This window comes from Phaseolus vulgaris, chromosome 3 (genome assembly GCF_051622355.1).
Source record: "Phaseolus vulgaris cultivar YP4 chromosome 3, ASM5162235v1, whole genome shotgun sequence".
Classification (NCBI taxonomy): domain Eukaryota; kingdom Viridiplantae; phylum Streptophyta; class Magnoliopsida; order Fabales; family Fabaceae; genus Phaseolus; species Phaseolus vulgaris.
The window spans coordinates 46,857,801-46,911,856 of record NC_143500.1 but is presented as its reverse complement, the minus strand read 5'-3'; the positions used below and the strand labels follow the sequence as shown (position 1 = coordinate 46,911,856).

At 30.4% G+C, this 54,056-nt stretch overlaps 5 protein-coding genes and 1 non-coding gene across 6 annotated transcripts; 2 read left to right on the top strand and 4 right to left on the bottom strand.

Moving 5' to 3' along the window:
* Positions 1–14,178: 14,178 nt before the first annotated feature.
* On the bottom strand, positions 14,179–16,652 carry LOC137808120 (bax inhibitor 1). Its single transcript, XM_068609075.1, has 6 exons — positions 16,296–16,652; positions 16,038–16,181; positions 15,866–15,957; positions 14,832–15,018; positions 14,565–14,720; positions 14,179–14,459 (listed from the first exon to the last, which is right to left on the bottom strand). Exons 1-6 carry the CDS (start codon positions 16,401–16,403, stop codon positions 14,409–14,411), a joined length of 738 nt encoding a protein of 245 aa, XP_068465176.1. The 5' UTR covers positions 16,404–16,652; the 3' UTR covers positions 14,179–14,408.
* Positions 16,653–24,539: 7,887 nt separating this feature from the next.
* On the top strand, positions 24,540–28,293 carry G3PP4 (Major facilitator superfamily protein). Its single transcript, XM_068609074.2, has 3 exons — positions 24,540–25,551; positions 26,522–27,058; positions 27,645–28,293. Exons 1-3 carry the CDS (start codon positions 24,648–24,650, stop codon positions 27,671–27,673), a joined length of 1,470 nt encoding a protein of 489 aa, XP_068465175.1. The 5' UTR covers positions 24,540–24,647; the 3' UTR covers positions 27,674–28,293.
* A 5,744-nt stretch (positions 28,294–34,037) lies between these two features.
* Positions 34,038–37,403, top strand: RAB1C (RAB GTPase homolog 1C). Its single transcript, XM_068609073.1, has 8 exons — positions 34,038–34,332; positions 35,376–35,448; positions 35,763–35,810; positions 35,900–35,947; positions 36,411–36,482; positions 36,573–36,728; positions 36,851–36,954; positions 37,088–37,403. The coding sequence occupies exons 1-8, from the start codon at positions 34,319–34,321 to the stop codon at positions 37,179–37,181; spliced, it is 609 nt and encodes a 202-aa protein (XP_068465174.1). The 5' UTR covers positions 34,038–34,318; the 3' UTR covers positions 37,182–37,403.
* A 2,222-nt stretch (positions 37,404–39,625) lies between these two features.
* LOC137808117 (Tetratricopeptide repeat (TPR)-like superfamily protein) lies at positions 39,626–42,696 on the bottom strand. The gene has a single exon (XM_068609072.2). The coding sequence runs from the start codon at positions 42,636–42,638 to the stop codon at positions 40,707–40,709; it is 1,932 nt and encodes a 643-aa protein (XP_068465173.1). The 5' UTR covers positions 42,639–42,696; the 3' UTR covers positions 39,626–40,706.
* Positions 42,697–42,747: 51 nt separating this feature from the next.
* On the bottom strand, positions 42,748–42,820 carry TRNAE-CUC (transfer RNA glutamic acid (anticodon CUC)). The gene has a single exon. It is a non-coding gene; the product is annotated as a tRNA-Glu (tRNA).
* Positions 42,821–50,169: 7,349 nt separating this feature from the next.
* Positions 50,170–51,969, bottom strand: LOC137808116 (phospholipase A1-Ibeta2, chloroplastic). Its single transcript, XM_068609071.2, has one exon. It carries the CDS (start codon positions 51,849–51,851, stop codon positions 50,202–50,204), a length of 1,650 nt encoding a protein of 549 aa, XP_068465172.1. The 5' UTR covers positions 51,852–51,969; the 3' UTR covers positions 50,170–50,201.
* Positions 51,970–54,056: the final 2,087 nt, after the last annotated feature.

Here is a 54,056-nt window from a genome sequence, read left to right as displayed (position 1 = left end):
AATTTATATAATATATAAACAAACAACACAATATATAAACACACAACATCCCTGCAAGAGAAATTGAATATTGGGACAACGTCCCTTCCACATCCAGATCTTCTAGCCTAGGGTTCTATTAAAAATTAAATTTAGCTTCCCTTACCTTAATTGTTTGCTTTCCAAGCAACTTCTAGAATTTTATTTCCCGCAGTCTAGATAAGCTTCAAGATTTATGAGCCTAATGCAAGTTATCCAAACAGAACAAAAATTCAGTATATAGTAGAATAAGTCGAGAGGATTAAATTTCTAAACTGACCCCACCAAGATTGATGACTAAATCCTAAGGAAAATAGAGAACAAAGGAACTCTAGAGCAAAAATGAACTTACTCTGTTTGAAAATATGATCGGGTAAAAATGTTCCTTAACTCCTCAGCTACAGTGTGGTATGATCAGATTCTAAACTAGATGAAGATTGGGAGAGAAAAATTAAGAGAGAGGAAGAGAAGAGAATATGGAGAGAGAAAGAAAGAAAAGTTTTGTGCGTGTGAGAGGGGGCTTTGGCTTCTGCTTCTTTATTTTTTTTTATACTGTTACATGTTGTATGTTATTGAAGGTAAGAAGAAAGTTACAAGTACGGGTTCATCTAGTACTAATGAAAAATATGGATTCTCAGTGAATATCAAAGTAAAGTGAACAATTCCTCTACAAACAACTGAATTTTCTACTACATTAGTATTCTAATCGGTCTCGAAAAGTAAGTAGAGATATTATTCATGAATTGGTTAGTAACATCCATCAAGTTCTTTAGTTATAATTAGTAGGTATTAAAGAAATAATAATTATCAAATTATACGCAATTATTGTATGCAATATTGTACAATATTATACCCAATTATATGCCATTAATTTAATAATGATAGAATCTCATGATGAGTGATTATCTGCCTAATTATCTTCCGTGAAAAAGTGTTTTCTCATTCTGCCAACAGTCCCAGACACAATCCTCTCCTCCATTACAAGGTATTTTGTCCACTATTGACATTGACTTACCCACTCCTGTCCAACATTCACTCGATCAACCTTCTTCTCCTACTCATCACAATGCACCCGAACCTCCATCAAACCAACATTCTTCTCCTACTCATCACAATGCACCTGAACCTCCATCAAACCAACCTTCTTCTCCTACTCGTCACAATGCACATGAACCTCCATCAAACCAACCTTCTTCTCTTACTCATCACAATGCACCTGAACCTCCATCAAACCAACATTCTTCTCCTACTCGTCACAATGCACCTAAACCTCCAGTAGATCAACCTTCTTCTCCCATGCCAAGAAGTCTAGCACCCATTACCAAACCATCTCCAAACGATCTTCCTGTTCGACGATCCAGTCGCACATCAACTCCACCTTCAGGGCTTCAAGACTACGTAATGGGATCGCAAGCCAATCATTCGACCACTGCCCAAGACCGGCCGAATGGAACCAGGTATCCTATGCATCATTTTCTTTCTAATTCACGATTTTCTTCTACACATAGTGCATATCTTGCTAACATCACAACCACCAAAGAACCTCACACTTATGCTCAAGCTATCCTTGATCCAAATTGGCAAAAAGCAATGGACGAAGAGTTTTCCGCCTTGCAGCTAAATCAAACGTGGACCTTGACACCGTTACCCGCTGGGCAGAAACCCATCGGATGCAAATGGGTCTATAAAATAAAGTACAACTCAGATGGCAACATCGATAGATATAAGGCGCGACTTGTCGCAAAGGGGTACACTCAGATTGAAGGTGTCGACTATTCTGAAACTTTTTCACCAACAACAAAATTAACAACTTTGATGTGTCTCTTCACCATTGCAACAACCAGAAATTGGTTTACTCACCAGCTAGATGTGCAAAATGCCTTCTTACATGGCACATTGCATGAAATTATTTACATGGACTTGCCACTCGACATCATCGACAAGGGGAGAACATTGTATGTCGACTCAACAAATCCCTTTATGGTCTCAAACAGGCATCCCGAACATCGTTTTCAACATTTTCTCACGTGATTAAATCTATAGGATTTCAACAGTCAAAGACAGACTACACTCTATTCACAAGACAAAATAACTCATCATTTACAACCCTTTTGATTTATGTGGATGGTATTATTTTGACAGGAAATGATTTGACAGAAATTCAACGTGTTAAAGACTGTCTATTACAATAATTTCACATTAAAGATCTTGAAGACTTAAAATATTTTTTAGGGATTGAATTTTCCCGTTCAAAAGCTGGTATTTACATGTCACAAAGAAAATATGTGCTTGATATTTTGCAGGATTCAGAACTCACAGGTGCTCGTCCAGACAAATCTCCAATGGAGCAATACCTAAAACTCACACTAGACAATGGAGAGTTATTAAAGGATCCAGTCAAATACAAATACAGACGACTCGTGGGACGATTGATATACCTCACGGTTATTCGGCCTGACATAGCATTTTCGGTTCGGACCCTAAGTCAATATATACAGGATCCACGAAAACCTCATTGGGATGTCGCAATTCGAGTCCTAAAGTACATCAAAGGATCACCGGGACAAATATTGTTATTGCCATTCGAAAACAATCTAACATTGACAACTTATTCTGAATCACACTGGGAGGTTGTCAGACAACTCGCTCGGAGATCAGTATCTAGGTATTGCATATTTCTTGGTTCTTCTATTATTTGGAAGTAAAAAAACAGACAAACGTATCAAGATTATCAGTGATGACTTTTTACGGCAAGTGCACCACGTTTGTCAGAAGTTAATCATCAAGTACAATATTCGCTAAATATAACAACAGAACAATAAAAAAGAGTGTGAAGTGATTATGTTGGCACTGATCAATAAGAAAACAAACAAAGAATTAGTTGCTTCAATTGGAAAAATTGGGATTAAGTTTCATCTCTCTCACTCTCATGTATTTTGATTAGCATGTTAATATTAAGTTCTTTAATTGAAATTGATGCTCGTATAAAAATCATTTATATCGATTCCTCGCATATAAAATCCTTAAGAATGTTCCCTAACTATCGATCCCTCGCATACTTATAAGAACAACTTAGAACGAAGCTCAGACGTTTAATAGCAATTAACATTTCAAGTCTATTCCTAGCACTCAAATATGTTAAGTATTGTTGTTTAGGTCCGAACCCTAAAAATACCTCCCGGTCAGATTTAAGATTCTCAATTTGTCACGGAGAATTAAAAGTAAAACAACAATACCAATAATCAATCAAGAACTGAATATTAATATATAAAATATCACCTCAATACATAAGAGTTTGAGCATATTACTCCCAATCCCAAAGGGTAGAATTAGCCACGCATACTTCTATCACCTTCCATTCTCCCAATTGGGTTACAATTCACTCTATGGTGTTTTCCTCTCAATCTGGCACACTAAGGTTGAGCCTCTAGTCCTCTATTTATCCTAGTTTTCTAGGGTTAGGTTGTTTATTGTGTCGCGCTAATTGGCTAAATGATAAAACATAAAAAGGCCCAATCTTTCTTTCTTTCATTTTTGGACCTTCTATCTTTATCTTTTTGGCTCAAATCATTCATCTTTAATCCAAATCTCCAATCTTCCTCAGAAATCTGCAATTAACACCAAATTTGGGAATAAAGTACTCTTATTCAAATAAAGATCATAAAAAATGTAAAAAGGTATAAATTCATAAATTAGGGATTATTTTATATGTAAATTAGCAATAAATCCTCATAAGTGTCTATATTTTAATATGAAATATTACTGAAATTAGACACTTATCAATCAGCGGAAGCAGAATACCACACGATGGTCAATACTTGTTTGGGGAGATAGTTTGGTTGTGGTTGCGATATCTGTTGCATGATTTAAAGATGTCATGTAACTTGTCAGTTCAACTTTTATGTGACAATCAAGCAGCATTACATATAGCAGCAAACAAACCCATTATTTCATGAACGTACCGTACAAAACACATTGAGATAGACTGCCACATTGTGCAAGAAAAATTACAAGCCGAGATAATCAGTCCTTCATATATACCAACATAATACCAACTCGCAGATATTTTTACGAAGGCACTGGGCAAGAAACCGTTCTTGACGTTACGACACAAGTTGGGTTCATGATCTTCACCTACCAACTACCAACTTGAGGAGAGTATTAAGAAAATAGTAATTATCAAATTATACGCAATTATTGTATGCAATATTGTACGATATTGTACCCAATTATATGTCATTAAAATTTAATAATGATAGAATCTCATGATGAGTGAATCTCTGCCTAATTATTATATTGTAATTACACTAGTATATATTTCCTAAACACAAAAGAATAAAAACATCTTCTTATCTTCTTTTCTTCTTTCCATCTTCTTACATACAATTTTCTTATAGTAGGTAAATAAGAAAGAATTTGATAAGTGAGATATATATGTTAAGATAACGTTACATCAAAACAAAAAATAATAAGTGAAACAAATTTATCAAACGATTTGAACCAATAATTTGAAGAGAATATTTATTCTCCTACTTAAAAAGTGCAATTATAATATAATCACAAATATAAACACAAAAAAAATAAAAATATGAGGTAATATTTCAATAAAATATATAATACAATTCGTACGTGAATAAATACAACAATTACTTATCATTAATCATATCAAACATTCACATAAAAAAAATATCAACTCAATTTGAAATATTACTGTTAAGTTTGTACATAAAAACTAAAATTTGTACATAAAGACTAAAATTTGTCAATAACTTGATATTTTCAATAATTTATTTTACTTTGATATAAATCTTTCTCACAACCTTCAATGATATTGATTTTTACACTTCTAGATGAATATTAATGACTATCATGCTCAATTTAATATATGAAACATTTATAAGCTCTTGAACATATATACATTTGTCTATATAATTTTGTATCACTAAAATTTGGATTTATGATACTTAAAATATATCACATTAATATGAAAAATTATAATGCATTTTTGCTTTTCCATTATTATTTTTATCTATAATTATAATTTATATAAGCGCTTTTATTGTTTTTCTTCATAAGAGTTTTTAATAATTGCATTAAAACAATATTATTAATCCAAATCTTCTTATGGAAAGAAAAATATTTCTAATGATTCTTTTATGTTTAAAATAAGAAAAAAAAATCATGAACTTTTTCATGTCTTCCTTTCTTCATTAGCACAAAAATTTAGTTTTAATAAAAATATTGGATTTAATATAATTAGTTTTTTTTTTATTTACGTCTTTATATTTCGTTTTCCTTCCTATTTATTTATTTATCGCAATTAATGTTACATTATCTAATGGTTTATGTACATTATATTTTTTTATTTGTAATTTTTATATCAAAGAATATTTTATATTTTTGAATTTTAATATTCTTTAGAAGCATGAAATTGTAAGCGAAATTTGTATAAAAGAAAACTCTATTTTTTTATAAAATTTTTTACTCTAATAGTATTACTACAAAACCTTAACATCCAACTAGATTGGTATCTCAAAGTTTCACTTATCATAAAAAAAACACCACTCTCATCCACAAACAATTAAGTTAGACGGATGTCTAACTTTCACAAAAGGACCTTTCTAAAAAAACAGCTATAATTTTCAAAGTTTTCTTCGAATGACCACAACACAACCATTTTATAAAAAAAAAAGTATTATTATATATTTTTCATAAAATAATTATTTTTATTTCTTAATTATTAATAATGTAATCAAAATTTGTACAAAATAATAAAAATTACTAAATATTCATTTCCTGTCATTACATTTCAAGAATTCATGCAATAAAAAAGTATACTTTATTTGTAAAATTGATTATTAAAATATATTTTATTAGAATATTAATTATATAAATATGTAATTAAATTTGAAAAATGTTCATAGTATTTTATTTCAACTAATAATTATAAATATAAATAAATAAATATTTATTTATTTGTACATACATATGAGTATTTTTTATTTTTTATTAATAATAATATAGACATATGATATTGTTTTCTTAAAATATAATTTTTTTATCAGATTAAATAAATAAAATGATAGTAATATAATGGTAGTAATAAAAAATTAATTTTAATTATTAGCTAGATATTTAAAAAGTAAACCGTGAAGACCAAAAAGTTACTATGAGATTTTTATGTAATTTCACTTATTAATTTATTAATTATCTAAATGGATAAAATTTTTAAAAACTATCAAAATGATAATTCGTGTTATTATAAAGAAGTTTTTGTTAAAGTGACATAATTTTAATGAAGTTGGGTTAATATGACTTTAGTGTATTTGAACTGAAGTTATGTCACGGTTACATAATTTATTTATGACACAATTTTAATATAATTAAAATTGTATTATTTTAATTTTATTTATCTATTTTGATAAATTTTTAAAAATTTATTTATTTTAATAATTACCTTATGAGACTGCATCAAAATACTAAAAATTCCAATAATTTTTTAATTAAGATCTAGGTAAACTGATTAGAGCATTTACATATTTATGTGTATTCACCTAGCTTTTGGAAGCTCCTGAATTACTTTGTATTGTTAACCATCCTTAAATATTAGGAATAAAAATTAACTTATATCTTATCATGTGATTCTTTGTCATATATTTATAAACAAGGTGGGCACTTTATGAACAAGATGAACAAGATGAGTGGTTTTTGGATCATTCATTAAGTCAACCTAGAAAAAACATAGATTAATAAGTTGAGTTGAATAGTATATCTCAATACAAAGGGCGTGTTACACATATTATTACAATTTTTTCCAACTGGAATTTCACCAGTCCATTTAACATGATTTTGAATTTAAACATTTGTACATAATACAATTAAAGGAAAAGAACCAACTAAACTTTTTTAGCTAGGTTTTATGAAGTAAAATGACAAAATCAATGAATGTTTCACACTAATAACATGGTTCCTAAAATATTCATTTTGTAATTTTTGTAATTGAATTCTGTATAATATAATCATTTAACTGATAAACAAGAGCATAAGCAATATGAAAATTTGATCAAACCAATTACATGTTCGCAAAAATTTAGTTGAGATCACCAAATTAGAATTGAGTTTGGCAATAGTTTACAAGTTTCAAACTCAATAAACCCATGTTACATGTGTAATAATTTTACTATATAAAAAATATTTTTTAATAAATATTTCATTCCAAGCATCCTATTAAAGTAAATATTTAATTCCTTGTGTCATATTTTAGGACATTTAGTTGAAATATGTATCAATAGTTATCGTTTTCATATCTAAGTATTTTAAGAATCATTCTTTGTATATATGTTATAAGTTGTGTTACTATCGTATACATATTAAACAATAATTAAAGTATTGTTTCCAATGTATTTTTTTTTTTTAATTACAGAGGTAACCTGACTATAATCTGGATTGAATTAAGCTATCTAATATAGAAAAATTGAATCTAATTCAAGTAAAAAAGATTAAATTAGATTAAAAATTATACTAAACTCAACCTAATCCACCCACCACTTCTAATAATATATGTTAGTGGTAGTGAAAAGAATGAAATGAAATAGGATACCATATTCTCTACCTTAACCGTGAAAGAAGCCCTTCATTGAATGGTTGGCAGAAGAATTTGCTCAACTGCTTGTATCGTGGAGTCTGAATCATGATTTCATTTATTTTACAATCCTATTAAACCTCTGCATTTTATTTTTTAATTAATAATAAAAAATAAATAAATAAATAAGAATTATTTTAGATCGATCCTTATACAAAATTACACAATAATCATTTTTTAATTAGATAACTAAAAAAACACTAACCATACTAAAAAAAAACTTAAAATATTTCAAGAAATCATCCTCATACGCACCAAAGGTTCCAAACACCAATTAGAATAAGAAAACAAAGCAGAAGGAGATTTTACAGAAATCTAAAATCAAACATTTACTTACACCATTGCAAATACTTCTAACACATCACTCACACCCCTTTTGAAAATAATAAAATTTTTGTGGTTCAAGATTTCACTCACTACCCCAACTCAAATAATTGATGATTAATAAATGATAATCTAATAAATTTAACAAATTATTGTATTAAGATAGATCTAAATAATCTTAATATCATATTAAAATATAAATTTTAAATTTATGTTAAGCTTACAAAATTGATTCATATAATTACACATGTGAAGTAATTTGTTTAGATTTTATTCATGTTAGTTTGAGTTTCAGTTAGGAAAACTTAAACTAAAAATACTTTTACCCACAAAACAACAAAGTTTTCTTTCTTGATCTCGTGTACAAGAACTCGTAATTGTGTATTAAATTATAAAAATAAAAATTGAATTTGAATCGAAAATAGCAATTACAGATGTGATAAAATGACTGATAAGATATTTTTGTGTGAAACATCATTATCGCATTAAATTTATTGTAATAAAAAGAATGAGGGGTAATGATGCATTATTTGTGCATAAAGAAACATAACAAAGTATCTAATAAAGGTATTTGTTAGTTTACGTATAGCATAGGAAATGTGGTTCTCCAAAGATGATGAAAAAGGAAGAAGCCAAAGATGTGCATCTTATCTTTCAATGTGACCAGTCATTTCTTTATACACTAGGTTGCTACCATCTATACTCTTTCAAACTGATTAATAAAATAATTAAATGCACAATCCATCATAAAGTCAATTTCCCTTAAAAACCAACTTCGATTTTGTCCAATATCAACAACAAATTGACGTATGTCCATTATAACATTTTATTATTTTATTTCATTTTATTTCCCATGCTTTTCTATCATTGGATGCTTAGAGATGAAGCAATCCATTTTCACCACATAAGACATGGCATGAAACTTAATTACTTTACCTCCCCCATTATATAATCTACATCTATTCATACCATAACATATTAAACCTAAAGCGTCTCATTCAAACGCATATTACTTTTTAGCAACTACAAATAAATATTACCCTTTTTTTGTTTTATTTATCTATCCTTTTATGAAACAAATATATGCCCATTTGAAACTTTCAAAAATTACATTAATTTCCGTCACTTTAATTATACTCATATCATATTTTTACCCAATTCTTGATGTTTTACATATTTATCGTACAGGAAATAATAACTAATAATAGAAACAAGATATATTATAAATTAAAATGATTTTACTTTTAATTAAAATTACTCGTGTATTATCTTTTTGAGAAGAAAAACAAAAGTAAATATTTTTTTTAGTTTATTATAAATTTATATTGTAGTACACTTTTTTAATCATCAATTAGTTAGATAATATCTTAAGTATAACTTATTAAATTAGGGATCAATGATATATAACAAGTGGTTAATTGGAAATATAAAATATATTTAATTTGTACGTATATTTTAATTTGATTTTTTTTATAAATTCATGGCATCTGCGTGTGAAAATTTTGGAACAAATAATGAAAGTCTTTTTTTTTATTCCAAACAAATAATGAAGTCGAGTAGTGCATTATGGTACATAATATTGTCGCGCTTGAAAACAACTAAAGCTATTATTATTTGATTTTTTTCATTGTTGTTTTCGTTTTAAATGAAAGTTATAAATTAATTGTCGGAATTTTCATGATATTAATAATTAAGGACACGTGCCTTACAAGATAATAAGATCAAGTTGCATTTGAAATAAATCTGTTATACGGGCCGGTTTCTTTATACTTACCACTTTTATTAATTACACCCCCTTTTTTCTAAGGTTTCCTCAGTGTTTTGTATGTTCTTCTCACAATCTTCTATAGATATATTTGGAGAAGAAGACATTGGTCAAATATAGATTCTACTAACTTAATTTCAGAGTCTAATGATAATGAGATACAATTAATCTAATATTAATGACACATAATAATAATTTAGTACAATTTATTTATTTATTTATTTATTATAATATCAACATGTTCTTATTTTTTTTACAAACAATAAATTGAAATCTTATATACAATTAAAAGTGAGTTGGAGAGGTGATTTCATCAGAAATATTATTCAAGGTTTCGAATAAATATTAATCATTAACAAACTCAATAACAGATATTTATTTAATAACATAATTAAAAAAATCTGAAATCTCGCTCATGACAATTATAGGTGATGTTTAAAACGCAATCAGAACTTTCAACGAATCTGAACATTTTTAAACAATATCCTTATTAAATACTAAATGGTTATACAAATATAAAATCATAGAAATTCAATACAATTAATTTTTCATCGTTAAAGCTAATCATCTCACTTTAGAATAAATGTAGAAATTAGATAAATTATAGTTTGTTGAAGCATCTTTTATTTTAAAAAAAATTCTAAAAGGTAATTATTCAGTCAAGAAGTCTTATATTAAATTATAGTTTAATTATAATGGTTTCAAAATTAAAAATTAAAAAATTACTATCATTTGTATTTATGTACAACTACGTTAATGAAATTTAAATCTAAAACTCGATACAAAATTTTAAATCCATTATCAAGACTAATTAAATATTTCAAACACCAACAGAATAAGTAATTTTAAAAATAAAAATTGTATTGGGACTTCAGTATAGGTATTTGGGGGAGGTTCGATTGGCGTTTGGACTCTAGAGGTGGTCGGGAGTTCGGTCTAGTAGAGATCGGCCTAGGAAAGGTAATTAAGATGAAAGATAAAGAGATATTTTATCTGTTGTGATATTATTCTAAAGATAAAAGATATAATTGTTATTGTTTAAATATGTTATCATACTATTGTGAAGATAAAAAAATATTTTATCTATTGTGATATTATTCTGAAAATGAAAGATATAATTGTTATTGTTCAGATTTGTTATCATACTATTGTGAAAAGAGGAACACCCGAAAATAACGGTGCACATATTAAACCAAATGTTTTCATACTGTTAGCACTTGAAAATGATAAGTGATATTCGTGAACAAGTGATTTTCTGTAATTATTTTATGTTTTCAGTAGAGATTATATTCTTGTGAGTGAAAGAGAAATAACTATAAAAGAAGTTTGAGACCCGTAAGGAAAGACTCTTTTTGAATACTAGAGACTGAAACTGATTATTATTTTATATGTTGTCACTGACTTGATCATTAAAGTGTGATCAACTGCTAGAGTCTCCTTTATATCAATGAAACGAACTATTCCAATGAGTTAGGAGAAAATAGACTAGAAGCGAAGCTTGTCCATCCAGTCAACCCAAAGTCAAAAACAAAATTAAAATTATTTCATTCATAAATTAAAATTAACTTATATCTATTATCTATAATTTGTAAAAACTTCGTCATACCGTTTTTTAAAAATTTATTTTTAATTTACACATGAATATATTTACTATTTAAAAAAGTATTTATAAGAAGTTTATCTAAACATATATAATAAATTATTTGTTTTGGCATATAAAATTTATTACCTCGAATAATTTATAAATCACTAAACAAATATCTATTATAACAGTTACTGAGAAAAAGAATTATATATATTATTAAAAACCATTTTAATTATAAAATTACACATTAATATGTGCTAGCGTAGAGATATTTAATCGATTTTAAAGAACAATCACTGAAATATGTGCTATTGTTTTGTATTATAAATTTATTATCTTATATAATTACTCTTTAAATTTGTGACCATAGTTGTTTTCTTCTAGGTTTAACAGAAGTTGCTGAATCAGAGCTATCCACATAGGTTATCTACAAGATTAGAACCATTCAAAGGCTCTCCATGTGACATCCCATATCCTACTATATTTTATTTTTCTCACATAAAAAAACCATGTGAACCCATATCAAAGTAAAAGACAATCAAGAAGATAACTCATTTCTGGAAACTTCCACAAACAAGGTTTATCAAATTTGAATTAGATGCTTTCCCTACAAAGCTGTTGCTAAAAGGGACAAAGTTCCTTGTTGTCGGAATTTAATTTCCAAGACGTGTTAAATGATGCGTCAGATCAGAGACAAAAAACAATGCGTTTCAAACAAAATTCAAGTTTGGGATTTTCCAAAGAGCTTGAGGAATAAGTGATAATGGTTTCACATTAAAATGAAAAAGAGACACAAATGTGTAATTTCCTCAAGGGAACTCTTATTACTACTCATGTTTCTAATCATAGTAGAAATTGTCTACTCCTTCACTCAATTATCTAAATGTAGAAATTGAGAAATTTTGATGAAATATTTGATAATAGGATATTTAACAAGTAATCTTCGAGCTTTATATATTGTAAAGAACCAACAAGTATAAATCTACAACTATACAACTTTCTTCTATTACGAAACTTTCTTAATTTTATTCTATAAAAAATAGCTTGGTAGAATTATTTCGTTAAAATTCAATGTAATTCACTGAACTGCTCCTCATACCATATAATTAAAAGAATAGAAAAAAAGAGTATTTTTTAAGCTATTTTAATTTATTAAAATAATCTGAGAATTATTAAAGCTTAAGTGTTTTTAAGTTAATTTAATAACTTAAAATATGATTTGAATTTGTTAAAAAATTATTCTTGCTTTTTGAGTAATTTGCAAAACATTTTATTTATTAAAATTATTTTTAATGCATTTAAAACTTTCTTCCTTACTTAACATTTTAAGAATGCAATCCAAAATTATTCATCATCATAATGTTTGCATGATAAAGGCAGTAGAAATATTAAACCCCAAATTACAATTCTAAACACAATATGAAACCAACATTATTATTTGAGACAAAAATAGTTGAAAGCATAACATTTTATAATTTCAAGATTTTGTACCTATAAACTTTATCTATTTAGTGATGACAACGCTTATCCTCATTTATGCAATAGTTTGATCTTGAAAGATGTAATAATTCCTTAAATCACAAAACACAAAATTTTCTTCTCCTTTATTATTGTCAATCGTGGGAGGTAAGTTATGTGGTGTGGTTATGGATTCGTAAGAAGAAAAAATCATTTCAGATGCATTTTGTTTTGAGGACTGCCAATAGAGAGATATTCCTGAGTGGTTAAGAAAGAAGTAAGCAATGTAAGTGGAAGGCTAAAGAAGGCAAAGGGGACAATACAAGAGCTTAAACAATCACATAAACAGAATGAGTTGTGACTTTAAGCAAATTAATGAGGAGGAAATTAATATCAGAATCCTGATAAATTATGTGAACTATCTTCATAATCCATAGCAATAGCAATGTCTCAAAAGTGTTGGAGAATGGAGTAAAGAGAAGTTGGAGCTCAATGAGGGTTACATAAATTGAAGATATGTACTCAGGGAAGTCAAGTTAAAATTGGAGTTTTTAGTAATGTCCCAGTTATATGTATTCTCTTATTTCTTATCTATTTTTAATAATCTTCTTTATTTTCATTTTTTGTTCTCTCATCTATACCAAACAAATTATAAAAGTCAAGTTCACGATCAAATTTTGTATAATTAGCCTTTAACAAGATTCTCATACATTGTCATTAAAACAATCTATAAAATGTAACTTTGTTTCTATATCTTTTAGAATAATTTAAATGTTTAAGTTCAAAATAAATATTTTAATTAGCTTCTAACCACCATTTATTTTAAAGGATATTGTTAAGGAAATACCTTAAAAATTAATTAAAAGTAACCAATTATTTTTTATTAAGAATCAGAATTAAAAAAATATATAATAATGGGTTTTTAGTTTCTATTTTTTTCCAAATTCTACTTTTTATTCTTTAAACAAAGAATTAATTAATTTAGTTCATAAACTTTTTTTCAGTTAACAATTAGTCCCTGTTTTAAATGTAACTGTTAAGTGGTGATGGCACCACCATATTAGCTGTCATGCCAATAATTTATCTGCATATGATTTTCGAATAAATTATATTTTAGTTTATCATCTTTTCAGAAAATTCAGTTTTAGTCTCTTATTATTTGTTTGACTAGTCATACTCTCTTTGTCTTCTCAATAGTTTGACTTGGTTCCTCAATAAATTTGTTTATTGTTTTTTTCATCAAATATCATCTTAACTGATGCAATAATAAATGACTTTCCATATGGTCAATTTTGCATCAAATTTACATAGTGAAATATTACTGACTTGAGGTATTTTCAAACAATTAAGGTTTTGTTTGTTTGACTTCAAATAAGACTTTAAAAATTGAAGAAAGGATACAGTTAGTTTATTCCATTTCACCTCCTTTCACTCTTCATTAGATGCTCAAATGTATTTGAGTTTAAAACCCTTAATCAATAAAATGAAATATATTAAAATAAACACATGGCTAACAAACTACACATGGGCAACAACAAAAGCTATACAAACAACTATTTCTCTTTCTTTCTCCACGATCTAACGCAGTCCAGAGTTGTCCAAGCCGGTCCAGTCATTTAATCTCTCCTTTTCTTCTTCCTCTCATTTCTCTCGGATGAATTCTTCAACTGTGAAAGAATAACGGAAACTTGTTTCAATACCAATTCATAGGCAGGGAATAGAAAAAGAAAACCAATAAGAATCTTAGAAAACCATTCACAAGTCCAACTCACCATTATAATAAGAATCCGCACAAAGATTGCGGCCAAATCAGTGAACAGTGTCAATGCATGCTTCACATAATCCAGGTCACCAAAGTGAGCCATCTCAATAATTTCTTGTGTATCTACTATGACATAGCCCACAAACACCAAAAGCCCAAAGTATACCTGCAGAAATTGCAAATGAGTACCCCAGAAGTCATCTAATAATACAAAACACGAGAAAATATAGAAGGACTTTTCTAGGTAACTGTCGTACTAGTAAAAATTGTTAGTTACCTCAAAGTTAAAGAGCGCTACTGAGCCCCCGAAGAGAGAGGAAGCAAAGTGCAACCACATAAAAATGGACAGCCCAGAAGAAAGCAAACCACCAAGGTAGAGATACTCCCTACGCCTTGCAACTAAAGCTGCCGCAGAGAAACAACCAAAAGCCAAGGAAGTTGCCACGAAAGCGCTAAAGATGAGGCTGGAGAATGGAAGAAAATGTCAAACCAGAATCCAAAACTCTAAACTAGACATAGAAGCAACTGCCCTCTATCACAAAACATTAACTTAGAAAAAGGTTAAGGTAAGAGGGTTAGGAAGAGAATGGTATCACAAAACAAAAAGCTTGCGCACACACTCTTCCTAGCCCATTTTTCCTAGAGTGTTTTCTTACACATTATCAACCAACGTAAAGCTAGCAATTTACGTCAGATTGAGCAAAGAATGCAACATGGATCCTGTGTGGTTGGATGCAGAACTGAACAAGTATCCCAATTGGTATGTCTCACTCCTAAACTAGTGGTCCTCACAAATTTTAACTAAGAACATCACAAATTTTAACTAAGAACAGTGTATTGTTATTGTATTGCTTAAAATCCTCAAACAAACTATTGGTAAAAAAAAATATTTCAGGGTTGTGTGTATGAGGGAACAATATTTGCATATTGATGATATTCTATTAATCCAATAATCAATCCAGGCAGATAACAAAGAAGGGCATTTTACCCATCGTAACGAGATCTGTTTGCTCCTACAAACATCAATCTAATTGAAAAAAGGAGAGAGAAGAGGGCACGCTTAGCCTCTCTCTCTCTTTAAACAAGGAAGGTGAAAGGACTATAAGGAGTTTGGCATGACTATCATGATTAAGAATAACGCAACTTCTTAAAATATATACTACAAATTAAAATCATATGCAGTCACTGTGTCCAAATACTAATAAGCGAAGAACACAGCCAACATGTTCAAGAGAGTCATTCCTAGCATCAATGACTCTCAACAATAATAATTAATTAGAAGAATCCAAAAAGGCAACAACAGCGTCATACCTAGGATCAATGGCTACCGCCAAATGAATCAGAGGTCCAATGGAAGCGCCCTGAAACAGGGCCGATGCCATCAACAGAGACAACCTCTTTTGCTGCAAAAGACAGAACAAAGAGTGAGAACAACGTCGCATAAGACTGACGGAGCAGAAATCGTGTAGAATCATATTCAAACCTCTTCAAAAGGGGGCAACGATAGCAACCAACCCATGCTTCCTATAGCCCCCACAGTAGTGAGAAGACCCCCAATGTTCCACAATACATGAAGATATGCTCCAACAGCAGCAGCTATCACAGCGCCACATATCGTAAAATAAACCTGAAATCAATCAATCAATCAATCACGATTCTGAATACACATACAAGATGAAAGTAACCGTTCGAATACCCAAAATCAAATTCCAATCCGAGGAGAGACTTAATTAGTAATTACCCGTTTGATGTGATTCTGAACAAGCGGAGAGATCTCGTGGAAATTCTTGAGAGTATCGTAACTCCAGCGGCTTCTCGAAGACGATTGAGAATTGAAGAAAGCCTCCATTGATAAACAAGGAATCGTATCGTTTTCGTAATACAAACACAGACAAGCACAATAGATTCAGAAAAAGAAAACCTCGCAGTTATATAAAGGGTGCGCTGTTTTCACCAAAAAATTCTAGATCTATCCAGAAAGAACCACACCATTCATCAATGCGCGCGTCGTTGCTTATCCAGAAAGAATCACACGCGTTGCATTTAATATTTTTTTATTACCAGATTGTCTTTGCAAAAAACGTCACAAAATAAAGATTTATTGACTTCCATTAAAGTAATATTTATAATATTATGTTGCATTTTCTATTATAACTTTATTGGCAATAAAATATGTTCTGTACACAAAACTCAGGAATAAAAAGAGAAGTAGGTGAATTTATATAAAAAAAATAAATTGAGCCTCTCTTTTTATTTTATTTTTCCAGAATAATACTTTTTTAAAATAAAATTCTTAAAAAACCCAGTTAGAACGTTATTTTCTTAAATGGATTTCTTTAGTGTAACAGTTGAGCATTGAGAACTTAATTTTCAATTGATTTTTTTCATCTCGATGCCAGATACTCCTTCAAAATTTAGTTATTTGGGGATCGAATCTGGAGAAGTTTTTTAGTTTTTTTTGTTGTCCTTTTTAGAAGAAGAAAAAAATAGAGAAAAATAATTTAAAATAAATAATTTAAAATTATGAGATTAAATTGTAATGGACTTCAAAGAAAAAACAAAATAAAAATGAATTTTTATTTTGTAATATAATTAAAAAAATTGCTATCATTATAATGGTTTATAAATAAATTGAATAAAAGATAGAAAAAATAATCATAACATTATTATTGATCATATAATTTTTGTAAAGTAATTCAAAAAGTACAGTAAAATATATAAAATATAAAGTAAAATAATTAAAATTATATTAAAAAACAAATTTAGACATTTATAAATATTTTCTATTGCAAAATTATTTTAATTTCACATTTTAAAATTTTAATTCTAAACCTAAAATTATTATTAAACATTTTCAATTTTTATCAGTAATTTATAACATAAAATAAACTTTTTAATCACTATTTCAAACAAATTTATCTTTCAAATATATTATTAAACGTGCTTAAAAACTCTTTTATTTTTTTTAAACATTCAAAAAAAATTATTATATCATACATACAACAATAGAAAATTAAATTAATAATAATTTATTTTTAATTCAAAATTCCAAAATTAAAAGTATATAAAGTTTATTTTAGAAACTATTTTTTTAAAATGAGTTTGTTAAATAATTTTTAAATTGGTATCTAATTAAAGATTAAGATTTTTTCTATCAAAATTAAAATTTAAATAATTGATAATTAAAACATTAATAACTAATTAAATATCAATTTAAAAATAAATTTTTTTAGTTTTTAAAATAATTTCTAATTTAAATAATGTAACAACTAATAATTTTTTATTTCAATTTTTATTTGATAGTTTTCTGTGTAAATGAAATTGATATAATGAAGTACACAAGTAGTTATTTATAATACTATAAAATAATTTAATATTATAAATATTTATATTAGATAGAAAGTCAGTTGTCGACAAGTAATTTAATAATTTATTTTTCGTAGATAAAGTAATTTAATGGATAAAATAAGTTCTGCCATTATTATGTAGAATAAGATATGTGGGTAATTTTTATTAAAGGAAGAACGGCTCTTGGATTCATCTATGGTCAGGTTTGCATATTGCTTAGTTCATAGTGTGGATACTATGGCTCTTAAGCTTTGATAAAAATTATATAAAGAGTTAATAATAATAATAATTCATAAAAGGTGTTAAAAAATATATGATTGTTTTATTATTTTATTCTATACCTAAACCTGATTGAATTTTATTAAATTTTTTTAATAATAGTAACTGTAGATAAATACTATCAGTATAAAAGGAATCTCAACTTATTTTATTAACATACATCCATAACTTATTGCATTAAGTCATTCCTTATTTTCTTTTTGCATATGACTTGGGGATGAAGTAACCAAATATCTTAATTTGATTATTGAGTTAAATACAAAATTCAATCATTCTCAAATATATATAAACTTAATTTTAAGTTTTATCTCATAAACTCATTATTCCAGCTTATTAAATATATTATTTCTAATCCATCTTTCTAACATAGTTATATTGATTTTAAGAAAATTAAAAAGAAACGTTATATTTTGAACATACATTTTGATTAATTGTTACATCAAATGATGCAATATGAAAAAATATTATATTTTAATAGCTGTGCAATATATTTGTGTGATATCTTGGTAACCCTTGTGGATGCAAGAAATTGTGATTTTTTTTTCATTTTTAATAAACATTATTACATTTAATTATAAAATTAAATACCAAATTAATATAAACTGAACGTTTATTTTTTATATAAATAAAAAATGTCTAGAAATTGGTTGGTTGTGGTGGAATTATGATTGAGGCAGCATTCTTCCACGTAAGTTAGCCAATAGGAAGTTGACAAGTCAGCTCCACCCCCAAATTGGAACTAGTCAGAAGAGATTAATAAGAGAAGGTGTTTTTACACACGCATACAAAATATTCAACTATGTGGTTTTATAGAATAGTACTAACTAGGTTCGGTGCCTTGATTGTTCTTCGTAATAGCTAAGAAAATGTGCAAAAAGAAGAAAATTCCCATTGAATAGGAAAATAAATTTACATTATATATGTATGTGTGTTTTAATTCAGAATCAGAGAAGCAATTTACATTAGAAAGAAAATAATGTTTTTAAAACAAATCTTTATAAGTTAAAATTAAATTATTAACAAGTTAAAAGTAACAATTTAAATAAATTATAAATAATAAATTTATTGTTCTGATCAATCATTTCATTTTGTTGTTATTTATTGATATGTTAATTTTATGAAAAGAACAAATCATCTTAATCATCTTAATGTCACTATCGCAGAAAATGATGGTTAAAAAGAATATTTAAATATGGTTCTAAAATCGTTGTTAATTTGGATGTAGTTATAAATAAAAAATTTATAATGATGGTTCTAGAACCGTTATTAATTTTACAAATAATAAATAAAAAATTGGTGTGGAAATGGAGGAAGGAACTCCGATAGAGGCGACTAGGCATGGAGGTCACGGTCGGGGTGGTGTAGCACAGAGCTGGAACGTTTTTTATGTAGTGCGAATAGGGCTGAAGGTGAACTTTTTTAACGACAGTTCTTTCTAGAACCATCTTTATATGTCTCTCATAACCATTTTTAACAACAATTCCTGCTAGAATCGTTGTTAAAAACATAATTTAATTACATTTTTTACGATCATTTTCTACTAATCGTCTTTATATGGGGTCGTTGTTTTGATATTTTATACTAGTGTAAATGTATAGAAATGTAAGGGATTTTTTCATTTTTTAAATTTTTTATTATCAAAATAAAAAATATATATTAATAACATTTCATTTTTATGTCATTAACAATTTTAAATTTTGATATTTCTTTTAACATTGTATTATTAATTTTTAACATATGATATGATAAAGTATGAAAAACAAATATATAAAAATTAATAACTATATATATGTAATTTTTTTCATGAAAACAAGAAGGTTAACTTGTCCTTATCTACTTACACGTGAGCATTCATATAAGACTTCAAATATGTATAATGTGAATGTTGTGAAACCTGCAAAAAAACCTAAACAGTGAATGAAAATAAACTTATACCTGAGCTGAAACAATGAAGATTCTCACCTTCCCCCTTCGAAAACACGAGGCAATGCACATGTGAAACCATTACAAGATTCTTCTCCCAAGGACTCATTGCATCTACCATAACTTCTATACCAATTTTCAGCTGTTACGTGTTGAAAAACACTTTTGTGAAGATTGTGGCATGTTTTAAACCACCCATGAAAGTACATTATGTACCTAAACCCTGCTACAAAGTATCATTATCATTTGTATTCAATCAAAGCATTTTGATTAGTGTGATTGCATTAAGAATACATAAGGACATTTACCACCAACATCAAACTTTAAAGAATGAAACATAATGTTTAATGTTAATTTATAGAGATTGAAGTGTACTCTTTAATGCTCATTTATAAATAATGAATAATAATGTTTAATATTTATTTATAAATATTGAAGGACAATGGTTAATGTTTAATCTAAGATTTATTAAGTTTTTTTTTATATAAAAATTCAGAATAATATTTAGTATTACTATTTATGGTAGTACGATTAGAGTACAACTTTATAGTCTTTGTTAAGAGCTTTAAGCACTTTTATAAAAGTAAGTGTAATGTTTATTATTAATCAAACCTTATATTCAAATAATCTTCATGTATTATGAGAGTTAATCAAAAGGTATACTTGTAATACTTATATGTTTTAATATTTTATTAAGCATGGATGTGTTGCTACTTTTTTATTTTCAACATGGTTAAATTGTGGTATTGAATGTTTTTTTTAGTTTGGTTGTGTTGTTTGATGCTTTTTTTTAAGCATGATTATGTCATTTGGTGTTTTTTTTTTTATGTTTAAGTGAAACTAATCTAAAGATTTTATGTGAAGCTCAACGCACACATCCGAGATAAAAAAGGCTCAAAATGTATAAACGTTTAAAATATGAAGTCAAGCTAGAAACAAATAAGAGGTGAAGCCAAGTTAGAAATACTTAGTCAAACAAGAAATTTTCAAGGTGTGAAGCCAAACTAGAAGTGCTCAAGGTGTGAAGTTAAGTTAGAAGTGTTTAAGGCTTGAAGTCGAACTAGAAGCGTTCAAGGTGCAAAGTCAAGCTAGGAATTCTCACAACGCAATACCAAGCTAGAAATGTTTAAGGTGCAAAGTCAAACTAAAAATGCTCAATGGTCAACAAACAAGGGTCAAACAATTAATAATAGGCAAATTAATAAGTTATTAAACACAAGTTGATGTTGACAAAATGGAGTAAAAATATTGCATTTTTTTAAAATAAAAAAAATACAATAACAAGGGAAAATATATTTGTAATAAAATAAAGTGAATTAATTTAACTATTTTTTAAATTAACTTATGAATGTGAAATAAGTTAGCTGCGTTTTATCATTTGTACGAGTATAAATTTTTGTATTTAACTATTTATGGGTATTTTATGTGACATATATAGATAAACATAACATAAACATGTGAAACAATATAAATATATTGCACATATCAAGTTTAATAAGGAGGGAATTCATTACTTGTGTAATTAATTTTTTACCAACTTTAATATATTTAATCTTATTTTTAAAATTACTTGAATGTGGTTGCACCATATAGGCATAAGAGGTGCACTTGAAAAGAAAATGCATTATAAATTCGACATACAAGTATGGTTGTGCCCTTAAAGAAGCGGGAGACATGATAAAAAACTATACTAAGAATTCAATCATAAGGTTGTGGATATGTCCAAATAGGTTCGAGAGACACACTAATTAACAAATTGTACGCTCCATCCAAACAAGTGTGAGAGTTGACATGGGTGTTGAAGACTCACTTATATTATCATATATAAATTTTCATCCAAGGATTAACTAAAGTTGTGGTTGCATTCACGAGTATGATAGATGCACTTGTATAAAAAAAATTGCACTAGTGGTTTGACCACATGACCATGATTACATCCATAACTATAAAGGATGTGTTCATACTAAAAGTTTTAAGAAGTTGGACCACATGGTCGTGGATGTGTCCATAAAGGTGTGAGAGACATGGTTATTGATGAGCATAATTTTATTTATATTTTAAAGCTTAATAATAGATTATTGGGTTGTAATAATAAATAAATCTATTTTTTTAATTGAGATTCATATAATTGAGTTTATTTTAGCCTTACCTGTTATTTCTACTAATATTTTGTTTTAGTCGCAGTAGACGTGTAATATTTCTTAGAATAAACTATCTAATATAAGTGTCTACCACTATGAGTGAGTCAAATCACCTGAAAGTTAGAATGTATGATCTTTTTCAATTCTATAGTTTTTGTTAAGAAATTGTTTTTGAACGTTTGTTAAGAATTCAATTATCTTATTTTATTATAATTCTTAGTTAGTTCACTTAGTTTTAATCAATCACTTGTTTGCTTAGTTCAAGGGATAAAAGATAAGCATCCCACGAATATACGCTTGGAGATGAGTGAGATATTGAATACGTCATTAGACGCTTGTTATGTTGATAAAATTATGTTGAATTTGATTAACACTTATTTTGATTAATTTTGGCATCCGTGTGAGAATTGAAAGAGTGAAAATCTTAAGATAATCAGTGAAGAATTCACTATTGAATGAACTTGAGAGTTGACTTGCTTTTTTTACTATTTTATAATTGTCTATCTTAATTTTCTGCATAACAATCTTAATCTCCCTTTATCTTTAGCTTTATTGTTATTTCTAACCTTTTGCTTATAAATAATTTTTAAACATCAATTGACTGAATTTACTATTGGATTCGTTAGGAGATGACTTGAGGTCATCTGACCTTATCTATATTATCATCTATTTGGTGTTAGACAATCTAGTACTGGTTAGACGGTCTATATTAAAATTATTTTTTTGACTGTTAAATGACAACCATCAGTCATATGGAAAAATTGACACCAAAGGTGTGTGAAATTGCACTAGAGGTTCGATGATAAATGTGTGACTACATTAGTCTTAGTGATGCACTCTTCTAGAAATTTGCACTAGAAATTCGACCACAAGTATGGTTACAACTACTTGATTATAGGAGACATACTCATACATTTTTTTTTGCATAAAATGTCATAATGTGTTTGCGTCCACATTGTATTAAAAGTTTGATAACAAGGTTGTGGTCATGTACACATGGTTGTAAAAGGCGTATTCATGTAAATAAATGCACCAGAGGTTTGATCATGAGGTTGTGATTAAGTTCACATGGATGTGGTAGATATGTTCATAAAGAAAATTATTACCATAGAAGTGTGACTACATTCAAATGGGTGTGAGAGACATTTTCCAAGAAAATTGCAAAAGAAGTTTGACCACATGATTTTGGTTGCATCCATGAGTGTAGGAGATGCACTTATATTGAAAATTGATCCATAGGTTTGATTTCAAATATGTGGTTGAATTCATATTATGTAAGAGATGTGCTTAGGTAAACATTTGCTCTAGAGGTTTGACCACATGAGTATATGTGTCCATGTAAATGTGAAAGATATAGATAAATAGAAAATTGATTCATTCACATGAGGTACGAAAGACACGGGTATAGAAAATTGTACTAAAAGTTCAACCATAAACTTGTCACTATGCCCATATAAAATGCTCTCATATAAAAGTTACATTAAAAATTCAACCAAAGACTATACATAAGTATAAGAGACATATTTATCTAAAAAATTATATCAATTGTTCCACCATATGATTATATCAATTATATCAAACGCAAGAAAAAATTAGCTAAAAAATATTCTGATGTCAAAGAAGATAATATAAAATCAATATAAGAATATAGGAAAGAATATGAATTAAACTTATTATAATAAAATTGTATATAATCTCATTAATTAGATTTTAAGTAAGTTAATTAAGTTACAAAGCAGTTACAACATAAATACCATGTTTACAGATAGATAATGAGAATAGTTTGTTTTTTAGTGATTATTAGCTATAGAAAATAAATAAATTAAATGAAATTATATTTAAGGTGATGGACTTCCACAAAAATGACTCTTTGAAAGTGCATATAATTCATTAAATGTTAATATACTTAATTTTATATGTTGATGTTCATTTACCAGGAAATCATTTTATCTTTATTAACATAAATTACAGAACTTGTATCCCAGATGTGAGAAAACTGATCCAAAGTCCATATAATATGTGTGTTCCCCATTAGGAGACCAGAAAATTCCACGTGTCATTAAACGTAATTGGGACACGTGGCAAGCCTTATCTGTCCGTATCATTACAACACGTAATAACAAAAAATAGACCCATACAAATAACACAAAAAAAACTTACTACTACAAAAGAGTAACACAAGCCAGGTGTAGCCGCCAAATTGAACGGTGGTGACGCCAGTCATTCTACACCACCGATCTCTAACTCCACGTGGCAGTCTCTGAATTCATCAGTCAGTCATTGCCACGGTTTTCTCACTCTCACACGCCATTGTCGCTGCCCCTCTTATCCCTCCCCCAAAAGCTTTTCTCTTTCTCAGTCCGACACCAACCAACCGTTCCCATCTCACAACAACATCAACCATGTCTCGCCATTGCGACCTTTGTGCTGGAACCCCACCTGGGATTCTGCTAATACGAGCCAAAGAATGGAGCTTCCACACGCACCGCTACATGGTTCTGTTCATCACCTTCCTGGCATACGCCTGCTATCACGCCTCCAGAAAACCCACTGGGATAGTGAAGAGCGTGTTGTGCCCGGAGCACAAGGTTGAAAGCGAGGGTTGGATCCCCTTCAACGGCCACGATGGAACATCAAAGTTGGGCGAGATCGACGTGGCGTTTCTCGCGTGTTACTCCATTGGGATGTACACGGCGGGCCACTTGGGAGATACCCTAGACCTTCGATTGTTCCTAGCTTCTGGAATGGTCGGTAGCGGCATATTCGTCGGGCTTTTCGGAATGGGGTACTTCTGGAACGTCCATAATTTTTGGTTCTATCTCTCCATGCAAATGATCGCGGGCATGTTTCAAGCCACGGGTTGGCCTTCGGTTGTGGCGGTTATCGGTAACTGGTTCGGGAAGAGGAAGAGGGGGCTTATCATGGGAGTTTGGAACGCGCACACTTCTGTTGGTAACATTACTGGCTCTCTTCTTGCTGCGAGTGTTTTGGATTATGGGTGGGGTTGGTCTTTTGTTGTGCCCGGTGCTTTGATCGTGTCTGGTGGGGTCATTGTTTTTTTGTTCTTGGCTCCTTATCCTGAGGATGTGGGCTTCTATTCTTCTGTTCATGGTGGTGATGAAGAAGCTCAGGTGCAGAAAAGTGGTGATTGCGTTCACAGAGAAGCGTCTGTGAATAGAAGAGGCATTGGGCTTGTTGAGGCGTGCATGATTCCAGGAGTGATACCTTTTGCGTTGTGCCTTTTCTTCGCCAAGCTTGTTGCCTACACGTTCTTGTATTGGTTGCCGTTTTACTTGACTCAGACAGGTAATGATCGATCATCACATTTTATAGTCTAGCTCCCCAATTAAGATACAAAGCATTTTCTCTGTTGTGTGAGTTGATGAAAGTTGAAAGTACTAGTTATTTGTTCATGCAAGTCTTTTCCTGTGTAAGGAGGACCTAAGGTTTTGATCGGTGTTATGCTTGTTTGTTTCTTTATAAAACCTTTTATATTAAGCATCATTAAAAAATATTATTAAAAAAAAGAAAAAAAGAAAAATGGAGATTAGAACAACATCTATAATTTTAATCTATAATTCTAATATCAGACTAGATGAAACATGTTTGGTTGTTTGTTTGTTGAGCCATTTTCAAAATTTATAAACAGTGGAAGCACGTTGCTCGCGTAAATGTTGTCTCTTACAAATTTATGGATATTGATATGTTTTATGTGATGGAAAATCCAATCACTGTCTTCTATATGAACATAAATTGGTCTGGTTTTCACTATTATATGACTTCAATTTGACTGAAATGAAAATATTTGACCAAACTTGGGAGCTATTATTTTTCTGTAATTGTTGTTAACAAGAACTTCAGCCTTGTAGTAGATGTAGTATTCGTCTTTGAATACTAATTGGTTGTTGGACTAGTGTGACCCCAGTTTCATGTTCTGTTTAGTTCTTTGGTTAAAAGCCAATAAAAAATCTATCATCTGGTTATTTTCGTGTAGATAAAGTAAGTTATTTACTGACCACGTAACAAATGTTTCATTATCATTCAATTACGCACCACATCCAATCATGTATGCCAAGTTATGTACGGAAATTTTACAATATCGATTTTAAAAGCCACACCAACAATGATTTTTGGTTAATGATTTTAATCTTTTGAACTGATAGAAAATAATCATTAAAGAAAACTGCAGAACTTTTGCATTTGATGATATGGGGTGGCCTATTCCATTGGAACTTTAATTGCATGGATCATAAATGTTTATATCTTCATATTGCAGAAATTGGTGGGAAGTATATCTCTGTTAAGTCTGCTGGAAACCTTTCAACCTTGTTCGATGTAGGGGGCATTGTGGGGGGTATCCTTGCTGGCTACATATCTGATAAACTCAATGCCCGCGCTATAACTGCGGCCAGCTTCATGTATGCAGCTATTCCTTCTATGCTTTTATACCAGCATTATGGAAGTGTTTCTTTGAATGCCAACATTGGTCTTATGATGGTGACTGGATTATTAGTAAATGGGCCCTATGCACTGATCACCACTGCTGTCTCTGCTGACTTGGGCACACACAGTTCTCTCAAAGGTGATTCTCGTGCTCTAGCAACAGTGACTGCAATTATAGATGGTACTGGATCTGTTGGTGCAGCTCTTGGTCCTCTTCTCACTGGGTTCATTTCAACAAGGGGATGGACTGAAGTTTTCATGATGCTAGTTCTTGGTGCTTTTATTGCGGGGCTTCTTTTGTCACGATTGATCATAGCAGAAATTGCAGAGAAAATTGGCAAACCTTCAAGTGGAGCTCAAAATCCTGAAGGTAGTGTTTCCAAGTCATGTAATCAATTTCAGTCCATGCCTTTCTTTTATCAATCTTGTTCCTTGTGCATGGAAGTATCTATTAGATAAGAGGATCGTCCAACATACCCGAAGCAAAAATGGGGTTAAACAACCCAATATTGAGTGAGATGTGCAATTCCCTTATCTACTTTAAGATAGTTGATTATAGGTAATGATGGCACCAATCAACTGTCATAAGCTGTTTTTCGTTTTATTTGGGTTAAGTTTGACAATCCCTGTCAAGTAGGTTGTCTAACTTATCTTATCCCAAGTAAAACGGAGGTTAAACAACCCCATCATGACTTATTGGTGGAAGCCTTTTATGTTCTTCATGATGGTTGGTTGTAGGTATTAATTGCACCAATCTTCTATGCATATTGTATCCACCCATTCACATTGGATGTCGCATGGAAGATGCTGTATCCTCGTGTGTTTGTTCATGTTCTTTGATTGAAGTATGAAAAAATAGCATTCTCATGTTTGAATTACATCAAACTCATAATTTTGAATGTGTCTGTGTTATCATTCCTTGTAATGTTTTTGACACACTGTTTGATATTTGGCAGCTTCTGCATCTCAATCGCTTCTGGAGTAGGAAAGGTGACACTGATGATAAGGTCTTCATGAATCATTAAATATAATGCTCAATACATGGGTTGTAATATGAGAAAATTGTACAGTTTTGTTAATGACTCTGCCTCTAGCATGCAGCACCCACTTCATTGTCAATGTAGTGACGAGTAAATCATCTAGTACACTTAAAATCCATTCATTCAGCCCTCCAGTCAATCTGTTGTGTATACTGTGGAAGGTTCCAGAGGAACTTGATTTCTTTTCATCGTGAATTGGATGTATGAAGGGATAATTGTGGAGATTGACTGCTTGTACCGAATCATCTTGACACTAGATATTCCGAGGTGTCATTTATTCCCTTAATCCTTGCGTCACACTCATTCAAGGAGCCTCCATTTTCAATTTTGTCTGCAGCAGATTAGGATAGACACCCAAGTTTCTTCTATCTTGTTCACAACCCAAATCCCCCTCCACCATCTCAAATTTTGTTACCAAATGATGTTAGTCAATTCGACTTGTATATGAAAATCAATAAATGGATAAATCTCGGTACACAGTATGATTCGTATGTTACTTTTGGTTGTGAACTCTGCTTTGTGTACGAGTAGCAGGTGATCCATTATTTGTCTCACCTTTATTATGATTTTTCCCCCTCCTCAGCTGTGGCGTGTATGGGTCCGTTTGTTCTTAGGTGACATGTGAATTGTATCAATGTGTGTGTTTTCTTTATTCCTAAAGTCATGGTGTACATTTTAACTCAAACATTATGCATTTTCCTGTTTCTGAAGAAATAGCCATATATGATATATGACGACTCTGTAAGCAAAAAGTATAGATTCAGACCAAAGGAAAAAGAAGTGGCTTTGCAATTGGGTTGTTGCTGGAGACTGAAACAGGACTAAGGTTTTTGCTTAAGCTAACAATATGGTTTATTGCCCACTTTTGATAAGCCAAGTAGAGTATGCATTAAATTATTCTCTCCTAATTCTTTTGGCGGTGTTCAATGCAGGGGATCAAAATCAATGCTTAAGCTAGTTTAAAGTCTTTTCTGAAGTGACAATTCTAAAATTGAAATCACTTATATTATCACTAAAATCTGTTAAGAATTGTAACAACCCTAACTTTTACCCTTTTACCCGTAAAACAAGTATCTAAAAAAAAATTATCCCTTTTTAGACATTTTAACCTCTTCATATATAAATCAAAAGTTTTAAAACTAACAAGAAATTTTATTTCTTACAATCTCATATGTTTTTGTGTTATCACGAATAAAGAAACAAATAATAGGATAATCTAACTACAATTTTTTTTATATATAATTTTAATTTTAAATTAATAAACATAATTCATCAAGTTTCATACAATTTCACAAAAAAATCTATAATTTATCTTTCATAAACTATCAAGTATCTATTAAAATTCATAATTTATCATTCACATGTTATACTTATACGGACTCACAATACATAAACACTTAAATTTACTTCTGGAAGACTCGTGCGTTGACTTAGACTCAGAGATCTGCACCTGTCGTACTATATCACTGTGAAATTCACACAGCTATGCGTATAAGTAATCTCAATATCATCTCTCTCCTAGTAATCTCATATAACATGTCAAGTTAGTTATATTTCAAACAACCTATCCATTCATATGAACCTCCTTCGACTCTCACCACCTGAAAAATAGTCAGAATATCTCCTTCTAGACGAATTTCTAGTTAATACACTTCCTAAACAATCTTAACACGATATTTTCTTTCATGAAAATACTATGTCTTTATTAAAATTTATATTTTAAATCTCGCAATATCCAACATCAATTAATCAAATCATACCAAAGTTTAGAATTTTCAAAATATACAATTCATTTACTAATCATATAAATGCCTAATTAAAGAGACTTTCAATTAAATATACATGAAATAAAAATTTACAGTAAAACTATACATAAATAAATAAACCAACATTTTAAAAGCAAATATAAAACTTTCAGTTTTTTTAAGTCTAGCTTGATCGAGGTCCATTCTTTCTCAAGCGAAAATTCTCTCGCTTGAGGGAGATTTAATCCGAGAGCATCCAGAATTTCATCCTAGGTCTCGTTTGAGCGAGAATTTACTCGCTTGAGCAAGAAGGGACTCGAGAGCACCCTATCTTTTCATTTTATCTTGCTCGAGTGAGAATTATCTCCCTTAAGCGAGATATGCAAAAAAAATTCTGCATAAACCTCTTTAAATTTTGACCTAACATTTCATTCAATTCATAAATTTATAAAATTTATACATTTCATTGAAAGTTTCTACTCAAAATTATACAAGCACTCTCATTAAGTCATTGAGCTATTATGTAAATCTATACACATATATGATTTTTAAATCAAAATCATCTAAAATCAAACAACAAATTCTCATCAAACATTTCATTTAACTTGATTCAACAAACTATTCAAATATATTCATTAACTCATTCAATTCCAAACTCATATAATTCTACAACATCTGTTATATCTACTCATTTAAGAGTCTATTTGGGAAGAAATGTAGAATTTTTGTGGGTTTGGGTAATTACTCAATGATGTCTCTCTTTCACACTATTGCGTCAGAGACCTTGTTCTCACTATCTCATTATCTCATTATCTTAGTACAACTCTTTATCTTAAAAACTTGTTATCTTGGAATCTAAAAACAACCGTCTCTACTACAACAATAGAGTCTCCAACAATAGTCTCTGAAGCACTGTATCAGAAAGAGAAAAGTGATGTAGGTATTATGTGACATAGAACAACTTTAAATCTCAATTTTACACGATTTTTATAACTTAAAACAACTTACGAGTTGAGACAAGGGTATTTAAGTATGCTAAGACAAAATTAAAAATTGTTGAAAAACTTTTAGTCTTGATGAATGAGAAAGAGGAGAAAAATGTTTATATTTGTCCTCCTTTCAATTATAATTATATATATATATATATATATATATATATATATATATATATATATATATATATATAAGGAATCCCATATAAATTTGGAGAAGAAAAGTAGAAACGTGTACTTATAACAACTGAAAAGGTTAATTCTTTCTTAAAGAAGTAAGAAACGTGTAAGGATGAAGCAAGAAATAGTTTTGTTGTGTTATTTTACTCTTTAAAACTTTACCAATAAGTCATATACCGACTAATTTCATTAAAATTTATGATTTTTTTTGGGATTCATTGAATTTATACATCAATTTACAGTATCTTAGAGGTGATCTATTTGCATTATTTTCTAGTTCAGTCTCAGCAATTTTACAGGCATCCAATGGTGAAATAGGTTAACATGATTATTTGGATGGAGTAAAAAAAATAGAATAATGAAAAAAGAAGAAAAGAAACAAAGGGTACGTGATAAAATAAGATTTGAATTCTTAAGAGTATATTAATTAGGATCTTCACCAATATTTTTTTGGAAAAGTTAAAATAACATACTCAAATTATATATATATATATTAATAAAATATATAATTTAATATAAATATAAACATTAGAAAATATACATTATTTTTAAAAAATTTGAACTTATGAATAATTAAATCATAACTAAAAAGTTTAACTTTTTTTAATATAATAAAAATATATAATTATTAAGTCACAATTAAAAAATATAACAATTCAAATTTTATTTTATATATCTAAAAAGAATTGACGTATAAAAATATTTTAAAAAATTAAGAATATTTATATTAGTTTAAAAAGAAGACAAAATAAAATTATTTAAATTTCAATATTGCGAATATTTTTTTGAGATTAAAAAAAATCTTTTTACATAAGAATCGGTAAAACTTCATACATTAAAAATATTACACTATAAAAATTGATATTTCAAATAAGAGAAAACTATCTTTATTTCTTTATGAATAAAACAAAACAAATAAAAAAGGAAAAAAAAAACAATAAAGGAACTAAAGGGGTAAGAAAAGAAAATATAAAAAAAAACTATATTAATTCTCTTCTCTTATATATTAATTTTTTTATTTTATTTCTGTTATATTTAATTTTATATTTTAATTTTTTTTTAAAATTAAATGAGATACATTATGAAAAATAAAAAAATTTCTTAAATTAATTTTTGATATACGGAATTTAAAAAAAAAAAATGGAAAACACCCTATGATTTTCCGATATTAGCATCATTGTGTTTTAAATAAGATTATTTTAAAAAAATATTTGTCGAAAACGAATTGCACTGTTGGTTTGGTAGGGGTTTCCTATAACCCTATTTAATGATTATTTAATTTTACGCGGGACTGACACGCGGAATATTGCACTCGAAAACGCGTGTGACCATTCTCTTTTCTTAATCTTCAAATCAAATCCCCTTCTTTTTCTTTTTATTTATTGATACTTTACGTTATTATCTTTTCTTCAGTGCTCTTTGTAGATATCAACTTATACATTTTCTTCTTTACTATAAACTATTGTTTTTTCTTATCTAGTAGGAGAGCACACACAAAAAAAAAACACTGTGAGAAGAAAGTTTAAAGAAAAAAAAAAAACTTATTTAGTCATTTATTTTTATATTAAATTAGGATTCTTTTATCACAAAATAGCTTAATTTTTTTCCCTTGTAACATTTGTTAATATTCTTAACTTTGTTATTTTAATGTTTTATATTAATTTTTAAAACAGCTATGTATCTTTATAATACAACTTTTAATCTATATTTATAAATCTTATTTTAAATTTAAAAACATCTATATATTATACATATAGTCGCTTCAACTAAAAGTAAAGATGAATTATAATCAATTTTAATTATAAAGAAAAGTAGGTTAAATTCTAAAGGAGTAAATTAGTCTTTTATAACTTTTAATTCATATTAAACAATTTCTTTTTAAATTGCGTAATTAAATTAAAAGTATTTAAAATAGTGAGATCAAATCGAAAAATTAACCTAAGGAAAAAGAAAATAAAATATTAAGACCAAAAATATGTCTTATGATTTTATTATTCGTCTTCGTAAATAATATTCTTCTCACTAGAAATAATATTGTTATATGTTATTGAAAACATTTTGTAAGCTAAAATATATGAGGGTAAAATATTAAAATGTGTTTACTTCAAAAAAATCACATAAAAGTTTTTACATAAAATAATTTGATTATATTGTTTATAATTTAATATGCAAATTTAATAACAACAAAAAATCCACTATAAACTACACTTATTTTATAAACAATGACCTAAACATCACACATTAATTGAAACTTTTATCTACTCATATTTTACTTACAGCCATAAAATAATCTTTCTCCAGAATCGCTCTCTCTAATACTTAAACTTTTCAATTGCAATTTAACTCACTTAAATTTTATCACTGAGATATAACCTATCCCAATCACCCCTTTTTTTTTAATAATATCTTAATTAAACTTGTAACCTCATAGAAAATATAAACTATTATGAATCATATACTTTAAATATAACTTAATCTTATAAAATTATTTATAGTATAATACTCAATTTTTTGAAAATAAGTTATATAACTTACGTCATATACAATTGTTTTTGTTTAAAGTTTATATCAGATATCCAATATGAACCTTCTTTAAATCAACTGTTTTAAAAATAATAATTAAGATGCTTTTTAATAATTAGCATTATAAAAATGTTTGAATGGATGAAGTTATACGAAACAAGTATGAATATAAACAGTAGAAGTATAGATGTAGACTATTGCTGATAGAAATTGTCTACGGAGACAGCACTATCTTAACTAACCAGAGAAACAACCATGTCACGCTTCTATAGTTGATACGCTTTATTCTTAACGTCACTCATAGAAGACAATTATTGTTTATTATCACAACTTTACACTCCAAATCATTTTTTACCCTATTTTTAGATGCTACCTTATCTTCCAATTATTTTAAATATTCTTTATGATATAACTTTTTAATTAAATTTTGATGCACATAGTCCATGAATAGATTGAAATGCTATATTGGTCTATTCATACTCCTAAATCCATCCAATTTTAATGTATTCGTTTCAAGTATAGTAAAACTGTGCGATGTCAGTTATGCTTTAAACTTCAAAATATTAACTTCTATTTACAAAATTAATTTCTAAAAATATTATTATCCAAATATCAATATTTTTTTCTAAAAACTTCTAATAACAAATTATTATGTACTGATATAAACTACCTAAAATTTTAAAAACTTCAAAAATTAAAACAACATAAAAACAATGTTATTTTATAATTTTTCTAACTTTTTTTATGAATTTTTAAACACTGTTAAATTATAGACCAACAAAACGCATAAAAAACTTAATTGATAAAATTTTAAAAAATGATAATTAAAGAGTAAAATATAAAATTAAGTTTGTGACAAGGTGAGAAGAAGGAAGCATCCAACTTGGTAAATGGAAGTAGGATGCAGGACACGTGGCTGCGGCTGATCCTGATGATACGTCACCCCACTCGCACCCCTTCACCCTTAAGACCTCCCGCTGGTCATTTTAAAACGCCACTTCTACACGTTTTTTCTGTTTCTCTCTTCAACCCCCTCACCCCTCTTTCTCCGGCGACGATCAGATTCCGCTCACTCCTCTCGCCGGCGACCCTTTACTCCTTCTTCTTCCGTCCATTCCTCTCCGATTCTAGTAGTTAACCTCTCACCACCATGAATCCCGAATAGTAAGTGCATATTCTCCTCGCTGCTTCAATTGCGAAAATCCCGCTCCGAATCGTTTCTTGTGTTCTAAGCTCGTTTAGATCTGCAGTCGTTGTCGAGCGTAGTGTTGAATTTTGTATTTGCATAGTGTTGTCTCGGTTATTTGAAATTTGTTTTACTGGATCGTGCTTCTTGAAACTTTCTCACTGATTAGATCTGTTTCTTTAGACCGTAGATTTGTTCGCGTGTTCAATTATATTAGAGCTATTTGTGAAATGTTTGCTTCTCTGATCTGGTTTAGGACTTTTAAACGTTTTATCATAATAATAGTCTTTCTGTAATGATGAAATAACTGCGGAAACTGGGTCAGTATTATATGCTATCAGAACAAGATGCCAGCTTCTTCATTAGTTAAGATATGTGAATTCTAAGGACTTAGGTTGCTTGTTGTGATTTGTAAATTTATTATAATTGATACCTTAGTCTCTCCCTCCCTCCCTATCTCTCTTTTATTTTTCTCGCGGTGATTAATGATGTTGTATTCTAACTAAATAACAGTTATTATTTGATTCTTCTGTTATGAAAAAAAGTCCTATGGGTAGATCTATGAACGTGATGATTAAGCAACGGGTGGTCCTTCCTAAAATAAATTGATTTATAAATTTAAAGGCATTTTCAGTTGTTAGTGTTGATTCTTGCTGAGGCCATAAATATGTCGTGCAATCTGCTTGGGTACTGCTAAGAGGACTAAAAGTTTATTGGAAAAACTCGTGACTTTTGTGCAAAGTTAGTGGAGTTTATCTGTGTTTGAGTGGACAAGTATTGTACAAATCACGAGACAAAATTAATAGTAAACATGACTATATCTACTATTATTATAAGTGATGATGTCCTATACGTGGCAGCTTGCATGCTACCTTTTAGACGTTCTTGTTTTGCTGTGGCGTGCTATGGAACCTGTGGTCGTCTTATGTGCTATATTTCCGTATCATTGGGTATTGATAAGCAGTTCCTTAATAGTAATACTTTCCGGTCTTTGATTGGAGCTTCACCATGTTTTTTGCAGCGATTATTTGTTCAAGCTTTTGCTGATTGGAGATTCTGGTGTAGGCAAGTCATGTCTTCTCCTCAGGTTTGCTGTAAGTTCTGAGCATCTGTCCTTTTTATTATTGTTTTTATATTTCCTTTCTTGTTTTGCAATTAATGAAAAAGGAATTTGAAGATTCCAACTATTCCATTTCCCTATATTTATGAAGGTCCAAATTTTATGAAATATTAGAGATTTATGCTCTACATATGGTGTGAGTGGTATTAGAACTTTGGACCCTCAGGTTAGAAATTAATATACCGTAGTGTGTGTATTGGTGGAGGTTACAGTTCTACCAAAAGTTTACATTGAATTTGTTTTTAAGAAGTGGAGTCTACCCTTATATTTTATTTTGTTGTGAAACAGGATGATTCATACCTTGATAGCTATATCAGTACCATTGGAGTGGACTTTGTAAGCATTTGTATTCAGCATTAACCTAATCTCGATTTTATTTTTAGCACAAATATGTGACTAATTATTTACCACGCCCTCTTTTATAGAAAATCCGCACTGTGGAGCAGGATGGGAAGACTATTAAACTTCAAATTGTAAGCACCTGATCTTTGACTTTAATAAATGTTATTTGTGTTGTGCTTTGACACAAATTGATTTGCTTCTAACGTAAATGTTTTCATGATTATGTGTCGATTTTGGTTTCTACTTCTAAATTACATCTTGTGAAATTGTCTCTTACTAGAATACCTATATAATCAATTTCGGTGTGCTTAGAAAAAATGCTCAATCCGAGTTTATCACTCACGTATTCAAGAATCTCTTTGTTTATGCTTAATGTAATAATAATGTAGTTCATTTACCAAGACGCTCAATCCAAGTTGTTTTCTGTCACCAATTTTGTAGTAGGTCGGGCCAAACTGTAATATTTGAGAGCTTAAGGTTATCCATGAAAAAAGTAGGAAATTATTTGTTACACCTGTCCCATTTTTTTGGGATTGTTGCTTTACTCTCTTTTGTAATTGTTGACAGATTTTTCTACATTTTTTTACCATATAGTGGGACACTGCGGGTCAGGAACGTTTCCGGACAATCACTAGCAGCTACTATCGTGGGGCTCATGGCATTATTGTGAGTCTTTGAATCTGGTTCTCCTTCTTGAGTTAGTTTCCTTTGGTTCTTTGGAAAGCATCGGTGTAACCATGTTGCTTATTTTTGCAGGTTGTTTATGATGTCACTGACCAAGATAGCTTCAATAATGTTAAGCAGTGGCTGAATGAAATTGACCGTTATGCAAGTGAAAATGTTAACAAGCTTCTAGTTGGAAACAAGTGTGATCTTACAGCAAATAAAGTTGTGTCCTATGAGACAGCAAAGGTGATTCTAAATTTTATTTTGTTTTTGTTGTGTATTTTTCCCACCGACATCTGTTGAAATTGTTCATTTTGTCATTTTGTCTAATGTTCTGAAGTTTGTGCTTTCTACTTTTATCTTTGCAGGCATTTGCGGACGAAATTGGAATTCCGTTCATGGAAACTAGTGCTAAAAATGCCACTAATGTGGAGCAGGCTTTCATGGCCATGGCTGCTGAAATTAAAAACAGGTCAATAAAGGACCTTGTTTCCCTTCTATTAGTTATTGTTATTCATTTTGTTTGAAATTGTGGATTTAAATGAAATTTATTTAGTAAGTTCCTTTAATGAACTTGATATGATATCTTTGGTTCGTTTCCACAGAATGGCAAGCCAACCAGTGAACAATGCGAGGCCTCCTACAGTCCAAATTCGAGGACAGCCAGTGAACCAGAAGGGAGGTTGCTGCTCGAATTAGAGACGAAGTATTTGTGATCTTAGACGTTTATATGTGTCTCAGTGGCATGTAAAACTAGCTTTTCACATATTGCTTTTATATGAAGATTGTTCGTCATCATTTGTTCCTTATCGTTAAGTCGTTGTTAAAACTTCCATTCTTTTCAATGTATTTGATTTAAAAAAACATTTGTACAAAATTAGGAATATTAGTAAATAGCAGTATTTGTCTTGTTCTTTGTTCCATGCTCATTCACCTCATTTCATCGGCTTCTACATAGATTGCTCTCACTTGTCTCTCTCTGAAGGAGTAGAATCTCTTGTTCAATTGCATTCACTCTTGTAAGTCTAGTCATAAAATAATGGAAAACTGGATTTTTTTTTAATAAAAAATTTTGCCAGTTATTGGCGTTTATCTTTTCATTTTGTTTTTTTTTACTATCTTGTCAATGTTCTATATTTTTTTGCTCTAGAAAGAACGCCAAGCGTCAGCGCTAGGGATTAAAGGTTCAAAACACAAGCAGTTATTTTTTAAGGATATATTATAAGTTTAGAAATAAAATGTAGTATTGGAAAAATGATTGAACCAAGAGAATACAATTATTAAAAAACTACGATGCTGTCTTCTCCTGTCGCGACAGTAAAACATAACGACTTTCCAGGTCTTTCTCTCTGGATGTCGGCATACATGCTTCCTTTGAGTTTCTAAATTAGTAACACTGTCATTTCCTTCGAATAAACAATCTGGCCTAATCATTGCGGAAGCACTAGGCCCAATGTATTTCCCATCTTAATAATTATCAGTTTTTAAAGTTAAAACAAATCTATCAACAAATTAGACAGTTTTAATTAAAAATCAATTCGAATATGCTTTGAGTCCAGATCCTCTCTAGCAAAGATTTCTTCTCTACAACAAGAATGAGTATCGTAGGATTGGTTTAATGGCTCATTAAAACTCAAAAAGATAGTTTATGACTGAGATTAAAACTCGAAGAGAGACACACCCCTTTGAACCAGGATCCAGGACAACTTGGAATCATGTTTTGAACCAGGCTCCCACACCTGACCCCAATCTACATTACTAACCGACAAGCTACCATGGCTGTGTGAAACCACCGCATACCATACCCAAGCAAACTGCATTCTCACCATTAGATTGTATTGCTTTGTGAATTTTGCACTTTTTATAATTGATGCATGACATAATTTTGGTTTCAAAGTGGTTGATGTAACGGATTTGGATATTTTTCCGTCTGTGGTTGACAAAAAGAGTCTTGTTTAATATATCTAACCATTCATTCATTTATTGTATTTAATACTTCATGTGTTGTTGAAATAAAAACTAACTAATCCACTAGATAGTTCCATGGAGTCCTATTTGACACTCATAAAGTAAAATATATCTACTACACAGCCCAAAATATTAATATTTCAAATTATTAAGTTAGATTTGTTTTATATTTTTTAGCTTAAAATACCAATGTATATTATTATATTATTAAAATAGTTATTTAAGTGGGTGTAGTTGTGTCAAACTATAGTTTTTCTTTCCATATTCCTTTCATGGCTTTAGTTTTTTTTTAACGATAATAAATGTAATAAATAATTAGGATTTAATAAACAAGAATAAATGCTCTTTTGGATGCTATCGTGCTTTACTATGAAGAGTAGTTTGCTTGCTGTATGCTATAATATGACTTGAAATTGCTCAAAATTTTCCCATCTATTGTGGCTGTCAACAGAACCTATTGGCACAAGACTAATATTTTGGTAAGTAGATGTTTATCTAGAATTTAGAGAGATTTAACAAGAGCATTCAAGTGTACATGTGCAACTCTTGAATTGCAAACTATAGCTGGAAAATAAGCGCATGATAGCGGGTGGTACAATAGGCCCAACATAAACACTCATTAGGATAGGCTCGAAAATGACTCTGATACCATATTACGAAGTGGACTTTAAGCTTAACTCAATCCCATAAAACCGGCTCTCATAGGGTTGAGGTTTGCACCCACTTATATACAATGAAAGGCTCTAATCTCTTGTCGATATGGGATCTCCAACACATTTCCTTAACAACTTAGAAACTAAAAAATTCTAACTAACAATAACAAACTATGTCTATCCTTTATTTAATCATTTTTTCTCCTATAACAAACTTGTAAAGATTTATCAAGTATATGAGATTCAACAAAATGGAGGAAAAATGAGAATGGCTATTAACTGGCACAACCTCCCACTTTTAAACATTGTAGAGCGGAAAGGTGGGAGAGATTGGAGAAAAAAGGATTCACGGTTGACCATCTGCCGGATGGTTACAACTACCACTGATTTAACATGTAGAAGATATAGATGAATACAAAGAAGAAACATGCATAATGCTATACATAGTTAAATATATTAGAAACAGCATTGTACAATTCATTTCATTGAAACAACATGATAAGGAATTGAAGACCCTGGAGAAATTTACTCTATATGAATATGTTATGACATCATATCTTGTACTAAAGTGACAAAAGTTCTACTTAAAAACCAAAAAATCTATTCAATCCATAATTTGTACACTAGAATAGTTAAATAGCAACTGCTGTAATTATAATGTATAAAAAATAAAATTAACAGAGATTAGAATACTATCAAAAATATTTTTAAAAAATGTATATCATAAGAATGCTCCTTAGTTGATTGCTAGCCATGTTTACCCAAATAAGGCAAAACAATCTCAGAACTTGCAGCATTAGCATTTGTGCTGGATTACAAGTGGGTTTGTAATGTTTTTTCCTCCATTATTCTTTCATTAAATGCATTGTGATTTTCATTACTGCCCATCTGGTTTCGTGACATACCAAGGGAGTTGATGGAAGATGGTGTTTGCCATTGATTTTGGCACGGGTATGGTGACTTGTGGTGTAAGTAATGAAGATCGGGGTCAGGAATGGTGGCATTATCTGGGTTTTTTGGTTGTTTCTGGTTCAAAACATGAGTCCAGGTTGTCCTCGTCTGAAGCCGCTTCCATTTGGTTCTGCAGCACACGGGGTGTGTCTCTTTTAAGTTTTAATCTCAACCATTAGATTAATCCTACTGTACCCTATTTTTTTTTACTAATCTGTACTCAATCTTGCAGGAGAGAGCTGGAGAGAAATCTTTGCTGGAGTGAGCAACTTTCCTCCCAGGGTCAGTTTCCATACGACTATTGTTTAACTCCGCCACAACCCATGTATCCTTTGAATTTGGAGGTTAATACAAGTTGTTCTTCCGTTGTTGGGGATACATTTGGGAAAGCATTCTTTTTTGGAGTTCCAACAAACATCAATCAATTGCTTTCTCTTTAGTCAATGTCTGTCTGTCGAGAGACTGTACAAGGCAGCTAACAACAACTGTGGGTAAAAAGGACTGCCCACTGCCTATTAGTTCAACTGGAAAAATGCGATGCTACTGAAATTAAGAGCACTTTTCTGAATCCCTACAATAGTATTCCTTTCTGTGTTCGAGAAATCAAATCGATCCAAGGTAAGGAGCATGCCGGTTTAGCTTCACATCAAGGTTACCAGTAATCCCTGCAGGAGCAGAATCCATCCTTAAAATGATGAAACCTCGAGGTATCTCGAACTATAATTTCTCTTCCTTCTATAGCTGAGATGTACTTGGTTGCAGAATGGCAATCTCCACAGACTCTCAAGTTTTTGAATACCCGGATTGGAACCCCTGATGGTACCTTAAGAAGTCCAAATGCAATTGCAAGTTTCTCACTATGCCATAAAAGAATCTGTTCTTTCAGCTCCTCTCCCACATCATGCAATGCAAATTCAAGATCTGGCACATAACCAGCCAATTTAATTTTCTTCTCCAAGTCATTTAGCTTTACATGTATAGAAGCCAATTCAGGGTGCAATCTGTCGCTCGACCTAAACTCATGCACCATACTGTTTATTTCAATCCAACTATACCCAGGTGTCTTCACTACATTATTTTCTTTCATTGATCTTCGGATCCTAGCAACATGGTCCCATCTATTTTGTGATGCATAAACATTAGCCAATTGAACATATCCAGTTGCAATAGTTGGATCAAGCTCAAGCAAATTTTTGGCAGCAAACTCAGCCAAGTGCAAGTTTTTATGGATCCTACAAGCACCCAGAAGTGTTCCATAAATGGCAGGATGGGGCCTAAAAGGCATACTTTTTATCAAATCTACAGCCTCAGCTAGCTTTCCAGCTCGACCAAGAAGGTCAACCATGCATGCATAGTGTTCTGGTTTAGTTTCAATTCCGAAATCTTTTGCCATTGTGTTAAAATATTGGACCCCGAGATCCACCAGTCCTGTGTGGTTACATGCTAACAATACTGCAACAAAAGTAATCCAATCGGGCTTCATGCCTTCTTTTTTCATCTTATCAAACAAATGAAGAGCTTTTTCACCAGCCCCATGCTGGGCATAGCCAGAAATCATTGCATTCCAGCACACAACATCTTTCCGGGTAATCTGAACAAATAAGTCCCAGGCGTCCTTTAGATCCCCACACTTGGAATACATGCTAACCAATGAAGTCCCGGCAGTCGTATCACTACTCAATGGAGACTTACAAACTAATTGATGAACTTGCTTACCCAGCTGCAATGCTGATAAATTACTACAACCCAACAAGACGCTAGTCAAGCTCAAAGCATTAGGCTTAACTCCAGTTTCCAACATTGTCCTGAATAGCCTTAACCCATCCTCCGCCCTCCCATTCTCAACATACCCAGCAATCATAGAATTCCATGTTACTAATGTCCTCATTGTCATTTCCTCAAACAATCTTTCTGCCTGTTCAACCCTCCCAAATTTCATGTACCCAGTGATCATGGCAGTCCACGTGATCACACTCCTCACATCCGCAGCATAAAAACACTCCACAGCAGAATCCAAATCCCCACAAGCCACATATCCAGACACCATGGCACTCCAAGACACGCAGTTTCTCTCCGGCATCACCGAGAACAACCTCTGAGCCTCACCCATGAGTCCAACCTGCGCATAACCCGAAACCATAGTGTTCCACGAAGCAACATCCTTCACAGGCATGCTGTCAAAGAAGCTACGCGCATCATGGACACCAAAATGAAGCCAATGACCCGCCAACATGATGTTATAAGACACAACGTTGGGTTGGGGAATTTTCTCAAACAGATGGCGAGCCTGTTCGAAGTGGCCAAGTTTCTTGGCGTAGGCAGCCAGGATAGAGTTCCACGTAACAGTAGACTTTACTTTCATGTTTTCAAACACACGAACAGCGGAATCTAAGTCACCGCATCGAACGTAGCTTGTGATGAGCTTGTTTGTTGCAATGATGTTGTTATCATTAAGCTCGCGTTGATGGGAGTGTGAGGACACATGTTGGTGATTTGGGGTGGAAAAAGTGAGGCTTTGGTGTTTGATTAGTGTTGCAAACGAAGAATTTCGCTTCCTCGTCCTTAATAAACGTAAATAAAACATGTATCTCACTATGTTCTTCTGTTGTTTCAGTTTCACTAATCAAACATGGTTCTGTTGTTACCCTCGTATTTATAAGGAAAGAGCCATAAAAAAAGCAAAAAAATTTAACTTCCGTTGCCGGGACTTGAACCCGGGTCTTTCGGGTGAGAGCCGAATATCCTGACCAACTAGACTACAACGGATTTCATGTAAATGGTACTTGCGTAAACGTACAAATATATTAATATTGTTTAGATTTAATTGTAATTTTTAGTTAATATATTTTTTTATCAATTATTTTAATAGTTCTATTTTTGGGATTTTTTTTATTTAATTTTTAAAAATATGTAATTTTTATTTTTTAAAGCCTAGATTTATTTTAAAATGAATTTTTAAAAAAAAAAATTATAAGTAAATATTTTCATTTCAAACTTTTATCTCGCTAAAACTCTTCTCTCTAAATTCTCTTATAGTCTATAGAAGATTCAAAGTGTTTTTTGGCTGTCATATTATCTAGGAGTTAGAAGGTTAGAGATATTAATGGACATATTGATTTTCAAGTTTGGTGAGTATAACTTATTCTTTACTAATGTTTTAATTCATTTTCTTAATCTCTGGATTGTTAAGAGAAGATGATGTTGGTGTAAGATTTGACTTTGAGGGTTTATCTAGGTTGTTTTAGATTTTTGGAATTGTTTAGGACAAAGTAGGCACACTTCAATCCAAGCAAGGGTTGCTAATATTTATTTTCAATAAATCATTTTGTTGTTTATAAGTGTGGTTGTTTGATGATTTGTAATGTTAGATATATGTATATGGAAAGGTTATATGTATATCATTGAGTATGATTTTGGATATAATATGAAATGTATATTTTACAAAACTGATTGGAAGCTAAAAACAATGTAATAATGATTTGTTATTTATGGAAATGTACATGTATTAAGGGTTTTTGTGATCTTCCGTGATTTTCTTCTTAATTCTCAAAACATTGGTGCTCTTGGATTAAGTACGTGTTAAAGTGACATCCCACCCGTTCAAGCGACCCTCAAAATGTGTAATGATTACATTCATCATTCATCATTGCTTAAACAAAATCTTATACACTCAATTGATGACATGTGTAGCCTAAGCAAGAAAAACATTGAGACAACTTTCTCCTTTGAAAGCATATCACTTAAATATTGTGTTAAATGCTCATGTGATATGCAAGACACTCAAGAGTTGTGTTGAACCCTTGAGCAAGGTGAATGACGATGTCCATGAAGTTCCAAAATCTTGAAAACTTATGCTACCACGTTGAGGGCACTCTAGTGGTGTCAGGTCGGTCAAGTGTTAATGACAAAGTGGTAAAAGATCTAGAAGTTGCTGAATAATTCCAACATGTGTGTATGGCTCAAATATAAATATATGCTTTAAGTTCTATATGTTGGGATTTGAAGAAAGGGGAGTTAGCTTGCACCCAATTGTGCAAAAAGATTTCGCTCAAGTCAGATGAGTTCGCTTAAGCGACATGTTACTATATGTATGTTGACATGTGTTGTAGTGTGAATTGATGGTTATGTGTGTGTTTGTATAGATAAATTAATTGTATATTTTTAGATATATGTTTAATGCATGATATGGCAATGATAGTGTTAAATCATTATGAAGTATGTATGTGTATGATGATATCTTTATGGTATGCGGTGGATACCCAATACGGTATTGATTTATATGTTCAGTAACATTTGTGACGAATAATATATTTATTTATATTTTTTTATCGGATAAAAAAAATAATTAATAGATATATTTAGGGATGCACCAACCCTATTTATTTATTATTATGTTGTGTAAAAAACTTTGTCTTATCATATCTATCTATCAGTCTATCTATTATTTATATTATTAGATAACAATATTTAGGATATTACATATTTAATATTAAAATTTATGTTTATTCTATCTTTCGTTTTTATCTAATTGAATCTATATCTAATATATTTTAAGATTCCTGTAAAATAAATTCTTTAAGATATGTTAAGAAATAATTTTACAAATTAAAATGTAAAATATTTCTTAAAAAAAATTGAACTGTTTTTTTTTAATATGGGTTAATATGGGAAAACTAAACTGTAAATGGAAAATCAAAACACATAAAAAATTAAAAATATAAATTATAGGTTAACCTTATTTTTTTGTACATCTGCAATCAAAAGTTAAAAGTTGAATTAATATGTAAATAACTCTACTATTTATTGAATCTTATCATTACATATTCAACTTTATTGGTTGCTTATATTAACACCAGGTAAGAAAAGTGTGAATCCTGTTCAACTTCTGTCAGCTCAAAAGTGCTTTTGTTACAGAGTGTTTTGGTGGTGGTGTTTTTTCCTTTTAGTGGATACAACAGCACTTTGTTTTGTTTTTTTGTTTTGTTCCTATTATTAGACTATTGGATATAGTAGTTTCTTTTTTTTAACCCTTTGCTGACTCTAAAGTTGAAACTGGTGGGGGCTGATGTGATTCGAATTTAGCCATTTCTTTTCAAATTGAACTGATTAGCACATGTTAAACTCAACTCTATTTATTTAAGCTAAGACTTCCAAGTTTTTTTCATTAGGCGTGGCTTCAGTTGAATTAACTATTCTATTAGTATTTAAAATTAAACATGAAAATCGTGTGGTTGCTCTTCTGCTACACATTGTTTGTTTATGTCGTATTTCATAATTCTCAAATAGTTCTAGACAGACATTATTGACTTGAATAACAAAAAATTATAAAAAAAAAATGATGTCTTTGATCGAGGGATTACAATTGATGATAACTATTGAGTTAAAATTGTGATTAATTTGATATGCTGCTTGACATGAGAAGGATTGCAATTCAATTATTTCAATTTAAGTTGAGATAAACAAACAATCTGAGTAATTTGGAATTCTGATTCCACTACAAGAAAATCATGAAATAAAAATCAATTTTTAGAGACCAAAATAATTAGTTACAATAGTAACTAAATTAGAGATCATTTTATAAATTAAAAAAAAATTGGTTTCTAAATTAATTTTTATTATTGTTAAATAGTTTCTAAAATAATTTTTATTATTGTTAAATAGTTTCTTAACAACCAAGATTTTTGTTACCAAATTTAAAAACTAAATCATTGGTAATTAAAACTTTGTTGCTAATTAGATACCAATTTAGAAACTATTTAACAATAATAGAAACTAATTTAGAAACCAATTTTTTTTAGTTTCTAAAATGATCTTTAATTTAATTACTATTGCAACTAATTATTTTGGTCTATAAAAATTGATTTCTATTTCATGATTTTCTTGTAGTGTTTTTAGCAATTACAATTTAATTATTTCAAATTTTTGGGAAAATGATCTTTAATTTAATTACTATTGCAACTAATTATTTTGGTCTATAAAAATTGATTTCTATTTCATGATTTTCTTGTAGTGTTTTTAGCAATTACAATTTAATTATTTCAAATTTTTGGGAAGTAGGAAAATAGTGAAACCACATTAACTTTTTGTTTATTGGTGTTCTATATTTTATTTTACACTGACGATAATGAGATTTAAACTTAAGATCCTATGTAATTTGTCTAAATCTTCAATCATTAAACCAAACTAGTGAGTTATTTCTATATCATTTTTACTTGTTAACATTAGTAGCAGTTTCTGACCAAATGACCATAGTGGAATTTGAGGTTGCCAATTGTAATAGTTTAAAATGACTTTTGTTTTATTAACATAATGTCCTGATGGTTGAATAAGATAATAGAAGAAGTAATTTGAGTAATGATGGTTTTTAGATTTTTTTTTATTCTGCTTGTGTATGTAATAAATTATTTCAGATATTTGAGCATTGTGGAGTTCATGCTGAAATTCTTGAAACTGGTTGTATAAGTCCAAATCTTCTGTGATCCACCCATTATTTTACTGTGACAGTTTAGTGGATAATCTTAGTTAATATTAATGTAGTAAAGACAATAAAACACGATACAGACGAATACGAAATATATATATATATATATATATATATATATATATATATATATAATCTATAAAATGTAGATATAAGGACATGAATTTATATAAATATTTATGTGCTTTTAAAAAGATTTGATTTAATTTTTATAATCATAATAAAATTTTATAAAAAAAATTTTGAGTTTTAAAAAATTAAGTTATTTTTTATTTTTAAAAATTATGTTACCGTGTTATAATTATCAGAAATCTAATAAATATTTTTTGAATTGAACACTTTCAATATGTGTATTACGAGTGTCATACAAGTATCGATGTCTAATATTTGTGTCTAACACGGACATGTCATTTAAGAGAAGTGTCTGAGCTAATACCCTGATTTGTGTAAGTACGATGTTATTAAATTTCTTATCAAACCTGTTTACTATAGAATCGAAATGGAGATACCTTTCATAATCAGATGTCAGGTCACCGAATTATGTATAGCTTGCATTGAATATGGTACTAAAGTTCTATATAGTCCTTAATGCAATTAATATATTTGTCATTGATATCTGAATATAATAAATCATCGATCCATAAATCTATAAATATTATATAGAAGTATTTTTTTTTCTTACTTAATCATTTCATTTACTCATTATTCTCATATCACAATATTTTTATGTGAGCATGAGATAGTATTTTGGATATGAACTTTTACTCGACTTTTCCATTAAAGTTCAACCATTTTTCCAAAAGAAATTGAATAACTTGATCAATTTGGATTCATCATTTTGGACGATTCTTACTATTTTTTATAAAAATATCTCTTAAATAGTAATTTTAATTCCATATATTATTCTTGAAACTATGTATATCTTATTTTAAAGAACAGCGAAAATATATTTGCATTTGTGACTTTGTATTTCAATTATGATATTTTTTTGTTTTATTTGTTATATAGAAATGAAACTATGGAATAATATTTTTTTTTATCAACAATTAAAAATAAATAAATATAAACTAGTTCAGGATGATCATTCTTATACAAAATTTTACTTTATCTTCCTTCTATCAAGAAATGTTTACCATACTAACAAATCCAAAGATCTTAACAAAAATTTAAAAAAATGTGATAAAGGCATCAAGAGACCAACCTCATAGAAGCCAAAGGGACCAAACATCAATTAGTGTAAGAAAACAAAACAAAACATGATTTTGAGAAAATTCAAGACAAAACCTTTACTCGAACCATTGTGAACACTTCTGATAGGTCAGTCACGCTCCTTTTAAATATGACATTGTTCCTATGTTTTCATATTTCACTCACTATTCCCACTCAAATTGCACCTCAAGCATCATTTACCGAACCTGACGCATTGCACATCCTAAATTGAAGAAAATTTGACACAGGATCGTTGTGAATCACAAACTTCACACCAAACCACTCAAAACATTGACTCCAAACAAGCCACACAAAACTACAAACAAAAATCAAATGACGGTAAGACTCTTCCTCCTTCCCACACAAACTGCACAAAGGATTTTCAACCACTACTCCACGCCTCTCCAAATTGTCCCTAGTAGCAATCTTATTCTCCAACACCCTTCAAACAATGAATTGTGCAGAAGGTAAAGTTTTACACCTCCACAACTTTCTGTACACAGAAAACTCCTCCTCATCTTCATCCCTCCTTAACAAAACATAGTTGTAACCTTGCTTGACTAAGGTGAGGCCCACTTGGCTCAACCATGTCTTGAGCTAACTTAACCATAGTTCGACTTATTCAGCTTGACCTAGGCCTGAGCTAATACTATTTGACCTGGGTTTACGCTTACTCAACTCAACCTAAGTGTTGTTTGACGTTCAAGCTGACTTGGCTCAACCTGGACTTTAGTTTATTTGATTTAGCATGGGCCCTATCTACTCAGATCGTTTTGGGTCATGGGTGACTCGACTTGACTTAGGCCCGAGTTTACCTTGTCTTGATTAGGCTAGACTCGATCTGATCTTGATCAAACTAAGACCGACCTGGATTAAACTCAACTTTGACTAAACATAGGTCAACCTAACTTGAGTCGTGTCGACTTGACTTAGGCTGAGACTCAGTTAACTTGACTTGGATGCAAATAAATTTGATTTGACTTTAGTACCATATTGATTGAGGATGGTTTTACATTAACCTGATTCAATACTACCTTTAGTAAGTGTGACCAAACCTAACATTTCATAACTCAAACTATACACACTTTAATTTAAAAAAATTAAAATCTAAAAAATCATCTAATTGAACTTTTTAACATAAATTCATTTAAATAAATAAAATAATATAATTTTAGGTAATTATGAATTATATTTTACAATTTAGATTTTTTTTCAATCTTAAGTGTCACGTACACTATAAACCTTTATGTAATAATTATATTATTATTTTGTATTCTTCCTTTTATTATTTATCGTCACGTCAATACTTTATTATCTTTTATACTTACTTTTTTCTTTTTTTATTGTCAGGAGTTACTCTAGATTAATTTTGGCGATCTTAGTACTCTTTTACTTAAGTAGTTATCATTATTAATTTTATCTCCTGTCATGTTTCTTCATATTATAAAATGAGATTCTAAAGAGAATAAAATGATTAGATTAATAATAATAATAATTTATTTTTAAATTAAGAAAGTTCTGTATTATTTATACTATAAACAAAATTAGAATATTAAATTTATGGTAACCTATCATTTTATTTTATTCATTTTAAAAAATAAAGAGATAATATTTATTAAACAAAAAAAGTCTCACTTTTAAAAATTTGTTTCCCAACCATACCCAAAAATTATATATTACAGTCACAAGTCAAAACATGCTCATAGTCAAATACACAACCACCCCTCTTGACAACCATCTACCTCCATGGTCGACAGCTTCACTCCATCACAATGCACACTCCCACATACATCTTTACAGCAAGCTCAGCTGCTAGCTCCAAAACGAGAAAAAAAAAAGAGTAACCTTTTAATAAATTGAATGAAAATAAAACATTAACCTTTTCTGTTTTTTGAATAAAGAAAATAATGGATAGTTTTTAAATCAGGTAAAAAAATATCACGATAATAAGAAGAAAGAATAAAAGTGGATAACTTCTTTAGCATTAAATAAAAAGAATATATGATGCTGTAAAAAAATTATATTAAGAAACTCTTACATTATTTCATTGTAATGATAGGAAATGTGATAAATAAGAAAGTCAGAGTCGTAGCACTTTTTTAACAGTTAAATAATACGTTTTTTTTTTAATTTTGTTAAGTTTGAATAAATAGATTTGTTTTTCAGAGTAGCAGCAGAATAGATTAATTTAGAATGTAGAGTTGAACAGGTAACTGAAAGGAAGGAATATTTGAAAATGTGTAAATATAGGATTTATTGGAGAAATGTTAGTAGTGAGGGTGAGGATGACGGTGGCAGAATCCAGCGTCAACGAAATTAGTAAAATATGAAAAGTTTGTTTTGGTAGTATTGAGAAGTTGCTTCTTCTCCTAGATCCATTTTGCATGTAAGTGGTAGTGATATTTAGAAGTGAAATAGGTAAATATGGAAATTAGATTGGTATAATTGTATTCACATTTAATCGAACTGAATGGAGGAGGGACTGGGCAAACAAGGAGGGATAGAGAATGATCCCTGTCTTTCAAATTCAAGGTTGAGAGTCAAGGCCTTAACCTTGGTGGTATAAAGTTTTTTTACATTGCCACCCTGGTGCTGCATTAAGCTAGCCAAGCTTCTCTTCGCATTCGCTCTAAAAGGACAATTGGAACCCAAAAACCCATCCACAAGGTGCAGGTAAGCCTCCAAGTCATGACAGCATGCCATGTCAGCATCCGGCTTCAAATACGGCGACATCTTTGTCTCTACGCGGAGCTCTGTTCCCATGTGCGAGTACTCATCCACCATATTCAGTACACCACCCACCTTCGACCTTCTCAGTTTCTTCTCCACCTCCTCACTCACCAACATCCCAGGAACCCTCGTTATCACATCTTGCGAATTCACAATTCTCAGCACTTTCACATTTTGTGCGGTCAGTTTCTCTCCAAAGGCCCTGTTCCCGACCCTTGGCCCACCAAACGAAAAAACAGCCACGGGTGCCACGTCACCGCTGCAGGCGCTCACGTCATCAGCCACTAACAGAGCCAGTGCGGCACCTAAACTATGTCCCGTGATTGTAATGCTCAGTGTTTCATCTTTGTACACTTCCATCAACCGCTTCACCTCTTCGATCACCGATTCCGCCAAGCTACCCACGTGGGTGCCTCTTGTTCTGTACAGGCTCAAAAACCCGCACTCCACTTTTGCCTTTGCCTTTGGCTCCCCATGGGCCGTGTCTTCCGATATGTTTATCAACTGGGCCCGCATGTTCTCGGCCCACTCCAGACACGTCGCGGTGCCGCGCAGGGAGATCACGATATCGCGCCTCCCTAAACGTGCAATCTCTCTCCTATCGTCGCAAACCGCCACGAACCCGACCCAGCTCGACCGCTGGGTCATCCACCCGAGATCCGGGGCCACGTCGTCCACCCATTTTGGTAACCCGATTGATGACGTGGCGTATAGGGATTTGGTTACCCTGTAGGATCGGTCGGGTACGACCATGTGGCGCGGGAGGGGTGGCTCCTCCGCTGACATCGCAGGGTTGGAGTGGAAGGAATGGTATGCGGATTGCACGAACTCTCCGTAGCGCACTACTTCTCGCCGGAGATTCTCGTCCAGAGGGTCTAGCATGCCTTTCCAGTCGTGGCTGCCGTGGTACTCTCTCCACCGGCTGCCGAGGACGTTGCGCGGGGAGTACTCCGCTGTCTTGGAGAGGAGCCGCTGGAGGCGGTTGAGGTGACGCGGCGACATTTCCTCCGTTGCTTTCGTGTCCGGCCAGAGACGGGCGAGGTTGAGGCCTTCCAGAATGTTCTTTCCCTTCTTCTCCACTGTTGTCGCTGTTCTGTGGTTGGTGCTTTGAATTGCGACTTGTTCTTGTTGCTGTGGTTGTGGGTTGTTGAGTTGAGTCGGCGATTGCTTGTGGAGGAACTTGTCGAGGTTGGAGAGGTGCAAGCGCGTGGAATCGGTGGAGGTGAGTGGTTTGACGTGCTGAGGAGAAGAGGAGGTTGTTGGGAGTGGGGTGGTGGAAGAGGGGTTGAGGGGAGAGGCACGGCAGCGGAAACTGGCGCGTCTTGTCTGGAACATGTGAAGGTTGTGTGCGGGTATCGTGGAGCTGATCTGCATCATGGTTGATAAGGGTTTTTGAGGTTGTTGGAAGAAGGGGTAGGAAGGAGGAGACAGCGTCAACTCAACTCAACTGAATGTTTGGAACACGAAACCAACTATCACAAGAGGGAACAAGAAAGCTATTTAAAGAATGATGTTTGGGTTTTGCCATCGCTTTTGGTCAAATATTACGGAAAGAACCTAGGAACCACAGGGTATGTGGAAAATTAAAGCTCCATATAAAGAGTACCGCTCTGCAATGCTTTCTAAATAGAGATCCACACTTTTTTTTTTATCTCTCTTCACTTGTATCATTATTTTGTTTCAGATCAAATAAAAACAGAGCAAATATATAATTTTCAAATATTTTCAATTCAATAATAAAATTTTATTTTATTTTATATTTTTCCAACTAAATATGCAAGTTTGGATAAACTTAGAAGGTACGCAAGTTTCAAATAGTTTACATACATTTAGCTCGGATACTCATTTAAATGACGTGTCGGTATCCGATATTTGTATCATACATCGAAACTCGTATGACACCTGTAGGACACGTATCCGTGAAGTGTTAAATTAAAAAAAAAAATTAGATTTCTGACAATTTTAGTACGGTTTTAACACAATTTTAAAAAGAAAAAATATATTAATTTTTTAAAAATTCAAACTTTATTGTATAAATTGTTTTTATAATTATAAAAAAAAAAAATCATTGTGAACCAGTCATGAAAAATCTTTTTTTGTTTCAAAAAATAATTTGAAACATACTTGTGCACATAAATCTTTTTGTCAATTTATATAATTCATAATTATATAATATATAGATCTGTGTACCCATATTCTACATTTTAGAGATTTTACATATTTTCGTATCCGTTCTGTATTGTATCAGTATCCGTGTCTGTGCTACATAGGTTATAACACAAATATAATTACTTAACAAAATTTAATTTGTTAAACACGTTATTTTATTATTAATGATAGATTGTAAGATTTTTTTTCATAAAGAAATATTTTATATTAATAATATACTTAAAATAATAATAAATAATACATAATGCATATTTCATTTGTTTTTGTTTATAAAACCCGAATTAATTTATGATAATCAATTTATAAAACTGTGCGTTAATTTTTTTAGATTACAATATCGTTAAATAGAAGAGAGATTGTACTGAGAAAACAATTAGAAAATTAATACCTAAATTAATCAATTTCTTTAATATAATTTGAATTTTATATAATTTTAAATTTGAGAGTATACACTATAATCCATTATGAACTCGGAACTTCATCACGTTCTTAAAAGAAATTTGTAGTCTCTTACAAAAAGATATGTATTTAAAGTATCTTTAACTTTGATTTTTAAATAATATGAGACTGAGACTATTGAACGTAATCAAATAAGTTTTAAGAGGACTAAGGGAACCAGATTTGTTTTTGGAATCAATTTTATATTCTTATAGACGACATTAATGTTTTGATCTTAAGTTTGTTGAGGTAACATTACTAAAATCAATTAATTGATTTGAAACTTTGCACTTAATTATGATTTTGTCTTTAAAAATTATATAAAAGAAGATGAAAATGTATTTAAAAAACTATTGATCTCAACTTCTATACAACATCATATTATTGAGTGTCCTGAAACAATATTATACAATAATAATAAAATCATAATAATATATATATATATATATATAGTTGTAGAATAAAGGTAGAAAAAGAATAATAGTGTGAATGTATCATGATTCGAGATTTAATACCTCGTTTGTTTATTAGATGCTAAAAATGATCTCATATAATATTTCTAATTTATATTATCAGTTATAACTACCTTATAATCTATACCTATATATAAAGGGGATTTCCCTTTTAACTGCTCTTAATTTTTTTCCTATTTTATCCTTATATTAATATTTAATTTTATTATTGTATTATGATCATTATGTCATTTCTTATTCCCCTCTTAACTACTCTTAATTTTTTTCTCATTTTATCCTTATTTTAATATTTAATTTTATTATTGTATTATGGTCATTATGCCCTTTCTTATTTTTTCTACAATATTCTGTATACGTGGGGCGATTTTGAATTGAAAGAGAGGTGTAAAAACGGTTTTGAATTGAAAGAGAGGTGGAGGAACAATATTTATTTTGAAAATTAATTGGAGAGGGTCTGTTGTATGAGAGATAAATAAATTTAATAAAATATTTGAAATAAATG

Coding starts and splice junctions, on each gene's coding strand:
- G3PP4 (XM_068609074.2), top strand. CDS start 24,648: ATGTCTCGCCATTGCGACCTTTGTGCTGGAACCCCACCTGGGATTCTG. Junction 25,552..26,521: donor GTTTTACTTGACTCAGACAG/GTAATGATCGAT, acceptor TTCATATTGCAG/AAATTGGTGGGAAGTATATC. Junction 27,059..27,644: donor TGGAGCTCAAAATCCTGAAG/GTAGTGTTTCCA, acceptor GATATTTGGCAG/CTTCTGCATCTCAATCGCTT.
- LOC137808116 (XM_068609071.2), bottom strand. CDS start 51,851: ATGATGCAGATCAGCTCCACGATACCCGCACACAACCTTCACATGTTC.
- LOC137808117 (XM_068609072.2), bottom strand. CDS start 42,638: ATGTTTTATTTACGTTTATTAAGGACGAGGAAGCGAAATTCTTCGTTT.
- LOC137808120 (XM_068609075.1), bottom strand. CDS start 16,403: ATGGAGGCTTTCTTCAATTCTCAATCGTCTTCGAGAAGCCGCTGGAGT. Junction 14,721..14,831: donor TAGCGCTCTTTAACTTTGAG/GTAACTAACAAT, acceptor CAATTTCTGCAG/GTATACTTTGGGCTTTTGGT. Junction 14,460..14,564: donor TGCGGATTCTTATTATAATG/GTGAGTTGGACT, acceptor ATTCTTTCACAG/TTGAAGAATTCATCCGAGAG.
- RAB1C (XM_068609073.1), top strand. Junction 35,449..35,762: donor GTCTTCTCCTCAGGTTTGCT/GTAAGTTCTGAG, acceptor GTTGTGAAACAG/GATGATTCATACCTTGATAG. Junction 35,811..35,899: donor GTACCATTGGAGTGGACTTT/GTAAGCATTTGT, acceptor CCTCTTTTATAG/AAAATCCGCACTGTGGAGCA.